Raw genomic sequence first — 72,089 nt, 5'->3', positions numbered from 1 at the left:
ATAAAATCAGAAGTTTCATTACCATTTCCACACCGCTCACCTGCATACCCGTGTACTGTGTGGGTATGCCTTCCTGCCCACACTTTCCCCCTGCGTCCTCCCAGATGGAGAGCTCCTAGAGGGCAGGGTGGAGTCCTTTTATCTATGAAGGTACAAATGCAAAGTGGACACGGGGAGATTTGTGGAACTGGGTTTGGATTTTGCTAAAAAAGATCTGCTCAGACTCAGCTCAGGAGCTGCAGGAGCCTCTATGCAGGGGTTTGTCGCTGGGGATGGTGTGGGCTGGGAAGTTGCTGTGCAGGGTTTGATGCTCAGATTTTATCGGGGGGAGTCTTTCCATTCAAGCTTGGAGGGGCTGCCGCCCTGGAATCTGCAGGCTCAGTTCTTAGGCAGGCTCCACAGACCCACACGAGCTAGCGGGAGGGGGGCGGGCAGCGCTGGGGCTCTTCTCCCAAATGCCGTAGGTCTCCCGGAGAAAAGGGGCGGCATGGGTCCTGCTGCAGCCTCCTTGCCTCTCTTGGGAGGCCAGGAGCAGAACTCGGACCGAGCAAGGGCTTCCTCTCAGGCGGACGGCACGCCCACCCTCCCACCTTTGCAGAGGCCACGGAGCTATGGCCCACCGGCTTCAGGGCTCTCATAACTCTTTCAAGACAATCACTTTATTTATATGAGTTTGTTTTAAAAAAACCCACAGACGATCCACCGTGGGGACCTCTCCTACCGCCTCAGCTCGATTCTCTTGTATTCTCTGAGTCCATAACTCTTAGTCTTTTGATTCTCCCAGTCCACAAACTATAAAAATCTTATTTCTATAAGGTCTTTTATGGTTACCAAGATAGTCAATAGTGTCATTTTCATTCATATCATTCTGCGGGGAAGTTAGAGGAAACGAACCAGACAGAGGAGAGCTATAAATAAGGCTCAGCCACGCAGGCCCCCAGTGGATCCTGCTGCATTCTTTGAAAACGACTCATGCACAGAACGCACACAGAATATACACATATGCACACAAATATGCACGTGTTATGTTCACTCATGCATAGAGACTGATGCACATGACTAACCCACGCACACAGATGCTTGTGTGCAGGGGGCTTGCACACACACACACACACACACATGCACACAAACACGCATGTGCATGCATAGCTTGCACGATTTGGCAGGCTTAGAAAAGAGCCCTCTGTGGAATTTGCCTGGCTTTGAAGGGCCGAGAGCAGGCAGCCGCTCTTGCAGTGGCGAGATGGGGGCACTGCAGCCGGCCGGCCCAGAGAACACATTCCAAAGCCATGAATGCAGGCTTGGGCACCCAGCCACCCGTGAGCTCATGCGAGGGAGCTTCAGAATCCTGGCCAACACAGGAGCCTGTGCTCCGGGGCTAGTGGCAGGGCCAGCCACGAGGCCAGCCACGAAGCCAGCCCTGGGAATGCCCGGGGAGTTCTCAAGGTCCCTCTGACTATCTGTCCATGTCGTCTGAGGGCTCAAACCCTCATTCCTGGAGGACAGGCAGACAGCGTCACGATTCCGCTTTGTGCCGAGCTGCTGCCCAGCTGCACACCTGTCGGCCAGACCCCCTGGGAAAAGCCCAGGGCGTGGCACCGGAGCAGAAAGCAGGAAGTCTCTGGCAGAGGGAGCGTTGGCAAGTGTGTGTCCTGGTTGGAGGGGGGCGGCCTAGACCTGGCCAAGAAAAGATGGAGGGGGCTGGCCCAGGCCCAGGTTCCAGGAGGACTGCCAACCTTCCCCAGGTAAGCAGTCAGGGCTCCGTTCCCACCCCTCCCCAGAGTAGGTAGGGGAAGGGAGGGTGTGTGTGGCTAAGGAAGGAACGGCCACTGGAGTCAGAAGGCCTGGGTTCTAGTGCTAACTCTACACTGTTGTCCTGCGTGATGGTGAGCGAACACCTTCTCATCTCGGGGCCTCTGCACCCCAGTGAATCATAGGAGGGATGAGCTCTTAGGCCCCTCCTAGTTTTGGAGATGCAGGTGGATTAGTGTCTCCTTAGTTTCTCCATCTGCAGAATGGGGACGATGATTTTTGATGTTGGCTACATCCTAGGAATGTTGTGAGTAGGGCTGGGCCAAGGTCCAGAAGTTCAGATGAGCTTATTTGGGGACTGGTGGGTCTGGAACTTTTAAAGGATACAGCCCATCAGGAAGCCTGAGAGGCTGAAAATGTTCTCCTCCTCCCAGCTTTCTCCTCCCTTCTTCATATCCCCTGCCCACCCCCAGCACTCCCCTGAACACTGAAGAACTGAGGATGGGGCACAGGGCTCTGAGCTCAAGGCCTTGGAATTTCTCTATTTCCCCTCCTGCCTTCTTCTAGGGAACTATTAATTGTAATTTAAGCCTCCCATGTTAAAAGCAGCATGCAGATTTAAGAATTCTTTCATCCCAATTACACATCGTTTCTGGCTGCACTTTAGTGCCAGGCTTTTATCTGTTGTTCTGGGGAATCACTTAGCAGCCAGAGCAGCAGGCTCCACACGGAGGATTTCTTCCTGATTATGTTTAATGGCAATGGAGAGTTAACCACCTTCTCTCCCCTGAGCTGTGTCGGCAGTTTTCCCAGCCCCGCCAAAGGCAGCAGGGGAGCAGAAGGGCATGGAATGGGGAAGCTGCAGGGACCTCCATGCCCCGGAATGGTATGTGCAGGGCTTTGAGGAACCTGGGTGGCTCTGGGGGGGGGTAAGGGGGCTTCTACCCCCACTGTCCAGTGACTCACATGCTGTGTTCCAGACACTGACGGAACACAGCTATTTGTTTATTTGACACATTTCACAAGTATAGCGTGGCAGGCCCTGAGATGGTATCATTTCCTCACATTAGTGTACTACCAGCTGCTAGGACCACTGTGACACTCACATGCACACTTGCACACTTCAGAGTGTGCCCAGCCCCTGGACCTGCACTGCCACACCCACATACACTCATAGGAGCATGGGCACGCACACACACAAACGCACACTCACACAAGCATGCGTACGCATACACACACTCCAAGAAGCATTTTTGCATGCACACACACACTCCAAGAAGCATGCACACATACACACATGCGCACATTTACAGAAGCAGGCACGCGCGCGCGTGCACACACACACAAGCACTCATGTATATTCACAATCAACACTTTCACACAGAGGGACAAACTCTGTTTGCATAGACCCCCTGCTCTTACCTCAACTCAGTCCTACACATGTACAGTTGGACTTTTATTCATTGCCACATGGAGCTTTCTCTGTCTATATGTCTGTCTGCCATTCACTGAATTAGGCTACCATAGAAGCTTGGAGTAGATCTGGTAATGTCAGATGACAGGATTATAGAGTCAGATCCCTTTGCCATCGGACTCCCCCCCACTTCCACTGTGCCCTTTAACCCTATCTGTCACACCCAATTGGATTGTACTGTGTCACAGAGCTCAGCTTGCTACTCAGTTCTGGGGTTGTTTTTCTGTAAATCTCAAACTCAACGCATCCAAAATGGAGCTCCTGATCTCCCCGAAAATTTCCCTTATCTGTAGTATTTCTGCTCTTGACAAGCCCTCCCTTGCATTGCTCAGGAAAAACAACAACCACCTCCAGTTCTGATACCAATTCTATACCACCAGCAATTCTCTGATACCAGCTGGATGTCTTACAATTCAACTCAATCCTGACACCACCTGGAGATAGCATCAGACTTACAGGTTAAGGGCTCAAACCCACCAGACTGCCCCCAGTTCAGATGCCACTTGCTACTTCCAGTTGTTACCTGTGTTTCTGACCAATTAGCTATAAATCATAGGTTCCTACAACCCCTTCCTTGGGTTCAATTAATTTGTGAGAGTGGCTCACAGAACTCAGGAAACTAGTTTACTTACTAGATGACCAGTTTATTGTAGAAGAATGTAACTCAGGAACAGCCAGATGGAGCAGACATACAGGGCAAGGTATGGGGAAAGGGCATGAGCTCCCACGGCCTTTTGAGGGGCACACTCCCAGCACCTCCATATGCTCACCAACCCAGAAGCTCTCAGAATTCATCCTTTCTGGGTTTTTATGGAGGCTTCATGATAGGCATCAACTGGTTCAACCATTGGCCATTGGTGATTGAACTCAATCTCTAGCCCCTCTTCCCTCCATGGAGATGGGGGTTGGGCTGAAAGTTCTAACCCTCTAATCATGTGGTTGGTTTCCCTGGCAACCAGCCCCCATCCTTAGGTTACCTAGGGGCTTTCCAAAAGTCATCTCATTGACATAACAAAAGACATCTTTATTGTTCTCATCACTTAGGAGGAAATTCTACAGGTTTCAGGAACTCTGCCAGAAACCCAGAGGAGGCTAGAGAACTAGGGCCTTTATAACCCCTTCTTTACCAGATACTGGTGATGGGGTGCCCTAACGGAGGGGCGTAACCTTGGTGGAACAGGTGTCTTCTCTGAGGGCAGTACTGGAGGAGAGTGACTAAGCTGAATGCCATGGGCCACAGCACTCCCAGTTCAGAACTGGGGAATCTGGGTGCCATACCACAGCATCCTCTACACCTTTTAACATACATACATACATGAATTAATGTAACTGTATTATAGTTATTATGTCTATTTTTCCTGCTAGAAAATGAGCCCCCTGGTGTTTCCTTAGTGCCTAGAACAGTTTTGACTCGTAAATATTTGCTGAGTGAGTAAATGAGTCCGCCCATGATCAATGTCCTGTTTGTCTATGTCATCAGCCTTATTAGAACCAGAATCCCAGTGGGCAAAAGCTCCTTCTTGGCGCTTTGCTTCTTCACCTGTAAAATGGAATAATAGAAGTACCTTCCTCATGGTGTTTGGAGAGGATGAAATGAGTTAATTCTTGTAAAGTCTTAACAGGTGCCTGGAACAAAGCTGGTGTAGGGGAGCAACATTTGCTACCCCAAGATGTGTTTCTTTGGCGTGAGGATTCTTCTTATTATTTTAAAATATATTTTTATTGATTTCAGAGAGGAAGGGAGAGGGAGAGAGAGAAACATCAATGATGGGAGAGAAGGCATGAGGATTATTTTAGGCTGATTATTTTTAAGAAACAAAAGAATCAGGAAGGACTTGACCTTCCCCCTATTTGCCTAACAGACTACAGACAGGGGACCTTCTGCAGGAAGGGAGCTGTCACCATAGATAACTTTCTAGTAATATGTACTAGGTGTGGTAGACAGGGAGGAACCCAGCAGTCTATTTGCTCAAACTCCTCTCCATGTCCCATTGTTTCTGCATGGTCCAGCCAACATTTGTTCACCAAACATTTACTCTTTTCACCTTCCCGTGAATTGCTTTCCTTCCCTTTGACACCCCCTTCTCCTTAGCGCAAAATGACATGCAAGCCTCACTTTGCCCGACTGTTTCTGGATTCTCTCATGATTATGTTCCCCATACATACATACATACTTAAATTTGATTTTCTTCTATAAATCTGTCTCATGTCAATTTAATTCTTAGACCAGCCAGAAGAACTTAGAAGGGTAGAGGCAAAAATATTTTCCTCCCTAACACTGGTAATCAATAAGTGTTATCTGCTGTTAATGATGTTTTTAATGTCTTGGGCCCTCCTTGTTTTGGGTTGCTGCCAGAATTCTGATCAGTCTTAAAGACAAAGCGAGACCAAATTGGGGTAACTACAGGTCTATAGATGGAGGAGGGCTCTGTTCCTACAAGGCTGATTTGCAGGGCTCTGGTTTTGGTTGATGATAGAGATCTGATCACAAGCTATGGAAATCTCAACTAATACCTGAAGGTGTATGTGTGTCTGTGTATGTTTGTATGGAGATTATGCAAACGGTACTCAAAGCTGTACATTCCTAAAGGATAACTTGTTTTTAAGTATTAGGCCCCACATAGGAAGCCAGGGTCAGCATAATAAGCATCCAAACCTGCAGAGAATTTTTTTAAATCCTCACCTGAGGATATATTTTTCATTGATTCTAGAGAGGAAGGAGGGGGAGGAAGAGAGAGAGAAAGAGAGAGAGAGAGAGAGAGAGAGAGAGAGAGAGAGAGAGAGAGAGATTGATTGGTTGGTTCTTGTACCAGCCCCAACTGGGGATTGAACCCACCCCTGGGTATGCACCCTGACCGGGAATTGAACCCAAGATCCTTCACAGCACTGGCTGACGCTCCAACCAACCCAGCCACACCGGCCAGGGTGCTGTAGAGAGTTTTTATAAGAGTTTCTTTGAGCCAAACTGATGACATATGCAAGATCTCAAATGCTCTGCAGAATAACAGTCTTGCAGCTTCTTTTATGCATTTGAAATTAAGGTAGGAAAGTAAGGAAGATTAGATGGAGATGGGAGAAAGCAAGGCAGGGGTTGAAGTACAGGATAGTTAAGATTATTTGCTCTACTGAGGGTGGTTATGGCTTATTTCAAAGGTGTGTTAACCTAGATGAAACAATGGGCAGGGCTTGCTTAAGGCAAAGATAGACCTGGCATGACTACCCACCATGACCTGTCCTGTTAAGAATTTATGATCAGTTCACCCTGTAAGGTTACTTTCCATAAACCCCCTTTTTTCATCCACATCAGCCATTAGTGGGCTCTGGAGGGGTCAAAAGAGTCATCTCTTCTTTATCTTTTGTTTAATTTTTCCTTCGTGCATGGAATTCTCCCTCATTGCTCCCCTGAATGAACTTGCTTTACCATCTCCAGTGAGATCCTTGTGGTCAAATCCAGTGGATGCCTACTTGACCTCAGCAACGACTGATACTGATCACCACTCTCCATCTTGTGTTGGCTAAGATCGTTCTCTGGGTATAGAGGATGCTGTGATATGGGCCCCAGGCACCTCCCTCAGGATTGAGGTACTCATTCTCCCAGCCAATGGGAGCATGGGTAGCCAACAGCATTCAGCTGAGTCTCTCCCCAAGAATTCTCTTGGGCCAAAGGGAAAGGCCTCTCCCAAGGTTATGGCCCTCCCTGGAGGCAGTTCTAATTCAATGACTGACTGATTATTCTAGCCTCATTTAGGGAACACTCTAAAGGGCCATACCTGCTCTAGAGATTGGACCCTCTGAGTCCTCTATTGCACATGCTTCAGAGTTCAATTTCACCCTTTGCCCCGTCCTGTTGCCCCCCATCTTTCACAGGTGGTATTACTGAGATCAATCTCCAATAAGTCCTCTGCATGCAAATCTCCATTTGTAATCTGTTTCTGGGAAACCTGACCAACTACTACAGTTGGTGCTAGGAGCGGTTCCTAGGAAACAGGCTCTCAAATGGGATTTTGGAGTTGCATCACCTACTGGCCAGTTGGTAATAAGACCCCCATTACTGGTGGTGGGTAGAAGTACTAATGGCCCTCGACATGTTCTAGCGGTGAATTAAACTTTTACCAGCGGTCAGCTTGGGATGGGACACTGTTGGAAGGGAACAGACATTGAGAGGCTCAGGGGAAGCAGTAAAGTTGGAAAAAGACAACGAAAGGCTAAGAGGGTGATTAATCACCAACTCAAGGTAAAGTGTGAAAGTCAGAGGACCTCCTTGACATCAGATAAAGAGACTTTCTTCTGAAGCCGGAGGGCAGGAAAAAACTGAAGTTTGGCCCAGAAATTAATTATAAGGGTAGCAGATTTCCAGAGAAAATGGAATTCTCAGCAGAACAAGTTGGGTATGCTCGATCATTCAGGGCCTTGATTGGGAAGGAGTGGAGGCCTAACATTTGGGATAGGGACTTCTGGGTCGATGCACTTGAATGTCTGAAATCCCAGGTCACACTGGGCAGAGTGTCCTTGGCCTTCCTCGTGCTTGAAGACGATGCAGAGGCTTCTAACTTGCAAGGTGCCAGGCATCATGTGATGCCTCCATCCCCTGACTCCAGGATCTACTCCCCCTCCCCTTTTTGCAACTCACCATAACCTGCCTGTTAAGTTGCTTCAGAACTTAGTCAGTGTACACAAGCAGGAGCCAGGAGCTTAACTCTATCTTTCTCCTGCATCACTGATGGTCTCTCTGCTTCTAATCTCTACTCTGCTGCCTCACCTTCCATGTTGCCCCTAAGGGAATCTTTCTGAAATCATCTCCTTACGTCCCTGCCTGCTGAGTTGCTCCTTAGTGCCACGGATAAAGTCCATATTTTTGTGCTTGGCGTGGCTCCATCCCTTACCCCCTTTGCTATGCATTCTTTTTGTATCTGCCATGCATTTCCTCACATCTGAGCTTGCTTTTGCTGTTTCTTTTGCTCAAAAACTCCCTCGCCTTCCTCCCTTTACCAGGCTCTTCCCTGTCCTCATTCAGGCGCCACCAATCACCTTCGGTGGAGGACACTGTGTTCTCCCAGCTGCCTCTTCAGGGCCGGCATCTCTATCCTCAGCTACTGAGAATATTGGCTCCGAGGGCTCACAGCTGCACTCCTCCATGGGGACTATCCTCAGCTGCAGAGAGCCACCTTGCCTAAGGTGATGCCCATTCTGGGGCCAGCCCACCTATGATGCTAGTTGAAGAGGGGAGAAAGGTCCAGATCCCTTGCCTCAGTTTGAGATAACTCTTAATTTCCTTCTCCCTCCAGAGCTGCTTGATGGGCTGAGGCCTCAGTTGCAGCTACATTGCTGGTCCAATCCTAGCCTCCTCACTTCTTCATAGGTATAGCTCTCCACGCACCTCCTCTCAACACTCCCAATAAACCTCATGCAACTGTTTCAAAGTCTGCTTCCAGAGAACCCAACTGAAAACACCTCTTAAAGTGTTCTTAAATCCTCTTTCTCTGGGCTCCCTCAGAACTATGCATATCTACCTGATATTGTGTGTTTTTCACTTACGTTTTGCTGTGTAACAATCCCCCCATCACCGCCCTCAGCTTAGTGGCTTCAGATAATTATGGCGTTTTCTTGCATGATTTTATGGGTTGACTGGCCTCACTCAGTTGGGCAGTTCTGCTCCGTCTGGTGTAGCTTAGCTCACTTGCGTGGCTGCCAGGGCCTCCCTCTGTGTGGCCTCTAATCATTCAATAGTCTAGTTTTGACTTCCTGACAGTATGGTGGCTGGGCTTCAAGGGGAAAGAACTACAAATGGCCATTTCTTTTAAGACTTGGACTTAGAAAGTTTAGACCCTCACTTCTGTTGCATTCTATGGGTCAAAGCAAGTCACAAGGCTTGCCAGATTCAATGGGAGGGCAACTAGACTCCACCTGTTGATGGGAAGAGCATTGTTTGTGTCTAGGGATGAGAGAGAGTGGTTGATGACCATATTTGGAAACTGTCTACTACAGCATATAACAGTCATTATGCCAGGAGTTCATTGAGGATAAGAATTCAGTGGTATATCCATTGCCCCTAACCCAGGTATTTCCAAGAGTTGTCAAAGATTTTTTTGTGAGAGTGGGTTCCAACTCCAATAATCCTCATGCTGTGTTTGGTCCCCCTAGAACCTAGGGATGGGGGTAGAGAGGTAGTAGAGCCAAGCCTCAGGCTGTCAGCTGCCTCTTTAATTTCCAAGATAGCTGATCCAAATACTGTCTGGGAAGCTATTTCTGGGCATAGACTCTGCCCCCTAGGGCATGAGTGGGGCACATTTTATTCAGCCACATGCTTGTATAGGGCCTGGGATCCAAACACGGACTTAATAATTAAAGTTCCTCTCTCCCCTCTCTCGTCATTCTACATTTAGAGCATGTGGAAGTCATTAGTATTGTTTGTCAAATATTTCTGGCTATGCACCTGCTGAACACATGGAAGGATTGTACTTCTTGGCCCTATTGTGGTTGGGTGAAACCTGGTGATTAGTTCTGGCCAATGAGTTGTGAGTGGAAGTGACTTGTGCCATGTCTGGGCATTGAATTGCTGTGTGAAGCCCCCTCTGGAGTTCTCTTTCTCTCTGCCTTGGTCACTGGCAATGTTGGAATTGTGTCTGCTCCATCCATTTAGTGAGAAGACATGGAGCAGAGCCCCAACCAACCTATAATATGCAAGTGGCATATCCGCCCATCACCCAAGTCCTGTTGATTTTATACCCATGGTCTTAAGCCTTCATTTCTCTTGCATGGATTACTGTGAAGGGCTCCTCATTTGTCTTTTTCCTTCTACTCTTGCTGCTTCCAACCCATTGTCTCCATCACAGCCAACCTTTTCCCAACACCCATCTGGTCACGTTATTCCCCTCTTCACTGGCCGCCTATTGGTCTTACCAGGAAGACCAAAATCTTTAATGGTGACTGAAGGCCCACAGGGCCTGGCCCCTGCCTGCCTCCCCAGCCTCATCTCATGGCAGTCTCCCCTTGGCCTCTGTGATCCTCCACGCCTGCCTTTTATTCCACCAACACTTTCACGTCCCTCTCCCCCATCACAGGGCCTTGGCACCTGTTATACCATCTGTTTGGAATGTTCTTCCTCCACCCTCTCTTTTTTTGCCTGGTTAACGCCTACTCATGCTTCAGATGTCAGTGCAAGTGTTATGTCCTTGGAGAATCATTTAAGCCAACTTATTCTTTATTTGTTCTCATAATATGGTTTGCCTCCCTTCAGAATATTTATGTCAGTTTGTAACTATACACTAATTTATTTGATTATCAGATGAAAGTTTGTTTCTTCCAGTAGAATGTAAGTTCTAGAAGAGCGGGGGCCATGATATCCTTGCTGTGCTTGTGTTCCCAGCACATGTAAGATATCTGGGCTACATGAATGACTGAATGGTGCCAATAGTGGCTTAGTGACAATTCTAGTGGCGGCGGCATTGCCATCAGTGATGGTGCATCCATTTCTGTGTCTTTTGGGCTATTATTTGCTCTAGTTCTGACCTCTGGCTTATATGGCCTGGGAAATAGGAATTACATTCAGATGCAAAAACCAAGATACAGAGAGCTGACAAGACTAAGGGCCAGTGAGTGGCTGAGTCAGGCCCAGAATCCATCCTCTAGACTTCAGATATGAAGTTCTTTCTCAGACATGATACTATTTTTTGGCCTTGACTCTGACCAAACAGGAGATGTCTTCTGAAGTCTCCAGTGTGGTAATTTGTTGGATAGAGATGGCACAGTTGCATGCTTTACAAATAGTCCTCTTACCTCTACTCCTTCTTTTTAATATATTTTTATTGATTTCAGAGAGGAAGGGGGAGGGAGAGAGAGATAGAAACATCCATGATAAGAGAAAATCATGTATCGGCTGCCTCCTGCATGCCCCCTACTGGGGATCGAACCCACAACCCGAGCATGTGCCCTGACCAGGACATGTGACCTCCTGTTCATAGGTCATTGCTCAACCTTGGAGGTTAAGTAACTTGCCCAAGGTCACAAAGCCAGGAAATGGTGGAGTGAAAATTTGAACTCAAGTTATTCAACTCAAAAATCTGTACTTATCACCCTACAATCAAAATTACAGTAGGTCCTGATCCAAGAGGAAGTTGCCTTCTTCACCTCATCTCATTCCCCAATCACCACCTCCTTCAGAAAGGCCGAGTCCTAAGGTGTGTGTGGGTCTTCACCTCCCACATCCAGGTCTTCATAACCTTGACTTCAGTGAGTCGAGTGCTTTGTGGACATTTCCCAAAGCCATGTCTCATCAATGAGAAGAAGCTGTTTGTTCTACAAAGGCAGGTGACATGGGAGGCTAAGCCACCTGTGAGTATACTTACAGTTCAGATCTGACTCAAAGGTATCATTTCCACAATACAATGGATTGCTGATATATCTACCTAACCTTATTCATCATTTGGAAAGCTCTATGCAATGGAACTGAATTCAAATGAAAGAGAAAATAATTTTCTCCCTGAGTCTCTGTATCCCACTGTCCAACCTGAGTCAACCAAATCATGCAAGACCTGGGAGAAATCTGAGATCAGAATATCTAGATTTTAGTTTAGATTCTGTGACCCATGATTCTGAATAATTCATTTTCTCTCTCTGGGCCTCACTTTGCCTATCAGCACCAGATGGGGACTAGGGCAGCCTGACACTCCCTAACTCAAAGTTGCACCCACATCTCCTACTTCTGGGAGGAGGAGGGAGGGATTATGGGGTAGTGGCATCAATCTCCTTCCTGGGATGGCTCCTCTGAGCTCTATATTTCTTGCCTATAGTGACCAGGGAATTTTCCCCTATTGATTGCTTTCTGTAATCGAGCTTAACAAATAGAACTTCCCTCAAATGATTCTTCCAACTAAACTGATAGAAAGCTAACCTTGTTATATTTATTGACAGAACATTGAAATAAATATTATAGGTCTAGAGGGAATGTTTCAGCTCATTGATTTTTTTAAGGAAATAATAAATGGAGCCTATTCCCTTTGGCATATTATGCTGGGAATAATCTGAAAAAATGCTTAGCTTGTTCAACACAGAGCTTAGAAACCCTTCTTCCACTCCCTGTGGAGCAGGGCCCCTTTGCATAAATCTGCTCTGGCCCAGACAATCAATTTTCAATTTTAATTATTTTCAAAACTCGTTTATTATTTGCTTGTTCTGTGAGTTGGGAGCTTTACTTTCTTGGTGAGTCTACAGCCAGGAGTGGTCAGACCTCTGGCCTAGGTCTGAATGCATGAAAATTCTTAGTTCTATCCACCATCTCTCTTTCCAGGGTCCCTGGTTTGAGACCAGGGGTCTGAAAATCTTCCCTTTTTTGTAAATAAAGTTTCATTGGAAAACTGTCACACTCATTTGTTTATATGCTATCTGCAGCTATTTTCTACTACAATGACAGAGTTGAGTTGTTGTGACAGAGGCCAGAAAGCCCACAAAGACTAAAATATTTATTATCTATTTCTTTTTTAATTTTTATTTATTTAAAAAATATATTTTATTGATTTTTTACAGAGAGGGAGGGAGAGGGATAGAGAGTTAGAAACATCTATGAGAGAGAAACATCGATCAGCTGCCTCTTGCATACCCCCTACTGGGGATGTGCCCTCAACCAAGGTACATGCCCTTGACTGGAATCGAACCTGGGACCCTTGAGTCCGCAGGCTGACGCTCTATCCACTGAGCCAAACTGGTTAGGGCTATTATCTATTTCTTTTTTAAAAGAAATATATTTTTATTGATTTCAGAGAGAAAGGGAGAGGGAAAGGGAGATAGAAACATCAATGATGAGAGAGAATCATTCATCGGCTACCTCCTGCATGCTCCCTACTGTGGATCAAGCCTGCAACCCGGGGAATGTGCCCTTGACTGGAATCGAACCTGGGACCCTTCAGTCTGCAGGCCAATGCTCTATCCACTGAGCCAAACTGGCTAGGGCTATCTAGTTCTTTACAGAAGTTTTCCCATCCTGTTCTAGAGTCTTCTTTCTCCTACCTTTCTCAATGAGATCAGAATGCTTTATGCACTCACTTAGGGGTCACTCCTGAACTGAGTGGCTACCATAATAATACTAGCTAATGCCTCTATAGTGCCCTTCTAGGTCCCTGACACTATCCTAAGGCTGTGTGAGAGAGAGATATTCATTTCATCCTCACAATGACTTGAGGAAGTAGGATGATTAACCTTGTTTTAAAAATGAGGAAAACAGGACACAGAAAAGTTAAGTGACTCACCTAAGGTCACACAGGTAGAGTACAGTAGAGCTGGGATTTCAATCCAGGTATTTTGGCTCCAGGGATAGTGTTAGAGGTGATGGGTTCTCAGAGAAGCTCTAGGTCAATGTCCCTTAAGTACAGATGGGAAACATGACTGAGGAGGGGTCATGTTGTTGGTGATAAAGCTGGAAGTAGAATCCAGATACATGTTTCAGGGACATGTCTTTTTGTTGTTCTTATTACATTGTTCTGCTTAGCTTCGTCACCTCCCCGCCCCCCCAAGTCTTGGAAGGTTATATTGTCCACTGCATCACTCATTACTTCTTTCCCATAGTCATCTCTTCCTTTTACTCTCCCATGTTGGTGGAAGAACTTGGTACCTGGCTCACGGGCTTCTTTTCTTAGACAATTTCATTATTCTTTCCTGCCACAGCCACTGCTGAGTACCTAGAACACCCTGCAGTCGGTGATTCCCATGGTCATTAGCAGCCCATTGGGAAAGAACTTAAACCACATTACAGACACATATACAATCAAAGGTTTGGGCTGCATATATGCCAGTCTTTTCCAATTAAAAATCATTCTTCGATCCCTTGTTCTCCCTGGCTATTAGCATATCCTTGAGCTGCCATTCAAAGCCGGATTGATTGAAGGAGTTTCTACTCCATCATTGTCTCCATGTACTTCCCACTCATTTACCCTCAACCCATTCTGTCCTGGCGCCCATCCAGAGCCTGTCACTGAAACTGTTCCAAGAAGGCTCCTAAGGATGCCCAAATTGCAAGGACAGTACTTTCCAGCCTGTGTCTTCAGTATCTCTCTTGCCTTTAAAACTGTTGACCACTCCCTTCTCCTTCAAATGTTTCTCCCTAGCAACATTTCCTGGCTCTTCTCTTACCTCTCCAGACGTTCTTTCTCAGGCTTCTATTCTGCCTCTGCTTTGTCTGCCCTGTTAAATTTTAAGTTGCCTGGAGCTGCACCCTTGGTCCTCTTATTGCACTCAGGCTCAGGCCACAGCTCTGACTACCTATCATCTACCTCCCAGGATTCCCCCAAATCTCAACCAGCTGCCTAAATCTCCAAAATATATGCACAACTGGACATCACCCAGATGTCCCGCAGGTGCTTCAAAATCAACTTCCCAATGCTGAGTTCATTGTTGTTCCCTCCAAACCTACTCCTCCCATAAATTACCAATATTGATGAGTTACCTCGCCACCCACCAAGCTGTTAGAGCCTGAGGCTTTTGCTGTCTCATGTCTTATTTAGAACTGGCCCTGTTGATTCTGGTTCTTAAATACCTCACATATATTCTCTCTATTTCACTCTCAGTGCAACACTGGATAATTAATTGGTTAATGAATTCAGCAACTATTTATTGCATATTACTATGTGCTTCTTGGGGAAGCAGTATCACACAAGACAGACACTGGTGCTCTCATGGACTCAGATTCTTAGTAGGGGGAAATCCTCGGTAAACAAGAAAGCACATGCTTAAATAAAATAATTTCAGGTAATGTTAGTCTTATGAAAAAACAAAAACAAAATTGGGTGATGTAAATGAAAGTCACCAGAGGTGAACTCCTTTAGACTGAGGATTAGGAAGGACTCTCTGAGGAGGTGATATTTGAGCGAAGACCTGGATGACAAGAAAGAGCAGCCATACAAAGATGTGTGAGTGTTCCAAGCAGGGGGAGACCCTAGGATGGGAATAAGCTTGGCTGGGTTCAAGGAACCAAAACAAACAAACAAACAAACAAAAACACCCCACAAACAAACAAGCCCATGGCCAGCGGGAGTGTGGTGAGTTTGGGGAAGACCAGTAGGACGTGCATTTCAAGAGGTAGGTGAAGGTCACAGCATACTGGGCCTTATAGGCCATGGTAGAGAATAAATTTTTATTCTAAGAGTGGTGAGAAGCCTTTGGGAGAGTTTTAAGCAAATGAGACCAGATTTACAAGTTAGAAAGCCCACTCTGGTTGCTCTGTTGACAATGGGTCGCATGGGGTCAAGGGTGAAGGCAGGGGCATGGTAAGGAGGCCATTGCAGCCATGTGGCTAGGATGGGAAGAGATGTGGTGGAGTCAAGATTTGTTTTGGAGGAGAGCCATCAGGCTTGCAAATGGATCGGATGTGAGGGGTGAGAGAAAGAGGAAGCAAGGATGTCTCCTTAAGACCTCAGCCCTCCTCCCTCACTGTACCTCATTATGAGAAAATAGAGGCCCTGGACAAGAATTCTAACTCTGTCCCACCCTTATGCTTACTGACAACACTCAGAAAGGGGCTGAGGGTCAAACTCATCTTGCCTGGGGGCAGCCTGGCCTCGAGTTGAGCTGACAGGTGGGTCTTGATCATGAAGTGAGCCATGGGGAGGGGGGTGATCCCAGCCAGGCTTATTCCCATTCTCCCATTCCCACTTGGCTTTGTCCTGAGAGCAGCCAAGCTGAAGAGCTATCAGCCCTCATCCCTGTTACCCTGTCTTAGCCAGGCAAGTGGTGGGAGATGCTTGTCACTCCGCCTTGAAGGCTGATGAGTCCTGTGGTGACCACCGGGCTGTGGTTTACACCGCATGTGGCAGAATGGAAAGGTGTGGTCTCAACTAGCTCCTTTTTGGGCTTTGGAGACTCTGGGTGTCAGAATTCCCCTCTCTGGCCTGTTGGGGAGGATAGATTTGTGCCTCTAGAGCAGCGGTTTTCAACCTGTGGGTCGCGACCCCCTTGGGGGTCGAACGACCCTTTCACAGGGGTCGCCTAAGACCATCGGAAAACACATATATATTTACATATTGTTTTTGTGATTAATCACTATGCTTTAATTATGTTCAATTTGTAACAATGAAATTGGGGGTCACCACAACATGAGGAACTGTATTAAAGGGTCGCGGCATTAGGAAGGTTGAGAACCACTGGTCTAGAGGCTAAAAGAGAAAAGAGGAGCTTGGTTTTAGCATCACAGAAGCAGGCAAGTCCTCCATGGGGGAAGGTGGGAATTAAAAGGAGGAGGATAGTTTTCTAGAATCTTCTAACTATGCATTTCCTGACTATGATAACCTGGAAACTGACTCAACAGAAGGACATTCCCTTCTGTAACTTCCCACCCAGCCATCTTTCTACCTCTAATGACCAACCTTCGTGAACAGGGACCAAGAGTAACAATGTCTTCAGAGACCACAGGTGATAAGTGAGGTGGGCATTGCGGAGAGCTTATGCTCCACATGAATGGTGGGAGCCGGGCACAGAGTGGCCCCTGCTCAGCTCCAGCAGGTTGTTTACAGGCAGGAAGTTAAACCTGCTGTTGTCGGAGCTTCTGAGTTTCCAAGAAAAGTCAGAAATCTGGAGTTTTATGTGAAATATCCTGAATCTGAAATGTTGGCAACTAAATCAATTTAAGAAACATACCGCTGTGGACCAACAAAGCTGCAGGAGGCATTTGGCCTGCGGGTGGCCGCTTAGTGATGCCTGATATAGAATCACAGAGGGACCTGAGGCACAGTTGGGTCTAACAATAGCCAGGTGCACCAACTAATGCTGAATGCAAATCAGAAGCACTAGGAGACATCTACGGTTTAATGTACATGTGTTCCCAACTTAACTTACCAGGTCAACTTCATTGTTCACAGCTGCAGAAGATGGAAATGACTTTTCTCTTTTCTTTTTTTAAAACCCTCACTCAAGCATATTTTTTCCCCGTTGATTTTTAGAGAGAGTGAAAGGGAAGGAGGAGGAGGAGGTGGGGAGGGGGGCGGGGAGAGAAACATTGATGTGAGAGAGACATCGACTGGTTGCCTCTCACATGGGCCCCGACCAGGGCTGGGGGTCAAATCTGCAACTGAGGTACATGCCCTTGACTGGAAATCGAACTTGTAACCCTTCAGTGTGAGGGCCAATGCTGGCTAGGGCTGTAAATGACTTTTCATTTGAACTAAATACTGAACGATATCCAATGTCTCTGTTAACGTTGGTTCATTGGTTGATGGTTGAACACTAAGTATGTTTTCCCTTTCTCATAGATATGCATATTCCTTCCTTCCTTCAGCAAGCTCCTCTGGTTACTGTGGGGGACACAGCCCTGGCTCTGTGTCAGGTTAAAAACGACCCATCATACCAGCCAGGAGAAAATAAGTGCTGCAAGAGTCATGAACAGAGGGCTGTGGCATTGAAGCAGAAAGATAATATTGCCTGCATTTAGAGCACATGGGGAAGGTTTCAGAGAGGTGACATTTGACCTGAGCCTTGAAGGATGGGCGAGCGGAGTGGAGGGGAAGTAGGTTTCAGATAGAATTCTTGTGTGCAAACAACAGAATTAACTCCACGTAACTGATCAACAGGAGGCAGGGAGACCAGGTCTGGGAAAGCAGGAATCAAGGAGGCTGTGGAATCCTGGGCTTCAGGAAGCCGGAAGCTGAGGAGCTGGTTGTCGGTTAGAGCAGGTGGGAGAGGACATGGCTGCTGATGCCAAGGCTGTTTCTGCCACTGTGGAAATTAACCTTCGAATGGTCCCTTGATCCTAATAGCAATTGCTCAAGACTCAGAATTCTGACCAGCCAACTTTAGGTCACATCTCCCCACAGTTCCTCAAAGAGACCAAGGATATGACTTTTTATGTGCATAGTTAGTGATGAGCAGTGGGCAGCGAACACCGGGCATTACTTTCTGCCATGGCTCTGTACGATGATGACTATTGCCAGCCCCTGCTCACTAATGAGGAGAGCACCCTCAAATCTCCAGGCTGAGCAGTTCTGTGATGGGGCAGTGCGGGACCTCGGGAGACACCAGGCTCTGCCAGCGAGGAGATGTGTGGCAGAGACTGAGGTGGGCGGCCACACTGACCTCACTTTCCCCTGGGGCCCATCACTGTGTGCTTCTGCCTCTGCTCCACGCGAAGGCACGGGCTGCCATCAGGAGCACGGTGGCTTCCTGCTTCTACTGGACACGGCGTGCTGTTCCCTAGTCAGCTGGAAAAAATAAAGGCTTATTTCCTAAAGATAAGCACCTTTTAGTTCTACTTATAAAAGGAATGAATAAAACTTAAAGTGATTTAATTAGTATGGAAGCAATCTAAATATATAATAATAAGGGATTGATTAAATACATTTTGGTACATACAATAGAATCAGTCCAGATTGCAAAAACAGTCTAGCTATTCCAAACCTATTAAAATTCTCTGCCTTTCTCTCCCTCTCTCTCTCTCCTCTCTCTCTCTCTCTCTCTCTCTCTCTCTCTCTCTCTCTCTCTCTCTCCTCTCTTCTCTCTCACACAGAGACACACACAGAAAAGTGATTGGAAGGATATATTCCAAAATGTTGAGGACTATCTCTGGGTATTAAGATTCTGGGTGGATTTTATTTTCTTCTTTTTGATTATCTTGTCTTTTCTATAGTTTCTCTAATACAGATGAAATATATTTTAATTAGAAAAAGGTTTTCTTAGGAAAAATAACTTGGTGAGTACAATTGTCATTATTGTGAAAAAGCTACCTTTCTGCTATCAGTCATGAGAATCAGCTGAACATACACCGAGTGCCTTTTCCTTGCCCCTGCCAGGGACAGCCGTCTGCTTGGCAGTCCCTTTTGGGGGGTGAGGAAATGGGGTTAAGTTTCCATCCGTCTAAGGCCCGTGTCTCTGCCTTGCTCGGTGCTTTTGCCCGTGAGATTTAGGACACTTTTACCATAATATTTATTCAGTTTTATGGCTTTAAATATAACACTAACTCCTAATAATCAATATTGATTTAACTATAATATCTTATTTATAGACACAGCCCTCTGGTTTGCATATGGACTCAAACTGTAATGCAACTGAAATGAGCCTCTCACTCCTCTGGGCCCGGGCCAGCCATGGAGGACTGTCCGCCTCTGATGAATGGCTCTGAGGCCAATGCAGAGCTGGGGTTTTTCTGATGCCCACCTCTCCCCACTCCCTCCAAAGTGGTTGCTCCCCACCAGCCAGAGCCACCCTGGGGCCGAGGACGCCTGTTTGTTTCATGCAACATAACTGTCAGTGTTCAGGAGACAAAATTCTAACTGAACTCATCGAAGGGCAGTTACAATCAGTTCTAGGTGGAAATAAAGAGAAACAGTCAGAGTACAAAGGATGAGGGAGGGGCTGGGAAAGAAGGGACTTGCACCCTCCCCCGCAAGTGACCCTGACAGGACTGTGGGTGTCTAGAGAAGGCCCAGAGCTTGAGCAGGGCTCTGCCCACCATTCTCTTCTCATTATGCCTCTCAGCTCTGGCTGAACACCAGAATCACAGGCAGTTTTCTAAAAACACCACCTCCCGAGTCCCACTCATGGAAACACTGCTGATCCAGCAGGTCATGGGGCGAGGCAAGCACAGAATCCCCATATACTGGCCTCAACCCCTCCTTTTCCTTGAGTTATTGGAATAGGTCTTGCTTTCTTAAAACTAAGGACCCACAAATCGGAGGTACCCGACATAGGGGCCCAAGTTCCTAAGGGGTGGCATCATGCCAGCTGAGGGTTGGCACACATAGGCCTTGGCTCTGACTCCAATTTCTTTGTGGTCCTGGACATGTCAACAGGCACAGCTGGTGAAGAACAAGTCCCTTATCATTTCCGTGTGTGGTGTTGCTTGGTGGCTGAGACTCTCAGCACATAGGGGACATTCATGCCCCTCCTCCCCACCCCAGAGGGGGCACCAAGAAGCTCACAGGGTGCCTTGCTGCCTCTGGCCACCCTCTGGACTGGGTGATGGGGGCCAGCTCAGGGAGAGCAAACAACTTTCGAAGATCTAGACCCTCACTTGGCACTTCTGATGCCCAGGAGTTTTCAGGAGGCACTGACAGTTGCTGGTGGGGCTGGGAGGGTGCAGGTAGAGGGAGAGGGAAATACATTTTTAAAGATAACCTGGAGGCAAATATAATATTTATACTTATTTATCCTCAGAGCTCGCTCACAAGGCCCCAGACATGTCTAATGAGCAGGGATTGCAAAATGGCCACGAATCCTACTTGTTTGCCTTTGCACAGTCTCTGAGCAGTCACACAGACCCAGATTTTTCAACTGTGTGACCGCTGCAGGCAAAACGGCTGTGAGGAACACCGGGACGTGCCTGAGCGCCTGACTCCCAGAGGCACTGAGCCACAAAACTGCCGATCCAGGAAAACAAGGCTCTCCCCTCCACCCCCAACTTGGCAGAACTCTGAGCATCCACAAATACACACATGAGCCCCTGTGACACACATATGCACAAGCATGCACACACATACACATACACGCACACAGTGAGGCACACAGGGACCCTCACGTGCCCTCATGGCCTCCCTCACAGGCCTGCAGGCACATCCCTGTCCAAATTCATACATGCTCTCCAAAGCAGGTGTAACATCTGGTACATCTGGACAGAATCTCCCTGACTCGGGTCCTGTTCTATCCTGCTCACTCTGGACACCCATGATCATAAGTAATATCCAAAGGAACTTGCTATGTAGAAAGTCAACAGGATTAATGGAGACCAGCACAGTCTGTTCTGAAATGAAGTGACGGACAGTTTACTCTATGCTTAACTCAAGCACCCATGCATAGTGTATATTTATATGAATGCATATGGGATGCAGGCAAATAGAACAATATATAGGGAAGCCCCTAGTTAATGGGAGTATGTCTGTGCTGGTCTCTGACTCCCCGGGCTGGGTCAGGTCTGTTGTCAGTCACTGGCGTTCCCTTACGAAGTGCGTGACAGTGCGCCTTCTATCTGTGACATGAGCTGTTTCAGTCTGTGTTAGCTCGGCCTGTGGGCCCTGTGAGGAGGGCCCGTCTCTCTGCTCACCATTGTATTCTGAGTGCCTGACACATGGCAGGTGCTCTGTAAATAAATAGACGGCTGAACTTGAACGAAGGCACGGTCCTTGCCTTCTGTTGACTTTCCTCTCTGTGCTGCTTGACAATCAAGTCTCACGCCTTGGCACCAAGGGGGTCACTTCTTTTAGTACTGACGGCAGAGCATTCCCAGGCCTGTTCTGAAAAGCTCACATTTCAGCTACAGCACCGGGGTCAACTGTATTTCTAAGGAGGTGATTTTCCTCCGAGGTGCTGCTGGTAGTTTGTTTACTGGAGAAACACCATCTCTCTGTTTACCTGGGGGTCTAGTCCGTGTACAGATTTCTGTCTGATGGTTGGGTTGTGGTTGGCCTGGCTGGGCTGTGGGGAAGGGGGCATAGTTTTCACAGGACAATGTCATTTCCAGATACAGTATGGCCTGAAAAAGATCCTTGTGGAAGGAAGTCCGTGTTTTTAAGGCCACGGTCTGAAGTCTTCATCGACAGCCATCGCATTGGGTCAAGCCTGACCAGCTTCTGCTACAGCCAGGAGGGGAGGTTGGCAGGACCAGTCTCTTGACTGATCAGGGCTAGAACATCAGTTTCTGAGCCACTCATTATGCTAATTTCTATCCAAATGCTTGCTCTGGCTTCTAGGCTGCTAGGTGGTTGTCCCCTCACCTCCAAAGGAAAAGAAAGAGCAGCAATTTTCTAGATGCTATTGACATGGTTTTATTTTAGCAACTTGGGAGTGTCTGTGATAAACAGCTGGTTTTGCTGGCTAATCACTGTTAAAAAGAAGGTTTTTTTTTTAAAAACACCCCCTTTTTGGGGGGGCAGAATGCTTCCAAACCCCACATCTTTTTGGGGGCAGAATACTTCCAATACAAACTGGCTTATAAACCCACATAGGAGGACACCTCGTTTCTTCATGTAACAAGATGAATTTTTGGATATCACCAGTGTCATTGGGTGAATGAGACATTCCTTGATTCAGACCCTCTTTTCTTTCAATTTATATGAGGTGTATAAAACAACAACCACAACCACAGCAACTGTGACTCCAGTTCTGCTGGGTGGCCCTGGGTGGCCCTGGGTGGTCCAGAGACACAACCTCCTCCTCCGTCTCTCCAGGTGACAGTGGCTTCCTGCTAACTAACCTCTAGTTGCCTCACTGCCGCCTGGCTGGGTTTCTGTAGCCTATGTGACCAATTTCCTGCATTAAATTCCTTCCGTTAGACATTCTGAAGGCAGCTTCTGTTTTCCCGGTTAGATTTTGAGTCACACGATCATTTTTGTTGTTCAAGTTGGGTGGGGTCTGATTTAAAAAGGGGAGGATCTGGCCTGGCTGGCTTGGCTCAGTGGTTGAGCGTTGACCAATGAACAAGGAGGTCACCGTTCGATTCCTGGTTGTGGCACATGCCCAGGTTGCAGGCTCAATCCCAGTGTGTGGCATGCAGGAGGCAGCCGATCAATGATTTTCTCTCATCATTGATGTTTCTATCTCTCTCTCCCTCTCCCTTCCTCTCTGAAATCAATAAAAATATGTATAAAAAAGGGAGGATTTGTTGAGAACAACTGGACTCATGCCTGAAAAATCCCTCTGAACTGCCAAGGAGCCCCCTAGACTACCCCTCCCCATCCCAGCTCAGGGTCCCATCTAGAAGGGCTCTTTTTTCCATGTCTGCCCTTTCCAGGCCTTTGGGGTGACTTCACATCTGCATCTCACTGAATTTTAGTTTGGCCCACATATTGGCGAGAAATTTAAGTGAATGAGGTGCTCCAGAAGCTAGATTTGTTCCACAGGCTAACGTAATGGCTTTATAGCAGACTTTCCTAAGTGTTCCAATATATTATGGCAGGAGCTTTCATCGGGGTTAGGTAGGAAAGGGGGTTTGGAGGGCATCAGTTTTGAGAAGCTTTGGGTTAAATAGGGTTGGGAGGCTTCTTTACTCAAGGACTTTTCAGAGCCTTTGAGCTGCTGAGCCCTCCTGTGACTCTCCAAGAGGGAAATGAAGTCGGTGGAGCTTCCTAAACTCATTTAATCTCAGAATCCCTTTTCATGGACTATCTTATGGGAAACACGTCCAATCAGCTCCATCGTGGGAAACTTTCTCTATGGCCCACACTTGAATTTTTGATGGCCCGTTTGTCTACGTGTTGGGTTGGAGCCAGCACAATCTTCAGAGGAAAATATTGTCCTCTGTGTGGACAGGAGTGGCCATCCATTTGGGTGGAGGTTCTAGTTCACTGTGCTTTCTGAGATAGACACCGTTTCTTATTTCCTCCATGTTTATTTGTCCATCCCTAGCCACAGGAGAAAGATGGTCCACATCCTCTGATTACAATTAAGACGCTTAAGCAGGACTGTTCACGCAGCTGCATGAGGTGACGCCTGGACCACACTGAGCAGAGGTTCTGGCCCTTTGGAAGGGCTCAGCAAATACTGAACTGCATGGGCTCTCAGCTGCATTGGTCCAGCCTCTTTATGTGTCTTCATGCAGGTCGTCAAGGACCCTAGATCAGTGTGTCCCCTAGCTCCTCCCATGGATTCTGAGAGTTGGCTGATGCCTCCGGGACCCAGGCTGCATGGAGTCGCCAGCAGCCTCTTAGACAGATGAAATTCCATGATAACCTCTCCCTTCACAGAGTTTACCCAGGCCCAGCAGCCCTCTCTCATCTTCTTTGTCCCAAGTTCTTAGCTAGGTTCTACCCCTGTGACTCCTAAACATTCCCCCAATTCCCAAAAAGAGCCCCTTGGTCCAGACAGCGGTTCCCCCACCATCCTGCAGAAATAACGAGGTGGGAAGTTGCTGCAGGAGCATTTGGAAATGGGAACGAACAGCATCTCTCACACCAGGGACCAAAAGCTCAGGCGAGCCAAAACAAAAGCATGTTTGTCCCAAGGAGCTGGTGGTCATGGTCACCTCCTGGCCAGGGAGCAGTGAACTTCACAGGATGCTTCTTGCTCCGGCCTCCCCGGGGACAGGGCCCTCCTTGATGCTTGGGGAGCTGATTTTTCCAAGAGGGGGTGGGGTGGGGGAGGAAGGCTGCAGCTGGGCCCCAACCCTTTGCCCTCCTGCCCTCCCCAGCTAAAGCCAGAGCCGGAAGGATTGCTTCCAGCAGTGATGCAGACCTCTGCCTCCCTGCCTGGCTGGCCACATGGGGCCAGGCAGGGTTCTGTAGCTGGCTGAGTTTGCTTCCAAAGCTCTTGATCTACTCTCTGGGTTTTCTCCCCGACCCTACCCCATCCCCTAGCATTTTACTTTGGAAGTTTTCAAACTTATAGACAAGCTGAAAGAATAGTTCAATTATTATCTACAAATCTCGCATCTAGGTCAGCATTTTGCCACATTTGCTCCATCTCTCTCTTTGGGATGGTATTTGAGAATAAGTTGTAGGCGCCATGACACCTCACCCCTCAGTGCTTATTGTGCTTCTACGGAGAAGAAGGGTGTGCTTCTCCATACCCACACTACCGTTATCGCACATGAGAAATTAACAGTAATTCCATGCCATCAGTCAGTTTCCAGTTCATGTTCATGTTTTCCAATTGTCCAATTTTTTTAAAAAAATTTTGAGCTAGAATCCAATCAAAGTATATGTTTTGCATTTGGTCTTTTAGAATCTATGATCATTCTCTTAGCTTTTTTTTTTCTTCTTGTCACGTTAACTTTTGAAGAGCAGAGGCTTGTTTTCTTGTAGAAAATTCTAGATGCCAAATTTATCCGATTGTCTCCTCCTGGTGTCATTTAACTTGTTTCTCCTTCACCCATTTATCCTGTAAACTGGAAGTTAGTTCTAAAAGCTTAATTCAATTCAAATCAAACATTGTTTGCAAGAATATATCCTGGGGCTGTACCTTGACATTGTAACATATCAGAAATGCATCCTAATTTCTTAGAATTTTTCTTGAAGTTCACATTGAAAGAATGAAATAAGGTTTAGTGGTCATGTATTCTCTCTCTTTTAAAAAAAAATATATTTTATTGGTTTCAGAGAGGAAGAGAGAGGGAGAGATAGCGATAGAAACATCAGTGATGAGAATCATTGATCAGCTGCCTCCTGCACATCCCACACTGGTGATCAAGTCCACAATCTGGGCATGTGCCCTGACGGGGAATCGAACCATGACCTCCTGGTTCATAGGTCGACACTCAACCACTGAGCCACACTGGCCAGGCAGTCGAGTATTCTATGTCAAGTAATTGCACAGCTATCTAATCTGGACTCAAAAAACTGGAGGGAGGAGATTAACATCCCTGTATTACAGATGAAGAACTGCGACTTCGGCCTGGGAAGAAATGAATATGTGTAGAGTAACTGGCAGGGGCCAGGCACAGAGCCAGGTATTTGCTATCTGTGCTGTGATTCCCACTTCATGGAGGGCAGTGTGGGGAGGTCAGGGGCTTGCCTGAGGTCACAAAGTCAATTAAATGGCACAGCTATCTTCACACTCAGATCTTCTTGTTCCCAGAAGTTAGATCTTGAATTCTTTCTGCCCAACCATGCTGCCCCTCTCCCTGGATCCTGTCTTCAGGATTCTGCTCATCCAGCGGATGAATTAGTCTGCTGCTCAGATCGGTCGTGCTCTGCAAGCCTGGGAAGCTGATTCTCCTGGGCAGTGAGGCCCTGGGAAAGGACTCTGAGGTGCTGGATGCTGAGTTGGGCCTTTGAGGAAGATGCTTTTGGCCAATGGCTGTCTCTTTCAGTCTCCCGGTGGCCTTGCCAGGGCCAGGGCAGGGGCGGGTGGGTGAGTGGACACATCTTCTGCCTCTCCCTAGAACTCAAGCACAGATCGAACAGGTGTGGTGGTGAGGCCCGAGGAGGCCCTCCTGATCCTGGGACTCCAAAGTACCAGGTCACCAAACTAGAGTCTAAGCAGAGGGCGTTTGGGGGAACCGCAGCTCAAAGCAGGGCAGAGGCTTGCCTCAGGTCACACAGCCAGTCAGAGGTGCATCTGGGAGTAGAGTGCAGGTGAGAGTCTGGACTCCTTGTCCAGTGCTCTTTGCATAGTTTCCATTCAGTTGCCTTCATTATTTATGTAATTCCTTCTCGGAGTGGAGAAGGAGCTGGAGCAGGAGAACTACTAGTAAGTGGAGGGTGAGATGATGGAGGTGGAAGTAGGCAGAGAGAAAACAACACAGGCAGGAGGATATTGACTCTCTGGGTGTGGGGCCTCCAAGGTAACCAAGGGTGTGGGGTATAGGCAGTGTGTTGTGTATCTGTGTGCATGTGTGTCGTAGGAATAGCCTCAAAGGTGTGCTTCCCTCACATCATTGTGTCTTCCTGGGAGACACGGGGACAAATCTCATTCTGCCCATCCCCATGGCCTTGATTAGACCTTCATCTTCTCACCTGGGACTCTGACATCAGCCTCCTCATGCATCCCCAGTTTCACCACTTCTAAACTGTCCTCTACATCATGAGTTACCTCTTTAAAACACACCCTGGCCAGGTCACCCCCGTTTAAACCCTTATGTTAGCTGTTGCTGCCTAACAAAACATAGTGGCTTACAATAACCACAACTGTATTTTTAGCTTATGACTCCATTGGTCAAATGGGTGGCTGTTCTGGTCTGGGCCAGCTTGGCTGACCTGGGCTCCCTCACATGTCTGCTGGCAGGTTGGCTAGTGGCTGCTGGTGGCTGCATGATCCTGGATGGTCATAATTGGGACAGGGCTCAGCTGGGACACCTCATTTTTTCTCCACGTGGCTTCTCAGGCTTGCTTCTTGATGTGTTCCAAGAGCAGTAAGAAGGTAAGCTCCAGTATGTGAGCACTTGACAAACTTCTGCTTGCATCATCTTTGCTAAAGGAAGCACTCGCTCAGCAAGTCATGTGACCATGCCCAGCTGTAATGGTGGAGAAACAGACTCCACCTCATTATGGGAAGGGACAATTTGTCACTATTTTTGCAGCCTACCACAATCTTACATGGTTCCCAGTGTCCTCAGGATAAAATTCTTTGGCTTGTTCTCAGTGCCCTTTGTGACCTGCTCCCAAACTGCCTTCCTGTTGTTGACCCCATACAAGTCTTGTGCTTTCTTCATTCCAGAGTCTCACTATTTTCAAAGCATCTTCCCTCCTCTGCACCTTTGCATGTGCTGGTCCCCCTGTCTGGGATGTCTTCTCCACTCCCACCCCTACCTCATGCCCATTCATTGCTCAAGGTCCAGCTGCAATGCTGCTTTTCCCAGAAGCCTCTCCTGCTTCCTCTGCATCCGAATTCATCCCCACTTCTGGGTCTCAGAGCCTTTCTTGTGCCTCTGTTGCAGCACTTCTTCCCTGTCATCTGGGAGCAGAAGCTTGCTCACGGCTAGCAGGGTGAGGGCTCTGGAGTCAGGCTGCCCAGGTTTGAATCCAGCTCCGTCATTTACTGTGTGACCTTGCGCATGCCACTCCCCCTCTCTACGCTTTGGTTTCCTCATTTGCAAGGAAAGAGGGTTAGCAATGGTCCCGACTTCATAAGGTTGTTCTGCAAATCCCATGATGCTCATGTGAAATGCTGGGCAGGGTGAATGGGAATCCCACAGGCTGTAAGCACTTTGTGAATGGAGACTATGTTGGTTAAATCTCCTCCCTGGACCCAGCACATGGCTTGACACAGAGCAGGTAGGGAAGATTCTGACAACCATGTTTGTGAGTTGACATCTCCCCCAAATAATAATGGGCCCTAAAGAAGCAGTGGACATGGGGCTTGCCTGGGTTTTGGCTTTTCCATGGCACCCCTTAGTGTGGGGCAAGGCTGAGCTGGGCCCACAGCCAGCAATGAAGTAGGTGCTAATAATATCATTATATGCTGAATAATTAACTGTCATTTAAATATTCATATGTTGTTGGGGGCAAGGCCTTTTATCAGCATCTGGGGATGTGTCGGCAGAGGAAGGAGATGGATGTCAGCAACGCTGACTTTGCCTGTGAAGGGCGACCCGGGGTCCAGAGAGAGCTGTTGGAGTGGCCACCAGACAGTCAGCTAATATATAACTGCAATATCCCCCTATGATAAACTGCAATTTCATAAATGCCTGATGCATATGAGCAAGCCCAAAAACAATATTGGAGGCATTAATTTCATTTGACTAATGCTTATCTATATTTTATTCTGTTCCATCTTTAGAGAGGTCCCTCTTTCTTTCCTGCTAAAGGAGGTGGGGCCAGAGACCTGCAGAGAGCCTGGAGCAGAGTGGAGCTGAGGGGGTTGGAGACCGCTTCCCTGTTCTGTGCCCTGAGCTGCAGGCACGGGCTTGGGGCAAGTGTGATGGGCTGTCCTTGAGCCTTGGAGCCCGGCCTTGGGTAGCTCTGTCTCTGGCTCTTTGGAAGAAGAACCCAGGCTCTCTGTTGAGTCAGGGGAGAGGGCTGAGGGTATCTAGGTCCCGGCCAGGTGGGCTGGAGGTGCTATAGACCCGCTACTTGTTTCTGTTAAGGATGAGCCTAGGGAGCGCCCTGCAGGGAGAGGTTTGGGAAGTTAGGGACTGCTACAAAGCAACTACCCCAGAGTGGGGAAGAGGAAGAAAGGGAAGAAGGGGGAGAATGGGAGAAAGGAAGTTGAGGGAGAAGGACAAGAGGTTGAAGGAGGATGAAGAGGAGAAGGAAGAAGAGGAAAGACAAGAAACAGAGGAAAGAACCTGAAGGGGCTGGTGACAGGATAAGCTGGCTACCCTGGAGGCAGCCCGGTGTGGGGATTAACAGCAAGGGTTCTGAAATTAGACAATCCTCAGCTTGAGTTCAGGCTGTGCCTCTAATTAGATGTGTGACCTGGGGAATGATGCTACCTTCTTCAAACCTTAGCTTTCCATTTGTAAAATGGGAACCATAATAGTACTTAACTGATATATTATTAGTTGTCTATTTCTGCATAAATTTTAATAAATTACCACCAACTTCATGGATTTAATACACATTTCTCATCATTTCCATGGGTCAGGAGTTTGGGCACAGCTTAGTTGGGACATCTGAAGGACTCATCGGCTACAATCAAGGTGTCAGCGGGATGTGTTCTCAGCTGGAGGCACGACCAGGGAAGAGTCTGCTTCCAAGCTCACTCAGATTGTTGGCAGACTTTAATTCTTTGCTGCTGTAGGACCAAAGGCTTTGGCTTTTAGTTGGTTGTCTGTTAGCGACGGGCCTTGTCTCCTAGCTGTCACCACAATTGCTGGCCACACATGCTTCTCCAGTATGGCCACCTACTTCATCAAGCCTTCAAGGAAAGCCTCCAACTTCAGTCTGCAAAGATGAACTCTTACGTCATGTGACATAACCATCCATCAACTTTGCCATATTCTATGGGTTAGAAGCAAGTCACTCATGGGAGGGGATTGCTTGAAGGCATGAAGACCAGGAGATGGGGATCATCTGTGAGTCTGTCCACCATTCCTGACAGTGACAGCTTGCATCTACTCAGGGACAAACACTGTTCTAAGTGCTTTCCATGAGCTACCTCTTTTGATCTTCAGAACAACCCCATGATGTGCTGTCACTATCACTACTCTACTGAGGAAGAAATGGCAGCACAAGAGGTTAAGTAACAGCTATATAGTTAGTAGCAGGTAGAGTTTGAATGTGAGCCATGCACTCTGGTTCCAGGCCATAGAACCTTAGCCACTACGAATGCACAGAAGATGCCGAATACAGGTCCTGGTGCACGACCTACTAAACATTACCCCCCAATAACTCACTTGTGGCTCAGCCTTCTTTGGCAGCCTCTGCTTGCACCCTACACCCATGTGCAGGCTAGAACGACAGCGCTTCACATCCCCAGAGTAACTGGACCCCAGCCCCAGAGCACAGGAGGCAAAGTGGGGAGATGGTAAAGTGACATTGTGTGTGTTTCCTTTACCTGAAACACGCCCAGCCCAAAGCTAGTAATCTTTCAGGCCTCAGCTTAAAAGTCACTGTTTCCTATAGCTGCTGTAACAACTGAAATAAAAACAACACACACTTATTATCTTACAGTCGGAAGTCTGAGCTGGGTCTCACTGTGCCGTAATCAAAGTGCTAAGTTTTCTTCTAGATGATCTAGGGCCTATTTTCTGTTTGTTTGTTTTTTTCCCCCCAAGTTTCTAGAGCCACCTGCATTTCTTGGCTTGTGGTGCCTTCCTCCATCTTCAAAGTCAGCAAAGGCCAATTCAGCCTTTCTTATACCGCCTCACTCTGATCCCAGCTTTTTCTGTCTCCTGATTCCACTTTTAAGGACCCTTGTGATTATACTGGGCCCACATGGATAATCCAGAATAACCTCTCTACTTTACAGTCCGCTGATTAGCACACTTAATTCCATCTGCGACCATAGTTCCCCATTTGTCACATAGCATACTCAAAGTTTGGGGGATTAGGTCATTGTTGTGGACTGAATGTTTGTGTCCCCCTTCCCCAAATTCGTACGTTGAAATTCCAGTGCGATGATATTAGGAGTTTTTGGAACGTAATTAGGATTGCATGAGGTCATGAGGGTTGAGTCCTCATAAATGGGATTAGTGCCCTTATAAAGGAGACCTCAGAGAGCTCCCTCATCCCTTCTACCAGGTGAGGACACCGTGAGAAGACCGTTCTACAAACCAGGAAGTGGACCGTCACCAGGCACTGAACCTGCCAGCACCATGACCTTGGTCTTCCAGCCTCCAGAACTGAGAAATACGTTTCTGTTGTTTAAACCACACGGTCTATGTTATTTTGTTAGAGTAGCCCAAATAGACTAAGACAGACATGGCTATCTTGGGGAGATGAGTCGATCTGCCCATCACACTTCCTTAGGGGGGTCCAAGTTGGGTGCTGTACCCAGTTCCCACCTGGCATCCTTCACTTCTCCATTGCCACCTTTATTTAGCCTTTTTCTCAAACTCACAGGCCCTCAGGGGCCAGGAGTTAATACTAATGAATTCTCTGAGTGTACGGTAATGAGTGGTAGCACTGTGGCATAAGAAACCCTGCTTCAAATGCAAACATTTTAAAACATTGTTCTGGTTAAATAAAACCTTCTGTGGCCATATTCAGCCTGCAGGCTGCCAGTAAGCTCCTGGGGGTCCCGTTAGATTATAAGTCCCTGGGATCTGAGCTGGGCTGCAGGGCCCGCACCTCAGTGAGAGGCAGGGGCACGCACTGGACAGCCCGGTCAGGGAAAGGTCTCCTTCTCTGGGCCAGTGCAGCCTGTGCAGGCAGATGTCAGCCCCACTCTAGCCAGGTGCTCGTGCCGGGCATAGCCTGCACACTGTCCATGGTCCTGTCCTCAGCACCTCATACATATGCATGACCCATACATGTGCATGCACCTCATGCATGTGCATGACTCACAACACACATGTGGATTAGATATCAGTTGCGCGTGTGATTGAATAAAATCCAGCGCCTTCTCGCTCACTCTCTCCCTGTTCAGGGATCTGTGGCCTCCTTCCGAAGAGCTCAGCTTCTCTTGACAAGCGCCAGCCACCGACACAGGCACGGAGCGCGAGTGCACGTGTGTGCGCGTGCGCACTGGCCCCAATCACGGGCTTCAGTGACTCGGAACCCAAGGTCTTTGCACCTTTGCAGGAAATGACCATGACCTGTGACCAAAAGGCTGGGGCAGAGGCTGGCAGCCGAGGGGGTTCCCGCCTGTCCTTGCTGCTGTCCCAGCTGCTTCCTTCCCACTCTCTTCCCCCACCCCCTACATTCGCGATTCCCTGGAGGTCGGGCCTGGTGTAATTACAGGGTATCTGCTGCCTCCCTATAAATCTAATAGACTTTTTGGCCTTGTCAGATTAAAACTTACCTATCAACCCGCCGCAGTCCTCTAGATCTCCCTAAATCTGTACTTGGGAGAGAATTTATGGTCAGGAATTGCATTTTGCAAAATGATTAAAGTTGCCAAACAGCCATAAAAAGTTGCAGGAGGAGATATGGTTTTTTTGAAAGTCTGCTTAATTTATAAGGGGTGGAAGGTTTATTGTCATTTAGAGTCCACGGCGAGGCAGCGATGGAGCGCTCGGCGGCAGCTGTGCACAGCTGCTCTCGCTTTATGCCTTTTACATGTTTTTAAATTGCCCTGTTAGAATCTGGCCTTCCGCAGCAGCTGAACCGCCACAGCGGCCGGGTGTGCAGGCGAGTGGCTGCCCCCCTGCCCTCTCATGCTTCGCCCCACTCATCCCCGCTGCCCCCCACCTCCTCCAGGCTCACCTTCCCCAAAGCGTTTCTATCTGATCTTGCCCCACGCTGACTGCTTCATCACATTTCCACAGTCCTAGGCTGGCTCCCCAAAACATGAACAAAACACGTACGAGGGCTTTTAAGTTCATAGGCGATTTCACAGGTAGCGTCTTAGTACTTATCACCCCAGATTAAATGAGATAAAACATGTAAATCTCTAAACACAAGGCTGCTACCTAGTGAGCTAATCAGTGGACTTAGGGACCCCATTTGCTGACCACGTATGAGGTGCCAAGACCTCTGCTCTGAGCGTCACGTGCACTAGTACCTATAATCTTTGCTGCCACCCTATGAGGTAGCCATTAGTTGTGCCTGTGCGTTAGGAAGCTGAATGAACTTTAGCTCAAGGTCATGCAATAAATGCTCAGTGAATATTAGCTATTCTTTTTAATCCTATTAGGGCAGGAGCCTTATCTCTTTTACTCCCAGCTTGGCAGATAGTAGGCGGTCAATACATACTTCTGAATGCAAGCATGCATGAACCATACTGCTGCCATGACTAGTCTAATGCTGTCCCTACCTGCTCCCCCTCACCCCCAGTGAGTACAAGGATCAGACTGCGTTTGCCTTCTCCCCAGCCCTAGTAGGGGCACCAATAGCTGCTATTTACAAAGTTGGAAAATGATTGAGTCAATTTAATCCTCACAACAGCCCCACGAGGAAGGTAACAGGCATTTCATCTTGCAGAGGAGGAATTGGAAGCTAAGAGGGAATTTGACACCTACTCAAATCACACTCACAGTGGCAGAGCCAGGATTTTCAATTCCAAGTTCTTACGTTGTGTGTGTGTGTTTTTAACCACAGCCCAGCTGCCCACCTGTTAGGCTTTTGGGGTGGATTCAGAAATTTTTCTTTTTCATCATGATCGTATCTAATATTTATGAAATACCCATTACTCACCAGCTACCAAATACCGTGCCAAACAATCCTCCCAACATACTTGCAAGATCGGTGTTATTTGCCTCATTTTATAGACATGGAAACTGAGGCTCCAAGAGGTTGAGCAGCCATTGACTGAACTGAAACTCAAGTGGGGGGTGTGTGAGTCCAGAGGTGGGCAATTATCATACAGGATGATTGCTCTAATGGGGAAAGATCTCCAAGTCCAGCCTGGCGGGGCGGGGGCGGGGGGCGAGGGGCAAAGGGTGTCGGGAAGGCTTCCTAGAGGAGGTGATTTGTAAACTGACATTCGGAGGATGAGCAGGGCTTTGCCAGATAAACAAAGGGAAATCATCTTCCAGGCGGGGGGAACGGTATGGAGGCAAGAAAGGGCAAGGCCGGTTGAAGAATGTGAACGGTGAGTCTGGCCAGAGGCAGTCCTGAGTTCTCTGGCCTCAGACGTCCCAATCTGCCCCCCTGAGTTGCAGAGATGTTCGAGGTAAGAGAGGAACAGGTAGGCTGTGGGCCATCTGCTCCCCAAGGTCCCCATCAGCTCTACCCACACTCCTTCTTCTCTCTTCGGGATCAGGCCTGCTCACCTCCTTTTAGCACCAGAAGTGGAGAGCTGCTTGCTGCTGCCTGTGATGGATAAATCGGTTCCACTTGGATTCGACCCAGTGTCTCAAACTTGCCTCTGCCCTCCATCCATGTATTAGGGATTTCTCCCTTCCTCCCTACAGCCAGGGCATGGCGGGTGAAGGAGCCTCCTTTTCTGCTTTCCTTGCCTCTCAGATGTTCTAAGAGCTGAAGAACAAAGACTTCCCCAGGCTTTTTACTGATGCTTTCATTCATCCAACATTTTTTTTTTTTGAGTACCTAGTATGTTCTGGGTACTGTTCTAGGGGCTGAACACAACACACGACAGACAGGCCATTGTCCTCATGGAGGTCACCATGAACATGTGGATAAACAAGATGATTTTAGAGTGACATGTGCCTTGATGTCAGGAAAGCAAGTTGGTGTGATAGGAAGTGACTGCGGGCGTGTGTGGGTGCTGCTTACATGAGCATGTAGGGAAATCTGCTCCAAAGAGGGGACATCTGAACCCATATTTTAATGAGAAGAAGCCAACCGGAGGAAGATCATCCCACACCAAGGGAGCAAGAAGTGCAGTGGCCTCGAGGGAAGAAGCAGCTGAACCAGCTCAAGGAATGAGGCTGGAGCTTGCAGAGCGAGGGGCAGAGTGGCAGGCGGCCTGGGGGAGAGAGGTGGGCAGGAGTCAGACTGTGCAGAGGCCCGTAGGCCATGGTCAGACTTTAGATTTAACCCCCAAATGCAGCGAGAAGTTCTTGGTGGATTGGCTCAGGGAAGACGCAGGATCCAATTAACATTTGTAGAGGACCACTCTGCCTTTCGTGTTGGGAACAGAAAGTAGGTTATCTCGACAGCCACGACTCCTAACCCACACCACACTCTTCTCCAGTTAAACTGTATTCGGTTGAATCTTCAAGTCTTTGCATCTGCAAATCCTTCTGGCAAGAATGGCTTTCCCTTTGCTTCTTAGAGCGGTCATTTCACTCTTAGGATTCAGCTCTCAGACACCCTTCCTGTGACTCCTTTCCCTCCGCAGCAGGCAGGGTAAATCCACGTCCTCATAGACATTACCTTGTTCCAGACACCGTGCTGTCTGTTCCCGCGTCCCTCTCCCCACTGGACAAGGAGCTCCTCAGGCACCAGGACTGTGGCTGTCTTAGCTCTGAGAGCCAGGGTCCCCGCACAGTCGGCCCAGGGCGGGTGCCTGACAAATGCTTTCGGGTCGACAAGAACTCTCTGAGCACAAAGTCCTCGACAAAGCGCTAGGTGAGCAAGCATCCTTTGTTTAAATGGACAATAAGCTTAGAAGTATACCAGCATGCTATTTACCATAATATTTACATTAAATCTATACTTCCTAGGAATTTTGACATCTGGAGGTTAAGTTCCTAAGTATTTACTAAAAGCAGCAGTAGTCTGTGATAGGTAAACCTTGAATAGCTGTCTCTCAAGGTTTGTTCCCTTATTACCTTGAGACGCTGAATGCTTGTTCAAGGAGAACACATTTGTTCAAATGCTTCTTGTAAATACTGGTGCTTGAAAGAATACCTTTGTGAGGGCACATCTGTAAGTACTCAGTCAGCTTACAGTTGTGACCCTGGGGGTGTCACTGGACGCTGCAATGCTGCCTGCTTTGGTTCTGATTAACCTACCGGTATGGAGGAACAATGCATTTTCTTATTAAGCGAGGCATAGATTTAAAAGCTGTCTTCCTCATGTGAGATTTATGCAAATGAAGACTACAGACTTTTGAAACAGGGCAGCGTCTCACTCTCCACCAACCGTACGCCGGATGAGGGCAAGGGCACTGCAGCCTCGTTTGCTGACCCATCTCCAACCTGACTCCCACCTGCCACAGAGCAGGCATCTGATGCTTGTTGATAGAGGAACAGGTGAGCCTTTGACATTCTCAGGACAGAACTGCCTCTACAACTCAACAGGCCCTGCCTCCGCCATATGCAGTGTGGCCTTGACTGAGGGCTATGCATTTCAGTGCAGGGGGCCACCTAGCTCACCCTCAGTCCAACCTGGGCACTGAACCATAGTCTCCAAGAATTGCCTGCAGAGGGCAGCCCTGTGGGCATGGCACAGATTGGGCTACGTGTGCAAGGCCTGGACCCTCTGGGTAAATGCTAAATCCGTGTCCCAAGATCTGCATACCTGGTCACTGCAAAGCCCAGCTTTGAGATATGGGGTAACAATTGGATAATTGAAATGTGCAATTATCTTTAGACCATTGGGTGAAGATGCTACGGACAAGTTCTTATAGCTTCACTTTTCTCATCTGTGGAATGGGGATCATAATGCTTGTCAGGCGACTCTCCAAAGCCCAGTGGCCCCGTTTGACTGCTGGCTGCCTCCATCCTTCCTTGGCCTTTGACATCTGAGTAGAGAAACAAGAAAAGGGACCGGTCTCAATTCTGGTTGCTTCACTCAGGCATCTCAGAGCCCATCATGATGGGAGGTTTCATGGCCAGACCAGATTCTGTAGTTCTAACTCCAGTGCCAACAGCCTAAGGGTCCGCCTGGCTTGAGCGCAGCTGCTACCTGACCTATTCCTTGCTTCCCCGATCCAGGTGGAAGGCAGCCTGACAGGTGGCTCTGTGGGACTGGGTTCCAAACGGTCACCCATCCCTCTCAAACGATGATGTTAAATTTTACCTCCCACGGACTCTCTTGTAATATTCATTCATTCCACACTCACTCACACCTGCCATGTGCAAGTACCGGGCCAGGCACTGGGGACCCATCAGAAAAAGACAGACGAGTCTCTGCCTTCATGGAACCTGAATTCTAGTGGGAGAAGGGTGGACCTTTCGGTCGAGACCCACAGGCAGCTGGGGATGGTGAGGTGAGGGAGTCTCATTCTAAGGCCCACAGGCTTTAGACACCCCCTGAAGTCAGTGTCCATCTTTAAGTCTGACCCTGACACACCCATCTTTCGAGTCTCTGAGAGAATCAACGAGGACTATGTCTGCATAGTGTCCGGTACAGCGCCGGGCACGTCCCGGGGCTTCATAAGCTGGAGGTTCCTTTCTTTTTCCAGACACAGACCCTCCTGTGTCCGCCTTCCTGTCTCCTCCACCCTGCCCTGATTTTCAGGCAGAGCGGGAGGTGAGAGATGCTTTTTGGGCTCGGGGCTGAAGGTGAGCCACTTTTATTTTTAAAGACTTGATGATATTTAGAATAGTTTTAGGTTCACAGCAACATTAAGAGGAAGGTACAGAGATTTCCCAGACAACCCTGCCCCCACGCTGCATAACATTCCCCATTATCAACATGCCCCCTGTACAACAGCATGTTCATCATTACAGTACCAGACAGAGCATTTCACTGTCCTACACATCTTCTGGGGGTGAGCTACATCGTTGGGTCCTGGGCAGCCGGCTGGGGAGGCAGAGGAGGAGGATGGGACACGTGAGCTCTCTGGTGAAAGGAGCCTGGCGCCCCTGGTCTGGATGCGGACCCTGAAGCAGAGGGAGGCAGGGCCCAGCCTGGGCTCTCCTTTGGAACAAGCCAACGGAGACATGGGTAGACCCGAATGAAAGACACAAGCCAGACAGAGCAAGCACCAGTGAGAACATTTACACCCGCTTCGCCAAGTCCCACCAAAGAGCGATGGCCTCCCTCAGTGCAGTCCGGCCAAGTGGCTGTTCTGCAGGCGACACGACCCCAGCTCGAAACCCCCCAACCAGGCAAGCGGAGGATGGCATTGTTGTCCATCATAAAAATCAATGGTTCTTTTGCTAAGTGGTCAATATTTATTTGGCTTTAGGATTGTTTAATTCAATGCATCAATTAAAGATAGTGTAATGTCTGCTCCGGTCTGCAGCCCCGGCTTCTGTGTGTCGTTACCTCATCTGTTTGAGATCACTCACGTCCTTACGTCTCTGCTCCTTTGTCCCCTTGCATAACTCAAGGACGGGAGTAATTGACGTGAAACTTTAAAAAATTAATTTCGCTGCATATGCCACCGAGGGGGAGTGCAAGCCCTCCCAGCCATTTATAACGTCACGGTGATTGGTCCTGACAAAACAATACCTTAAAAACTCACCAAAGTAAATTATGGCCCGAGCAAATGGCTGCTCCGCGGCGGGGCCGGAGGCTTGGAGGGGAGCCAGGCAAAAACAAAGTAATGTGCTTTTGATATTAATAACAGAGATGATATTGATCTGCAAGCTAGTGTCACTTCTCCACTCTGGCGAGGAGATTGCTCCCGGCATTTAGTCCACTGAAAGGCACTTTCCATGCAGGCCATTTAATTTTGTGAGTCTTTAATTATGTGAAATGGAGTCTAGTTAAAGGGCCAGGTCCCAGTGTTGCCGGGCGGAGACGTGGGCTGTGATTCAGGAAGCTGTCAGAAATGAATATAACTCAATTCTTAGATCTGCAAATGCAGTTGTCTTTCTAAATGTTTATTTCATCTCTGCACTTCTCTGGCCCGGTGCCACCGTGCATCAGGACAGACACAGCCTCTGATTACAGGACCACATTTTTCAAAGGACCTGAAGTTAATGTGCCTGTTTTCTGCATAATAAAAGTCATAACTCACGGGGGCCGCCAACGCCTCTCTGGTGTAAAGGGGGCCTGGGCAGACGGCAGCAGGTCTGTGCAGCCACCCGGCTGTCCTGCGCCCGGCCCGATCTGGACGTGCCGTCTCGCGTGGAGCTGTGACAGACCACATTGGCAGACCACAAGTCAGACCACAGGCCAGGCCGTGGGTCAGAGTATGCATCAGGTCGTGCACGGAGAGAAACCCACATGTCAGACCGCAGAGCAGCCTGCAACTCCTGCTGAAGGAATCAGGAAATATTGACGCTACAACGCATGCCCTGTGTTTATCTGAGTACCTTCTTCTGGTCAGACTGGGTCGATTCTCTTTCTGCTTTTTTCTTACACACATATGTGGGCCTCCCTGTATGTGTTCATATGTGTTCCTCCAAAGGCACCCTTTCTTATGTGCATATGCTTGCGTGCATCCTTACACACACACACACACACACACACACACACACACACACACACTCACACACGCGCGCGCGCGCCTACAGAATCTCTCTTGGACTCTGCTCTACAGCCATCCCTCCTGTTGGCTGCTCTGTCCCCTTTCCAGATGAATCCCTCCGCAGCTGCAGCCTGGCTGAGGGCTGTCTTGTTGACATGCACCTTCAGCATTCAGAGCTGAGCCTGTCTGGGTGTCCCCGGGCTGTTCTGGCTGCTGCCTCGGTGTTACATGACAGGAACTACCTGGAGGTATTCAGGCCAGCCCTGCTGCCTCCTTGCCCTACAACATTTCCCTGTCTCCTGGCCAGAGGACTGCATTACCGAGAGGGATCGGTGCAAAGGAGCAGGCTCACATTTAGAACGCGCTCTCAGACAGGCCCACTTTTCCCGAACGCAGCCGAGGGCCCTGAGCTAAGACAGTCAGAACCACAGAGACAGAACCAACACACAGGGGGTGCACGGACGCCGGCCAGAGCTCCTTTCTCCTTATGTTGGACAATCTCTAGGATTGTTTGTCCAGCCTACAGAGGACTGCGAAGGAGAAAGAAGAGGTGGGGAGTGGCTTCGAGAAGCAAAACCACACAGAGCCGCAGAAAACCACAGCTAAGAGTGAGGGAAGAGAGAAAAACCCTAAAAGCAGACGAAAGAACTCAATGGAGTGAGGTTTTTCAGAGTGAATTTCATAGCACCATGTGGGGGAAAAAGGTGTACACTCAAATGTACTTAGGAAACGCTGGGTGAAAGGAAGCCAGACAGATTTCTTGGCTGCAGGAGATTTTAGTGCCCTTAATATGCTAATATGCACTATGCATCTCGAAGGGCTGCGGGGCTAGAATTCAATTTTTCCCCAAACTTATTTACCCATGAATATCTTTTTCTCACCCAGCCCTTATCCCAGAGGACTTTGAGAGGTTAGCATTCCACTGCACACACTCTAGGAAATACCGATATACCACGTGGACACCATCTCTTTCTTGGTGTACGGCAGCCTTGGGTTCTCCTTGAAGAACCAGGTATCTGGGACCCAGCACTCCCCAGTGTTTTAGTTCACGTGGTTTAATTGGGGGTCGATTCCTCCATTCCAGGAGTGGCACATCACCCACGGGAAGCCACTCACCACATTGAATCCCTCTGACCATAGCAATGGTTTCAGGATAGGTCAGTTTAGAGCTATTGAGAGGCTCTGGGACTTCACAGGGAACTCTGAATAAGAGACAATTGGACTGCCCTAACCGGTTTGGCTCAATGGATAGAGCGTCGGCCTGCAGATTTAGTGGTCCAAGGTTTGATTCCGGTCAAGGGCATGTACCTTGGTTGCAGGCACATACCCAGTGGGGAGTGTGCAGGAGGCAGCTGATCGATGTTTCTCTCTCACTGATGTTTCTAACTCTCTATCCCTCTGCCTTCCTCTCTGTAAAGAATCAAAAAAAAAAAAAAAAAGAGAGAGAGAGAGAGACAATTGGACTAAAAGGCAGAGGATATGAGGGTTGGAGCTATGGCAGCCATTTTACCACCACCTGGAGCTCAGGAGCAAGGCCAAGAGGCAGAGAGAAAGGTTTGTGTTTTGAGAAGATCACTCTGGGTACTGTAAGGTCATTGGAATTGGAGGAGGAGCCCAGCATGGACACCAGTGGGTAAGCAGGTATTAGAGAGTGATGAGAGTTGCCTGGATTATAGAGAAGCGAGGGCTATTTAGGAGGTACTAATCACTCGGAAAGTGATTGATGAGGATGAAGGAGAGAGAAGGAAAAAGGATGGCTCCCAGGCTGCAGAAGAGAGGAGCTGGGTAGGGAAGCAGGGAATTAAATAATAATATACTAGCAAATACTCACACAGCGAATGCCAGGACTTCTTCCCAGTGTTTTATATTAATTCATTAATTGGATGCTCACCACAACCCTGGAAGGCAGGTACCAGTATCACCCCCATTTTACAGATAAGGAAACTGACAGGTGAGGCTGGGTAACTTACCTGAGATGACAGCGCTAATGAGTGGCAGAGCTGGGATATGAACTCCTACAGTTTGGCTTCAGGCCATGGCTCTTGACCATGACATGCATTTACTCTTTGTTTCTGAACTTTGTTGCCAGAAACAGAAGCCTGAATCCTACAGCTTCAGCTAAAAGGAGTTTATTGGCTCAGTGACTGGGCAGTTCAGTGTGGGGTCTGGCCGCAGGAATTCTGGGAGCTCTCAACAATGTCGATAGGCTCGCCATTCGTTTATTTACTTGCGCTCTGCTCTCTCTGTTCTGCTTCCATCTGCGAGGCAGCTTGTGCCCACTCTGGGCCACGGGGCCAGGTCCTGGGACTCAGTGCCCCGCCAGAGCCATGTGTGGTGGAGACGGGCCAGGTCTGCGTAGGAACGGGGTGCCGTGGCTAGAAGAACGAGGGCCAGGGTGCTGAGCAGACAAATGTGACAGATGTCACCACAAGCTCCTTTCCTATGCCTGGGGCTTTACACCTTCTAGTCTATTAAACCCTCACCACAACCTAGGAAGTATTGTGCCCATTTATCAGTGAGGACACTGAGGCACAGACTGATTGATCTAAGTTCATACAACCTGCAGTGTCACTGCTGAGATTGACAGTCAGGGCTGCCTAACTCTGAAGCTCTAAGCTTCCTGGAGCTTCTCGGACAGATGCCCTGGAGGAACATGCTGACCAAGGCTCACCTTGCGTCCCCCGAGTCCTCTGGCACTTCTGTGGTCAGGGGACGGAGGCTACTAGGAAGCTGGTGGGAGAAAGGCCAGGTCTCACCAGGATCGCGGTCAGGGCTGGAGGGAATCACTGGCTAGAAGATGCTGAGGGCCTGCCCTTCTCCTGCCCTGCGGGGCCCAGGGCTGTGAGCCTGGGGAGTGGGCACCTCCCCTGGGCCCCTGGCAGGGAATGAGCAGTGCCGGAGGCAGGCAGGCAGGCACGGCGGTCCCTGCCCATCTGGGGAGTGCGTGGTGGCTGGCTGGAACTGAGCAGTGGACGGCGTTTGGACTCGGCAGTGCGAGCCCAGCTCGGAGGCTGCGAGGCAGAGCCGTGAACGCCAACAGTCTGGAGGCAGGCTCCGGAGGGAGACAGGCTTGGGCCCATTTGCCGAGCTTGGTTCCCACGACAGCTCAGCAAACAGATGGACCTGGGGATCCTTGCAGCCTGGCCAGGAGGGTGTACACATCAATGGGAATGTAGGCGCCCCCGTGGTGAGGGACGGGCTGGAGGCTCCCAGAGGCAACCAGGATGCTGAGCCAGGGGCAGGTGCGTGGCCTGGGCTGGGTGGTCAGGTCAACCAGGTGGGTGTGCGGGGCTCCATGGTTGCACTGACCCCTGGACCCTGGCCCTGCATGGTCCTAATCCTGATCCCAGGCTTTTCCTTGACTCCAGCCTTAGACTGAATCCTGAACCTGAACCTGAACCCAGACTGAGTTCTGACTGGCCCCACCTACATGAGCCTTGAACCTGGTCTTAGATAGAGCAGACTGAGCCCTGATCCCAGCCCCCCACTGAACCCTGATCATTTCAACTGCTCTCTAACCAAACTCCGAGCTGACTGCCCAGAATACGTACTTCCTGGGAAGGATGGGGTATGGCGGGAGCGGACAGCCCCTGGAGGGCCCAGGAGAACCAGAGCAGCGAGGATCAGGAGCACCCGCCCTCTGGGGTGCAGAACTAACCAGGGAGAGGGGAGTTGCTGTGATGGAGACCAGAGGGCAGTCCCCCAGGGCAGGTCCAAAAGTCAGGCCTGAGGCTAGAGCCCCAGTGCCTGACTCACAGGGTGTGAGGAGGCAGGAGGCACGGGGCCTCGGAAGAAGTAGGAAAGGCAGGGATTCAGAGTCAGGGCTGGGCAGGACCAATGCTTGCAGGCGGCCCTGGGCCTCCCTGTCTGTTCTTCCGGACAGGCCGAACTGGGCCTGGGCAGGAATGCTCCCCCGGGACCCGCGGAACGCGGGCTCAGAAAGGAGTGGAGCTGAGGAGGCAGAAGCAGCTCCCTTTGGAATGGGCCAGGGGGCTGAAAGTGATGGTCAAAGTTCCTAACCTGGGGCACTCCCTGTTCTTGGTACCCCATGTGTTATCTCATCTAGTCCTCATCCCCGCTCGGTGAGGTACCGGGCAGATGTCCTGGGCTCAGCCTCTCCTCAGCCCAGCTCTTCCCGAGGGGTCCTCTGTCCGCGGGAGTGTGTCGCCCCGCACCTGGGGGTGTGTGTTATGGGAGGAGTTCTAGGGCCTCTGGGAGCAGCCAACAGACTGGCATTTGTGGGTAAATAGCCCAGCTGCCTCTCCTACAAGGAGACAGTTTTAAGGTAAGTTCTGCACTCTCTCCTGGACCAGGGGACACACACTTTCCTGCAGAAGCAAGGCAGCCAGGGAGGGACTAGTTTAGGCTTTGAGAGCCACCTGGTCTCTGTGGAAACTACTCAATTTTGTTGTGTCAAAGAAAGGGGCCACAGACAGCACCCAGACGAAAGGGCTTGAGTGCGGACTCTGTGGGAGCCCTCTTCACAGAAACAGGAGGCAGGCTGGACTGGGCCCACGGACTGCAGCCTGCAGCCCCCCCGCGAGGTCCCCAGCAGGATGGAGCCCCAGTGGCCCACGGGGTCACCTCCTCCTTGACCCATCCATGGTTGGCCTCCTCCCCTTTCCTGTCTCACCTCTTGACTCCCTCCTGGGGCTTCTGGAAATCTTCCCAAATCCATGACTTGCTCTGGAGTTCTCGTCTCAGGATGTGCGTCTGGGGCCCCAACCTCAGGCACGTATCCCATTGACGGATGAGGAGACTGAAGCCCTGGAGGCCAAGCAGCTTGTGCACAGCCCACCTGAAGAGGCGGCGCTGCCTTCTTGACCTGCTGTGGTCTTTCTCGGAGCCACGGACACTGCTGGGGGAGGAGGTGTCTGTGTGCACGGGTCCAACAACCTGTAGGCAGGTTCCTGGAATTGGCAGAACACTTAGCTTATTCATTCACCACCAGCGGAATGAGGCGTCCCTGTGCTGTTCCCAGGCCGGCAGTCTGACAGGGCATGCACTTCAGGTCAGGACAGATGGGGTCCATGTTTCCCAAGGGCCTGTCCCCCCTCGGTTGGATCTCCTGTGGGAGATTTTGGGGTGTGAATTACCACTCCCACTTTTCAGGCAGGTAAACTCGAGAGGGGAGGGGCTAACTCCAGGCCACACAGCTTATGCCTGCTGTCCCCCGCACTGTCTTGTTCCCAGGGCTCAGTGAGCTGCTGGGGGATACAGAGAAAGGAGAGAGCACACGTGCCTGGGGGACCATAACGGCTTCCTGGCTCTCTAGGCTCTCCAGCTCATTCTCTTAATTGCTTCTCCATTTGCTGCCTCTTTGGATTATGGCATCTTGAGCAAAAAGGCCCTTGGGGATCATCTAACCTAACTCCCATTTTACAGATGGGAAAATTAAGGTCCAGAGAAGAGAAGGAACTTCCCAGAGGGTTAGCCAGTGAGTCAGGTCAGACAGGAGCAGGAACCTCAATTCCTAGGAAAGCCTCATGGGTCCTCGAGGTCCTCTTAGAGCCAGGCGGCGCCTCTGACACCCTGACCTCCAGCGCCCTGGAGCCCTCAGCGCTGGAGTGGACAACGGGCCCTGAGCCAGCACCCCCCTCTCTCCGCTGCCAAAGCTCGGCTCTCTGGGCTCTGGCACCGTCTGAAAACTCCTCCGCCAGTCTGCTCTCGGCAGAGTACAGATTATCACTCTTGTGCTAATTATTTTTATGATTAAAAGATGATAAATTATTAAACAAAGTCTGAAAAATGTGCCAAGATCTGCTCTGAGGCTGGGCCTGAGAAGATGCCCCCTTGGCATCCATGTTAATTAATAAATGAGGCTCTCTGCAGAGAGGAGCCACAGCTGGCACATCTGGCAGCCAGGCAGGGGCTGGCGGAGGGCAGATGCTGGGCAGGCGGGAAGAAGGGGACTCCCTGGGAGCGCCCAGCCTGGGCTTTGGTAACGGAGACCCCTCCCTCTCTGCTTCCAGCCTAGGACTCAGCAGAGGCTCTGGTGGCACCAGCCTGGCATCTGGCCCCTGAAGGAGGCCTAGGACTTCAAGCTGAGCAGCTATGGTTAACCCCTCACCCCGTTCCCTCCCCGAAATGCAGGTGTGGGAGAATCCCCAGTGCCTAAAGGAAGACAGGAGGTCAGGACTCAAATCCCTGCCCGCATTTCTAACCCGGGTAACGTTGGATAGGCCTCAGTCTCCACATTTGTAAAGTGGGTGGGAATGACATCTACTTTGCAACACGAAGGTGTTGAGAGTGTTAAATAAAATAATGTTTATTAAAAACACACCCAGTTCTTGCCCTGGCCGGGTGGTTCAGTTAACTGGAGTGTTGTTCTGTATACAAAAAGGTTGTGGGTTTGATTCCCGGTCAGGCTACATACCTAGGTTGCAGGTTTGATACCTGGTTGGAGCATGCATGGGAGGTGACTGATCAATGTTTCTCTCTCTCTCTCTCTCTCTCTCTCTCTCTCTCTCTCTCTCAAACGATGTACATATCCTCAGGTGAGGATTTAAAAAGAACAATAACAAAAAACCCCAAAACAACCCACCCAGTTCTTAGTAGATGGTCAATAAACATTAGTTGAGCTGAGCCAAGCTTGGGTTTATTGCTGCTTTACAATTTACTCTCTGTAACATTTTGGTCAGCTTAACCTTTCTGAGCCTCAGCTTTCTTATCTGTAAAATGGGAATGAGAATTCCTAAATCTCAGGATCATGGGAGAAACTTCATGTGAAGTGTCTAGCACAGAGTAAGTGCTCAGTTAATGGTAGCTATTTCATTACAATTGTTTATAACAAAGTTGTTTATTACAACTGAAGTTTCAACAAACAAATGTAGCTCCTCCCTCACAGGCACCTCTTCACTGCCCCGATTGCTGGTTCTCCTTTCTTCCAACCCCTACTCCCTGCAGGGCCCTGGTGTCTCTTTGTTTCTTCACACTCTCACCCTTGTGTTCTCACCTGTCTGTATGCTGATGACTCCTGCACTTATAACTCTAGCCTAGATCTCTCGCTTAAATTCCAAATTCCTTATCCAGTTGCCCATTCAAACTCTCCCCTCAGATGTCTAATAGACATGTCAAATCTAAAATATCTAAAAACACATCCCCCAACGAATTCTTGACCTTCCTCCCACAAACCTGCCCCCTCACAGTCATCTCTGTTCATGGCCATTCCGTCCTCCAGTCAGTGATGGCAACTTGGAGTCATCCTCGATTCTGCTTTCTTTCACATCAAATGCCTAAACCATCAGGAGGTCTGGTCAGCCCCACCCCCCATTTCTGGTAGAACCTGACCACCTGGCCATATCGCCTCCCTTCCCCTGCTCCTGCCCTAGGACAAGGCACCCTGTCTTGCCCGGATTCTTGCCTCCTAATTAGTGTCCTTGCTCCAGGACTTGACCCCTGGGCTCTAGGCCCCACATAGCAGCCAGAACCATCCTTTTAAAACAAAGTCAGACTCCATCACTCCTCTGTTCCTAATCCTCCAGCAGCCTCAGGCCTTCCTGTAGCCAGAGGCAGAGTCTTCATCATGACCAGCAGGCCCTGTCCAGCCCTGCCTCCTTCCCCTGTGCCAGCCACACCCACCGCATCGCTTCCGTGGACACTCCAGGCTCCCTCCCACCCCAGGGTCCTGGCACAGGCTGTTCACCCTGCTTCTCAGCTCAGATGCCACCTTCTCAATGAGGCTCACCTTGACCATCTGCTGAAAACACACTCCCTTAACCCTCACGCACTGCTGGTGGGAATGCAGGTTGGTGCAGCCTCTGTGGAAAACAGGATGGAGTTACCTCAAAAACTAAAAATGGAACTGCCTTATGACCCAGCAATTTCACTTCCGGAAATTGATCCAGAGAAACCGGAATCACTAATTTGAAAGAATATAGGCACCCCTATGTTCAGTGCAGCGTTATGTACAATAGCCAAGATTTGGAAGAAGCGCAAGTGCCCCTCAGTAGACGAGTGGATGAAGCAGCCGTGGTGCATTTGCACAATGGAATTCCACTCAGCCGGGCAGGGGAGGAAAGCTTGCCTTCTGCAGCGACGCGGATGGACCTGCAGAGGATTGCTCTGGGTGGGGGGGTGGGGGGGGCCGTCAGAGGGCGACAGGCGCCATGGGATTTCACTTACACGTGGAGTCTGATGAATAGAATAAACAAACAAAATAGAAGCAGACTCACAGCTGTCAGAGAGAAGGGGTTAAGGGAGCTAGGTGAGAAAGGTGAAAGGATAAAGCAAACAAACAAAAACAAACAAACAAAAAAACCCAAAATAAAAAACAAAATATCCTCATTGACAGAACACTATGGTTATTACCAGAGGGAAATGCAAGTGTGGGGAGGCAAGAGAGAATAAAGGGGGGATACATGGTGATGGAAAGAGACATGATTTGGGGAGGTGAACACATAATACAATGTACAGATAGTGTATTATAGAACTGTTCACCTTAAACCTATATAATTTTATTAACCAATGGAACCCCAATAAATTCAATTAAAAAACATATATTTCCTTAGAATCCCTTAAATCTCGTGACATACAGCTTTGGGGATAGACAATAACATGACAGGCAACTACTGGGCCGGACAATATTGGGACAGGCAGCTACCTGGCTGGGTTCTATTGCAATAGGCAGCCAGTATCACGAGAGGCAGCTGCCCAGCCAGGTACCATCTCGAGAGGCAGATACTACCTCGAGAGGCAGCCAGTATTGCGAGAGGCGACTACCTGGCCAGGCACTTTCGAGAGAAGCAGCTACCCTGCTGGGAACTATGGCAAGTGGCAGCGACCACAGCGAGAGGTAAGTACCATCGTGCCATAGCAGCTGGACTATGTTGGGACAGGCATCTACACAGCCATTTCCGTGATGGGTAATAATAGGAGGGGGGGGGGGGATAAAATATGGTCTCAAATGGGACAAAAAAAAGTACTCTTCCTCTGGTATTCGTCATTGCTCCTTCCCTCCCCTATTGCGTTTACCATCTTCTTACATACTCCAGTTTCTTATTTCTTGTGCCTTTGTCGGCCCCTCCCCTCCAGCCTGCAGTCTGTTATCCAGGCTGCATTCCCACACCACCCAGCACAGGGCCCTGCTGGAGGAGGTGCCCACTGCATGAGTGCCAGGGCCTGGGCACACAGAGACGAATCAGCCAGTCACAGCCCCTGCCTCTGCGACCTTAGACTGGAAGTCGGGGTGGGGGAGGGGTGGGGAGGAAGGGGGGCAGGCAGAAGAACAAACGGGCCATCTCAATTTTAAGATGAGCTCAGGCAGGGAAGGCTTTAGGGAGGAGGTGAGACTGAGCCATGCCCCGAGGTGGTCGGGGTTCCAGGAAGAAAGGGCACTCAGGTAGAGGAGCAGGTGCGCCCAAAGGCTGGGCAGCTCGAGGAAGTATGGGGGGGGGGGCGGGGAGAAGGCTGTCAGCGTGGGGGAGATGAGTCCGAGAGGAGGCAGGGTGCTGGTGGTGGGTGTGGACCAGGCCTGCCTAGGTCTCCATTCTGCCTGGGCCTCCACATTCCCACCGCCGTGACTTCCCAGAGGGGCAGGGGAGGTCTAAGTGCCTGAAACAACAAGATAAGCAAAATAACAGCCATATTTCAATGCATCTGAGATACACACTATTTAGCGGTAGCCGGTTTGGCTCAGTGGATAGAGCATTGGCCTGCGGATCGAAGGTAGCCGGGTTCGATTCCGGTCAAGGGCATGTACCTCAGTTGTAAGCTCCTCCCTGGCCCAAGCCCTGGTTGGGTCTCATGCAGGAGGCAACCAATCGATGTGCTTCTCTCAAATTGATATTTCTCTCTGTCTTCCCCTCTCTCTAAAAATCAATGGAAAAATATCCTTGGATAGAATTTAAAAAAAAAAGATACATATTATTTTCTACACTACTAAGAAACACTGCCAGTTAACATATACCCTGGCATTTATTTTGAGACTCATGTGAAAACCTGTGCATTTTAAAAATTGCTGCTATGTGATCCCAGGGCGGTAGGGAATCCTTACCGTGTGCTGGGCCCTATGCAGTCCCCTTCAGATATATTATCTCATTGAATTCTTGCACCAGCTGACGAACTCAGAGACTGAGTAACTCTCCATCCAACTCCTGGTGGGGGGCCCAGGTTGAACCCCAGGCAGTCTCTTCAGCATTGTCTTCCGACAGGAAATGAAGTGTGAAACGCGGGAGCCTGTGCCAGCACAGGAAATCGGCCATGCGACGAGGAAGCAATGGTCTGTTCGTCCAGTGGGGAGACCCACACTGCAGTATTTCTGTAACCTGACCCCCCAGCACCCTCAGCAGGCTCCGTCTGTGCTGGCCACTCGTCTTCTGGACCCAGGTGGCTGTCCATGGGGAGGCAGACCTACCTTCTCTCTTGGTTCTTGGGAAGCCCTGAGCCTTTGAGGCCACACACTTCTCGTGACCCAACGAGCATCATGGGAACTTTCCGACGTTGCCAAAGGGATCTGACTGGCCACCTCCTCCTGTTGGGGGTCCCCTCGTCGCCCCTCACAGCCTTTATGGCCGGTGCTCTGGAAATGGCTGAAACCAACGGGTTAACTTGCTTTCCCTATTAAATATTTACATAAACACGCTCGGGAAGGTGTGTGTAAGTTATCAATAATGCAGGGCCAGCCTAGGCTCGGTGAGAGCTAAGAGACCCAAATTGTATCATCATAATCCATTATTCACATATAATGCGTCTATTCTCCATTAGCGCAGGCAGGAAATGCCCCTGAGTGCCGGGCAGGGCTTTGGCAAGCGCAATAAATGGCGGGTAGACACATGGCGGGAGGGCGGCAGCTGTAGTTAAACAAGTGTAAATTAGCGCCCAGCCTCGCTCCCTGCCTGCGCCCAGAGCAGCAGCCTGGGCCTGACAGGGAGGGGGTTACAGGCTGTGGGGAACACAGCCTCGCTCCCAAATGGCCTGGCCTGCCATGGTCTCCCCTGCCACGGCCTCTGGGCGCTCACAGGACTGGGCTGGACTCTCGGCTATGCCACTCCTTGGTGACCTTGGGCTAGAGGGCAGAGGGCGGCTGCTGTGTACACGGTCCCACATTGAGCCTTGGGGCCCATCTGTAAAATGGGAACAAGAGTTACCAACTCACAGGGTTGTGCTGGGAAGGAAATTAAATAAGAAAGGAGAAGTGCCCTTCGAGAGTGAAAGGTCCCCCCTAACCCCCCTCAGAGCTGGGGATGAAATGCAGGCAGCTTGGGCCCCAAATGTACGTGGTGCAAAGGCCAAGCAGGTGAAGAGAGAGTGGCCTCCCGCTGCTCCCTTTTCAGCTTCGCCGCTGTCACTGCAGGAGGCTCTGCCCCTCTGTCCCCACCCTACTGCCCTGTGCTGGGATCAGTCTCCTGGGCTCCATGGGCACACCTGGCCGTCTCGCCCCCTCTCTCCAGAGCAGCCGTGGGCAAACTACGGCCTGCGGACCGGATCCGGCCCGTTTGAAATGAATAAAACTAAAAAAAAAAAAAAAAAAAGACCATACCCTTTTATGTAATGATGTTTACTTTGAATTTATATTAGCTCACACAAACACTCCGTCCATGCTTTTGTTGCGGCCCTCCGGTCCAGTCTAAGAACCCATTGTGGCCCTGAGTCAAAAAGTTTGCCCACCCCTGGGACAGAGTGTCCTCAGCCTGCAGGTGGCCCTCGTCTTCTCCATCAACATCATATTCCCCTGGGAGCCGGGTCCCCAGAGTCCCGTGTTCTTCTGTGTGGACGGCCCCAGACAGAGCACGCTCATGCCTTGGGTTACCCATGAGCAGCAACGTTTACTAGGCGTGAAGAGCACCGAGATCTGAGTTCTGACCTTCACCCTGACCCTCTGTGGTGGGGGGGAGTCCTGAGACCTCTGGACCTGTTTCCCTCCCAGTAGAAGAAGGGAAGTAATCAAGTGAGAAGATGAACACCAATCGCTTAGAGCAGTGGTTCTCAACCTTCCTAATGCCCCGACCCTTTAATACAGTTCCTCCTGTTGTGGTGACCCCCAATTTCATTGTTACAATTGAACATAATTAAAGCATAGTGATTAATCACAAAAACAATCTGTAATTATATATGTGTTTTCCGATGGTCTTAGGCGACCCCTGTGAAAGGGTTGTTCGACCCCCAAAGGGGTCGTGACCCACAGGTTGAGAACCGCTGTGTTAGAGAGTGTAGAGCGCCGGGCGTGCCTGAGGACCCTTCCTGCCTCTAGGTCCCTGGGGAACAGAAGCATCATGGGATTCTAGAATCAACTCTTCCGAGTCATGTCTCTTCTAGCATGGGAGCTGTGTTGTCGCACACAGATCCTGGGCCCTGGAGTCGGCAGGACAGGGTTTGAGCCCATTCACCTGTACGGAGGAGTCACATTCGGCCTCTCTGCACCTGTCCCCTGCATGGTGAGGGGGCATGAGCCCAATGCCTGGGGCCCGGGACTGATGGTCAGTGGAGGCCACAAAATACATGCTGATCTGGAAAGGTAGGGAACAGGTGACCACATGTACTTGACCAAGAAAGGCATGGGTGCATGGGCCAGTGTGCCCAGGCCAGACCAGTTCTTTGCTCAGGTGTCCCCTCCTCAGGGAGGCCTTCCCTGCCTAAAAGTCACCCCCTCTGCTCTCTAGCCCCCCATCCGCTTTGATTTATCTTCCCATCACTGAGCACTACTTGACATCTTGTCGTATAGCTATTGGTGTACTTGCTTATTATGTGTCTCCCCGCCAGAATGTCTGCTCTGTAAGGCCAGGGATCTGGTCTGTCTGCTTTGGGGCTGTTCCCCTGATGCCTAGCACAGGGCCCGACACCCAGCAGCAATGCAGTTCATGTTTATTGAATGAATGAATGATTTTAAAAGGCTCAAGTCTAGCACACATCTGTTGAGCACCTACTCCACGCCAGTCGCTGTGCAAGTGCTTTTATAGATGCTTCCCATTTAATCAGCTCAGCGATGAAGTCTGTGCACATATATAAAGAGCGAAGGCCACCAACATTAAATCACAATTAAGTGAGCCTGGCAGGAACACCCAGAATCCTCCTTCCGCCCAATTCTCTAACCTGCTCTATGGTTTAATAATTGGATGTCCTGACATCTTCACACTTTCCTTCTGGTCCTCCCCTCAGTTCAGATCATCCATTCTCGAACTTGAATGTGTTTGGGTAAAAATGACTGTGCTGGCCGATAGAAAAAGAAACCTTGGCAGACGATGTAAGGAATTTCAAGGGCGATTTGAACTTGTGCAACTTTCGCCTATCCACCAATTTTAGAACCTAATGCCCATATAAGTTCACTGTACTAGCTGTGTGGCTTCGGGCAAGTTACTAGTCCTGTCCGAGCCTCAGTTTCCTTATATGAACATGAAGGTATTAATAGCTACCGTACAGAGCACCTGAGAGCTGTGTACGATCTGCACATAAGAGGCAGTAAGTGCTACTTTCAGCACTTACCAGCCATGAGACCCTGGGCAAGTTATTTCTGGGCCTCAGTTTCCTCATCTGTTCAATGGAGGCCAGTAACAGGGCTGTCCCTTTTAAGTAGATAAAAGCCTGTCTGTGTTCTGTTGTGAGGGAGAGCTGTGCTCTGGGTCAGAGGTCCCTAATTGTGGGCGCAGCAGCTGGAGGTGTATTGAAGTTCCTCCACTGCCACTTACTAGCTGTGTGACCTTAGGAAAGTCACATAACCTCTCTGAGCTCATATCCATAAAATAGGTTTACTTGGGTCTGCTCCCTGGCAGGCGAGGAAGCTCTGACCCCATGGGGGATTCCAGTGCCATCTCAGCATGGGGGTCAGCAGTAGGCAAGTGGTCAGAGAAAAACGTTAAAGAGGACACAGATGGTTAGACTTGACAAGAGAGGCTCGAACAGAACCTTCCTACTGAAGTCTCTCAATGTTCTTTAGTCCTAGGTACTTTATCCATGACATACACTGGGCCTAGCCAATAAGCATTCAGTCATTCATTGGTTCAGTCATTCGGCAAATAGGTATCGAGTGCTAGCGTATGCACTGCACTTCTAGGCAGTGGAGAGGACAAGTCTGACCCAATCCTTAAGGAGGATGCAGTTTAGTGGCTGTAATGATAAAACAATAGCAATAATAATAATGATGATAGCTTCCATTTACAAAGTGCATTACTTTGTGCCAGAGTCTGGGCCCAGTGCTTTACATATAGTACCTTTTTCAATCCTCACAACATTCCTATGAGGTGAATATCCTATTTTATGGATAAGGTGCTTAAGGCTCAGAGAGGTTATGTGACTTTTCTAAGGTCACGCCCCTGGTAAGCGGCAGTGGCAGTGGAGAAACTTCAATACAGATCCATCTAGTTCTGCAGCTTCGCTGTCACTTTCCCCTCAGAGGCAGCTTCTGAAAAAGGAGAGTCTTCTGGGCCACCTAGGACCCTTCAGAGGTGAGGGAAGGAGAGGACAGCTGGTCCTGAATGCCTCCCTCGGTGCCGCAGTGTGGAGGAATTCTGTCCCGACACAGCTGGCCGGGCCCCGGGTGTGGTGAGCAGAAATAAGTCCCAGCTCAGCATGTGGAGGCAGTGACTGCAAGGACGGGCCAGCCCAGGGCTTGCGTGGGCAATGGCCCAAGCTGGTAGTGTGACATCTTTACTGTCTGATTAATAGGGCCCTGGGGACAGCAGGCATCCGAGGCAGCTCTGCGGTTATGGGCCTGGGGACCAGGAGTAAGAAATAGCCTTCAAAGGCCCCAGCCTGGTCGGGGGAGGATGCGGAGTCCAGGTAAGGAGTCTGTCCTCCAGGGCTGTGTGAGGCAAGTGGGCGGGCCTGGGCGTCCCTGGAGCCTGGCAGGGATGCTGTGATGGTCTGGGCATGGGCCGGACCTAAGTCTCTGCCTCGGCCCTGGCCTGGGGAAACAGCTCTGAGAGACTCAGTCCTGTGGGTGGAGGCAGTGGCCTCCCTGGGGCGGGGCTGGGGCCTGGGGCTCGGGCTGCCTCTCTCTGGTTCCCGAGAATGCAAGGAACCAGGAGCAGGGCCAGAGCCTGGCACTCAGCTCACTGAATCAGTTAGGGTTCCTCCGGAGAGACACCCACTGGGGGTGATCTGAGGGCTTCCTGCGGGGAATGTGGCTTTCATGGGAGCTGGTGGGCAGGGATGTCTGTCTGGACCCACGTGTCCACTCCAGCCTGGGGTCAGTAGGACCTCTTGGGAGGGGAGGGTGGACATAAAAAGTTGGTGAACAAGGACAGAGTAGAACCCAAAAGGATGCCTTTGGACCCACAAGGACACACTGGGACTCATCTGCCTCTCACTGAGACCTAGTTGGTGTCCCACCACCTCCAGCCCTCCCAATGACCATGTGAGTGATCTGCTGATGCGGTCATTTGGTGATGGCGTGGGTGACCTGCGGGGCTAGTCGCTGCCCCATGACGCTGCTCACAAATCTGGCCCAGAGTTCGGAGAAGCTGAAGAAGGAAATCCAGTGGGATCTGGAGTTGCCGCAAGTCCGGCTGCTGGCCCAAGCCAACAGGTCAGCCAGCAAGGAGGCAACAGGTGCGTGAGCTACGCCGCTGCCTGACCCCACGCAGACCTGAGTGCAATGTGGCTGCTGCTCCCCTCCCACCTTCCAGAGCCCATGCAGATTTCTCTTGTGGCCACCCCTAACCCAGACCCGTGTGGGAGGGAATTCTGGGAAGGAGTGTTCCAGCTTTGCTGGGCTGACGCAGCACAAAGGCCCTGCACTCACGGCATGATTTTGGCCACGACCTTGTTCCTCTCTGAGTCTCAGTTTCTTCATCTGTAAAATGAAAGGATGGACTCCTCAGAGCTTCCTATTTTCACACACACACACACACACACACACACACACACACCCAGAAACCAACAACGAAAAGGCAAACAAAGAAAGAGGGAAAGAGGCAGAGAGGCATGGGTTTCCTCCTCTCCCCTTTGCTTGCCCATGGACGTGAGGTCTTGAAATTAATCTGCAGGTCCTTCCAACTCCGAGGCCCCAGCACCTGAGCAGATCGTCTTGCAGACCCCACCTCCCTCGGGGAGACCGAGCAAGGTGCCAAGTCTCTCTGAGCCCGGTTTCTTCCCCCTTTTCACCTGCGAGGTGGCCAGTACAGAGGCCGTTGGAGGCTGCAGAGTGAAGGGCAGGTTTCTTAGAGGCGACTCAGAGCTGGCTCTGCGGGAGCTAACGTGCAGCGCTGCGGACAGGGCGAGGGGAAGTGCAGGAATCCTCTTCCAGGAGCTCTCTAGCTGGTGAGGAGACGGTCCAGGGTCCACGCTATGGGAGCTGTTTACACAGACGTGGTGGGGCTCTGGGGGAGGAGGAGGTGAGACAAGGGCTTGCCCAGGAGGGAGCCTGTGAATCTGGCCTGAGGAAGGGGTGTTGCTGTGATTAGCCCAGATGGAGGGGAAGAGCCCCCCAGAGAGGGGAAGAGGATGGGCAGGGCAAGGCCTGCTGCTGGGAGGGTGCAGTGTGTGGGGGGCAGGGAAGGAGTGTGGTGTGGTGGTAGGAGAGGAAGGGGTGAGGTAGAAAAGGAGTGAGGACTAGCTTGCAGAGCCCTGAATGGACGCTAAAGATGTCCACCCAGCATGAGCTGAAAAAAGCAGTGTGGGAAGTAACCCGAAGTGAGGCCCAGGGATCCCCACCTCCGCCAGCCTTCTGGGGTCACTTTCACATCTGAAAAAACAACTCCAAACTTTCCCCCACAGTGCAATCCCCATAGCATCCTCATGGGTTCCCAAGGCGGCGAGGGTGGGGTGGGGCATATTATCCTTGTATTCAGCACTGTAGCTGGCCTCCAAACCCACTCCTGGACCCAGCAGCCCCATCCTCACTTGTCGATTGACTCACCCAAGATGGACCCTGCTCCCGGACACTTACACCGGCCGAGGCTGTGGGTGGAGCAGGCTTTTGTCAGTGGTTTCCAGGGCTTTCTGGGGGCATTTATTTTTACCACATCGAGGTAGAAATATTTACACCTGGGGAGTCAGCAAACCAATCAGTTGGTCCTTAAACCTGTGTCAGCACGCACTGATTACAGCACAGTACAAACCACACTCTAAGTGAGAGGACCCCAAGTCCTCTGTCCTATAGTTGGCATTGCTCTCTTCACAAACTCCCCAATACATCCCGCCTCTCCCAGGGCCTTTGGGAAACCCCAAATTCCAGGCATAATTCAACTCTCTCGGATTTCACCGAGTCTTTGCCTTTCTCTCCATGAAGGCACCTACAGATAGCCTGGCTTTAGAGAGAGTCTGCTTTCTGCTGTGCGAGTTGGCTAAGCTGGGTTCAAAAGGTGGTGGTGCAGCTATTAAAAGTGATAACTGGGTTGCCTGAGACAACATGGAAAATGCTTGCAGGCCCCATGCTAAGATCCTGTCCTCTGGATTCAGGAACCAAGTCTGGCACAGATGTACGAACACGCATGTACGGTGGCACTGAGCACTGCTTGGGACGAACATTGGCAATACCCTGGTTGCCTGGCAGTGGAGGGATGAGTAGAATAAGCAAGGAGATTACATAGCTGATACAAAGGCCGAAGGGCGTCTATACACTGACATGGAGATGTGTTCACAACACCGTGAAATGGAAAAGTTGCAAGACAGGATCTCTCTTTATTTTTCGTAAAGAAGTTTGAAAGTGTGTATGTCTATGTGTATGTGTGTGTTTAGAGACAGAAAAATACCAGGAAGGACAAACCCTAGATTGTAAATAGTGTCAATCTTAGAGGATGGGGTCTATGCTTGGGGGTCATGCTCCTTTTTAATGTCATGTGTGTCTGTATTGTTTGAATGTCTTACTGTGTGTATTGCTTATATAATTTTTTTAAAAAACCAATACTTTTTAGAAAGAGAAAATGCTTACAACACAATGCCAAAGCCAAAGGGTAGGAGGTAAAATCGTTTACACACAGTGGTTATAACCTGCCTCTGAGTGGATGGGGGGGTGGAAAAAGGAGGTGTGACCGGTGGCTAGGGTGGGGATCGGGGAGGGGAGGGGCAGGCCCGAGATCAGGCATCTCAAATCTCAAATTCCTCCAGCACCTCCCTTCGTTACCCCCCAGCCCATGTTCTCATCACGTGCAAGTGGCAGTGGGTATCAACTATTCAATTATTTTCAAATAGTTGAGTTCAGGTCTGGATTGAATAAATCACATTGATGCCAATTTCCAGGGAAGCCCTTTCATATTTTATGATTCGCCCCCCACCTTTCCCCCCTTCCTTCCCTGTGTTCCTGTTAATGAACCTGGAGACGGTGAAGACGGCTCGGACGTCCCCACCGCTAAGCCCCAAGTGGAAATGCTACTGCTGAAAGCATCGCGGCTCTGGGTTTTTTTTCCTTTCCCTGCTCGCAGTCCTGGGGAAATTGATATGCAGGCAGGATTACGCTTTGTTTAAAGCTCAGCCCTGGCTTCTGAAGGAATACATTACCCAAATCGGTGCATGTGGTTGAAATTCTGCAGAACTCACTTGTGTCACACGTGGCTTGTCAATGAGGTGTCCAGCCAGGCCTCATGCAGCACCAATGCCCAGGATCAGAGAGGAGAACCACGGAGAACCATCCGCCAGGGAATATCTCTGGAGTCAATAATTTATCCTGCTGGTGGTGCAGGGCAGGGCAACCGCGTACCTCGGCCGCCATCACGGCCGCCCCAAATGCCACCCAGCTCCCAGACTGGGGACAGGCACTGCCTCCTCCCTCTTTCCAGCTCCTTTAGAATTAAGATTTGTTCTAAGAACGGGTCGAATGTGAATATGGAGACCAGAGGGTTTTTCTGTGTGTTTTTTCCCCCCTCCTTTTTCTTTTTGTAAATAGGTTTTAAAGGAACAAGTCTGATTTGAAATGTGAAAACTTGCCATTCTGGCCCTGAGAAAGAACCAGACTTAGCCGTGCGTGTTTCAGGGTCTCTGTAGGTCTTGAATCTTTTCAGGGACTGGGCACAGAGGGAACAACTGGTTGGAGATAATTTGGGAGCCGCTGCGGTCCCATTTGCTCTTTAAATGCGAGAGTTTTAATGATTTAGGAACCAAAAAAATAACGAAGGAGCCCAGCAGTCATTATCTCAAATAATGAGACTTTTTAATGCAAAATCAATGTTTGTTATAATGAAAATAGATTCCTCAGCTCCTGCAGGGCCAAATGTACAAATCTTTTCTGCTGTTAAATAAAATGTGACGGCTCATTTTCAGGGGGACGGTGAGCATTTTTATTCCAGAGTAAAAATAAAATGTCAGAACTTATTTACTTTTATTAAGTGCTCATTCTCAATCAGATACTCTAATCAATAGCTAATTGGAGACGAGGAAACGGAAATAATTTTTATGCCAAGTTGGGGAAGGGAAGGAAAGTAGGAGGAAAGAAGGCCAGAGAGAGCCACACAACACATTTTCAGTTATCCTCGTGGCGCATTTTATTGAGCAGATGCATAGCGCTAGGACTGACTAAGTGCTTTGCCTGCGGTGCATCGTCGCATCTTCATGACAACCCTACGATGCGGTGCGCACTCTTGCCCCTGCTCACAGAGGCCAAACTGAGGCTCAGAGAAGAGAATTACCCAGAGTCTTGTGTGGATTGTGTGGTGGCCCCAGGACTGAAAGCCAGGTCTGTCTGACCCCTACGTCCTGGCTCTTAAATACCCTCTTTTCCTGTCCTATCTACCCTTTCAGAAAACGTCTCTTATCTCGTATGTTTAAAAGGAGTCATTCTTGCGAGGTTAGCTTTACCAATAGCAGACGTTTTACTCCTATGCGCACCGAACCTGTGAACTTAAAATCGTTTTGGAAGGTAAAAGTTTGCCTCAAATATAATCACGTATTTCTCTGTCTTGGGAAGCAGAGCACATGGGACATAACTTTTTGTTAGTGACTCAGAACTGGTTTCCAGACCCCAGTCTGCGGTAAGGCCTCTAGCCGAGCAGGGAAGGCGCCAGGAGAAGTGAGCTGCATCCCGCGCTGCTGCCTGGCTCTGTGTCCTCTGGGCAGCCTCCTGCCTCCCTGCGACAGGAAGGACCTTGTCATGCTTTATGATTTCAAGTCACAGGGAGATGGATTACCTCAATTTAGGGAAGAACCTTCTAAGCATTCAAGTTATCTGAAAAATGTCTGAGCTGCCTCAGGAGGGAAAGAATGGCCCATTCCTGAAGGTGTTCAATCAAGACCAATTGGGGAGGTGATTTAGATGATAAGGAATTAGACTAGCTGTCTTCTAGGTGGGTCAGCAAACTTTCTTGGTAAAGGACCAGGAAGTCCAATTTTTAGACTTTGCACGCTGTACACTCTCTGTCCCAACTAGTCAGTTCTATTCTTGTAGAGCAAAAGCAGCCAAAGGAAGGATATAAAGTAATGGGTGTGGCTGTGTTCCAATAAAACTTTATTTATAGACACAGATGGGGAGCCAGGGCAGGTCATAATTTGCCAACCCTTGTCCTAGGCTCTTCTCATTAGAAACGTTATGATTCTTTTCTTGTCCCTTTAGTGACCATGCTGGGCTGGCCACTGGCACCAGGACCTGCTGTAATCAATAATAATGAGTTAAATCTTACATAACTCTTGCTATGTGCCGGGCACCTTTCCAAGCTCTTTATTAATAGTAATTCCTTTAATGCTCACAATAATCTTATAAAGTGGGTACCGATATTATTATTATTATAAGGCCACTGAGGCACAGGCAGGTTAAGTACCTCACACAGGTTCATTCAGCCTGTAAGAGGTGGAGCTGGCTGCAAACACGGGCAGTGTGCTCCAGCGTCCACTGCCCACCACTGTATGACCAGCCATGTACTACATCACCTTTATGGTCCTCATAACATGGCACATGCTACCCTCTGCAGCCTCTCAGCTGTGCGATCTCAGGCAAGTCACCTAGCCTCTCTGAACTCTGGCTTCCTTAGCAGGCAATGGGAATGGTGACCGTTACCACGCAGGGCTTTCGTGAGGCTGCACGGGATTGTGAAAGCTCTTTATTTAGGGCCTGGAACATCACAGGTGCTCAGAGGATGCTAACTGCAGCCTCTCCCTGAGCCGCTTTTGGAGAACCTTGACCTCGAAATCAAAGTGACAAGTCCCCACTGTCTCCTAAAGGGTGTTTTATTTTAAGCTCTAAGAGTATGTTGTAAAATTGTGTGTTTTCTACCAAGGAGTGCTCTGGTCCTCATGGCTGGGTGGCTGGTCTGAATTCTGCCCTTGACAGGGGGTCTGGATCTCTCTGGAGGTGCTGTCTACGACCTTCATGGGGTCTGAGCTGGGAACTCTGACCCCTGGTTTTGGCCGGTGAAGTCACCAGCTCTGGTCACTTTAGCCTGGGGCCAAAAAAAGCATGGGGACTGGCCCTTGGGCCATCACACCAAGAGATAAGGAGTGGAAAGCATTTCTGTACAGTACCTGGCTTGGTATGCACGCAGTCCAGGGTGCTTTCTGTCGCTATGGAAATGTATCAAGGGCTCACGTTGTGCCAGGCTCTGTGCTCAAGATTTTCCACACATTATCTCATTTCAACCTTCCAAAGAATCTATAAAGCCGTTTCTATTATTCTCATTTTGTAGAGGAGGAACCTAAGGCTCAGCGATATTGAGATACTTGCCCATGATCACCATTAAGTGGTGGAGTCGCCCCTTTGTTATAGCTGTTATGTCAGCAAATCCTGTTTGTTTCTACCTGAAACCCACTCCCTCAACCCAACTTCTTACCACGGCTACACTTGCCAGCTAGTGTCCCTGCTTTTATTCCTGCGCCTCCCCACCATATTTTAGTCTCAAAAAATCAGCTGTATAGGGGTATAATGATCACAAATAAAATTCACTAATTTTAAGCATACGATTCAATGAGTTTTGACACATGTAAACAGTCAAGTTCACCACCACCAGCACAATCAAGATATGGAACATTTCCATGTGTGTGTTTTTAATAACAATTTTAAGCTGAATCATGTCATTCTTCTGCTTGACATGTTCTAAGGGTTCCCATCTCCCTTAAGTAAAAGTCGAATTTCACACAATGTCCTACAGTAAGTGCTGGGCCAGGGAAAGGCTGCATGTTTACCCAACTGTTCATTTTCCTCCTGGGCACAAAGGAAGGCTGTGTTTCTTATTGTCCCTGCATCTAGGTGGGGCCATGTGACTGGCTCTGGCCACTGGAGAGTGGACAGAAGTGATGTCCACCTCTTCTGGGTCTGGGGCCCAAAATTTCTAGAGGGTTCCCACTGTTTCTCTCCTCCTGTTGCCAGATGGATGTGGGGGACCCCAAATAGCACTCTGAGATCTGGGGGATCCAGGAGACACTGGGAAGATGAGCTGGGCCCACATCAGGCTGGATGTGAGTGAAACATACCTTCCCTCTTTATGCCTCTGAGACTTTGGAGGAGTTAGTAACACAACAGTGAGTGTTGACTCTGACCCATGCAGAGGTTCTGATTCTACCACACCTCCTGTCTCATCTCCCAATGTCCTCTCTTGAGTTGTCTTCACTAGTCGCACTTGTCCCCTGACAAGCTCCTGCCTCAGGCCCTTTGCACTTGCTATATGTGGTCGTTTGAATAACGGCCCTTCAGAATATATCCCTGTCCTAATTCTTGGAATCTGTGAATGTCTCCTTATGTAGCAGGAGGGACTTTGCAGATGTGATTCAGTTAAGGATGTTGAAATGGACATTATCCTGGATTAGCTGGGTGAGCCCAATGTAATCACAAGTGTTCCTCATATGAGAGGAGGCGAAGGGAGATTTGACTACAAAGGAGAAGGCAACGTGGTGACGGAAGCAGACATTGCAGCGATGTGGCAACGAACCAAGGAACGCCAGGGAATGCTGGCAGCTACCAGCAGCGAGAAGAGGACAGGACTGGGTTCTCCCCTGGAGCTGCCGGGAGCAGCCAGCCTGCTGACACCTTTGCCCCAGAAGACTCGTTTCAGACTTCTGCTCTCCAGAGCTGTAAAGGAACACATTTCTGTTGTTTCGAGCCACTAAGTTTGTGGCAGCAGGAAAGTAATTCACCGTTCTTTCTGTCTAAAATGCTCCTACTTAGAGAACTGAGCGGCGGCCTCCCCTTATCTCCTTTATGACTTTGCTAAAATATTAGGCACCTCCTCAGTCTCTTTCCTCTTACCTGGCTCTGTCTTCATTACTGTCATTAATGACATTATATGTTCTAAATGTATTTTATTTACCATCTGTCTTCTCCACTAGAATAGAAGCTCCAAGAAGGCAGGCACTCTGCTTCCCACAGTACCCACAGCACTGGGAATAGAGCTATCCACGCTCTTGTATCACAAGGGCTAGAAGCTTGGGAGTTGCATTGTCCCGGAACCTCTGCTAATGGGATTCCAAATGTGATTCTGCCAATGGCACACCTACAAGATTTGGAAGGTGGAAGAAAAGCTGAATTTATACTATCCCTCCGGCAGCAATGGGCTGATGCATGGGCTTTTATACATGTGAGCTATTTGCTGTGGCCTCTGGGTGTTTTCTTGCAAAGCATACGCCTTAGTCCTGGAGGTAGCTACAAGCATCTTGTGAATTTTCTTGTTTCATGCAGCTTCTTAAGAAATAATTCCTTTCATCATGAATGTGTGCCCTCCCAGCCCTTCCAAAGGTTTATGAGTACCTTCCTTCTTGGAATTCCTACAATGGTTTCTGTTTTCCTAACTCAACTATTCGATGCAACTCCTGGCACACAGTAGGCACTCAATAAGCATCTATTAAATGAATGAACACACCTTAATGTAAATAAATAGTTGGTCTAGAACAGGGGTGGGCAACCCCCGGCACGCGTGCCAAACACGGCACACCAGTAACTTTTGCTGGCACGTGAAACCCTCTCTCATAATCTTCCATTTACAATTTTTTTCTTAATATCGAATTTTTTATTTTTCAGATAAATTCAGTGTAGGTGCATCTTAGATAAATAAATAATTTTACATAATAAGTTATCTTAAAGACCATAGACATGGATTGATGAGAGAGGGGAAAAGCAATTTCAATAGTGTCGAAAACGAACTATTGAGGACTTGGAATGCCATTCCAGAAAATTTTTCTGTTTAAAAAACTTTGCAACAGCGTTACTCTCCATGTTTTCATCCACCTACACTTGTGAATCTTTGTTCTCAGTGATGAGTTTTGTTAAGTCTCGGCATAGGAGTAGCCTGACAGATGAAAGTAGTAGCTCGTGCATATCTCTGAAGGTCACGAAATATAAACCTGATGTAAAATCTCTGTCATCAGTGATGCAGCAGCAAAAGTCCCACTGATAATATCAAACAGAGTCATAAAGTTTTCTGTCGGACTATCAGTGTACATGTATACATTAAAAAATAAATGTATTTTTCATCATCATATACTGTGTTTTTGTCGCTTGAATGAATTTTATTATTTCTTCAAGGTTCTTCACATACGTACACCTTAAGAGATATCAAGTAGGCATAACATGTTCTCAAAAAATTAGGGTTGGCATGCAGAAGAATTTTGAGTCAGAGATTTTGCTGGTTTTGGCACGCACTCACAAAAAGGTTGCCCATCCTGATCTAGAATGAATCCTATTGGATACCAGGGAGCTTCCTCAGATACCAGTGACCTCAGTCATGTCTATCTTGGGCGTCACTAAGGCCTCGGTGAGCGAGGTGTAGACTTCAGACCTATTCTATAGAGCATCCCGAGTGTGCCATGTGTGTATTTACGTGGAAATGAATATTTTAGAAAATGGTATGGAGTTTATTCCATGATGTGGGTTTCATCTCCTCGCAACTTACCCATTTTGAAAAATAAATGTGTGCGGTCCAAAGAACTGTACCAGACACGGCAGGGGAAAAAGGGGTTGAAAGTGGGGAGACCTTCTGAGATTTGCAGTCAAGGTTCTGGACTAGTCTGGCTGCTTCATGTGTGCAGATTCTTTAAATAAACAGCTACTTCTTCCTCAGGGCTTGACATGAGCTAGGCTCTGCACAGTGCTCAGTGCTCCTCACTCTCCATCGCATAGAATCCTCACAATGATCCCATGAGGTAGGTATTACCTCCCCATTGTATAGAATAGGAAACAGGCTCAGAGGAGCCCAAGGTCACCAGCGAAGGCAGAATGAAGATTTGAACCTAGGTCCCCCCAGGTCCTGACTACTGGCTCTTTCTCTAGGATCTCCCCCCTCTTCCCTCATCTCCAGGCTTGGGCCCCAGCAGCCAGGTCTGTGTGTGTTTGACAAGAGTAAAGAAAGAACCTTAGAGCCCCATGTTCTTGAAAGGAAGGCCCCTTCCCTTCCTCTCCCAGTACTCACAGCCTCACCACATCATCTGCCTTGGACCCTATCAGACTAATCTCATTATGCCCTTTAGCCTTTTTGATGTCCCCAAACTCCCAGTTTACCCCTCACCCCTGCTCTTCATTTGGCTGTGTGCCCACCAATATGGCTCCGCCCTCTCCTTCCCTACTCGTGAGCACTGTCCACTGTGCGTTCGGTGGTTAGTCATCAGCAACACATCCTTCTCCTCGTCTCTCAACGATCCCCCCACCTTCCTGCACTCAGGGAAACCGGGTTCCCCTCTGAGGACACTGCCTCCTGCCACCCCGCCTAGTGCTGGCTTCTTGTCCCCGCAGCCCTTGAACCGCTAGGCCTGGTAGGTCATTGCCACCTGTCATTTTTCCTTCTTGTGTGTCCCCCCCCAACTGCTGCGTTGAAGTCGTGCTCTCAGATTATGCCCCTTGGGTACTCCTCCTTGTTGTGGTCATCTCTGGACCCCTAGTCACCCCCAACTCCCATCTGCGCAGATTTGAAAGCCCTGGCCTGTCGTTCTCCAGCCCTGCCCCGTCTCGGACCTCGGTGATTGCCATACACAGAGATGACCCTTCGTAGCCTCCCTTCTCGTGCCCTGCCCTTCCTCCATCTCATTGCGGCCGTCCCGTGCCATGGCCAGGCATCAGTGCTTTCCTTTACCAAGTGCCGTGTCCCCGCCAAGAGCTCAAGCATCTGCTTTCCAAGCACTGTCTTTTCTTTGCAGCTCCCTCTGTTTCTGCGTGGTGTTGGGTGGCCTCCAGGCGAGAGGAGGCAGAGGGCGGGGGGCCTGCTTCTCCCACAGGAGGCTCAGGAGGAACTCCAGGTGGAAGATTTTCAACCTGTGTCCACAGATGTCCTCATCCCAGGTGTCAGGGTCCCATTCTACCTGTCACAGACTTTAAGGACACCCGTGAGGCTATGCATTCGTCAACTTTGCAGCTCTCCCTCTTAATAATCAAACCGTGAAGTCAAGTCTTGGGCCCAGCCTTTAGCCCAGTGGCAGTAGGAGATGAGTCTCCTTTAAAGATGTCATGCGACCCGCTGGCTTTCAAAGCACACCGTAAGCTGTCAGTTAGCTTCCCTGGACCCGCCGTTTTATTTTTGCAAGGTTTGCGAGGCTATCAGAAGCAGCCAGCCCTCTCTCTGTAACTTCCTATGACAGATCAAGCCCTGAAGCCACTGGACATTCCCAATGCCTCGCCTTCCTCCTGTCCCTCTCTCATTAACCATGGGACAAAGTTTAGTATTTGTGGAGCCCCGCATACCAGAGGGTGTCCCGCCTCTGCCGTCCACAGGCAGTGGGCCCCACCCCCTCACCTCTCCCCTAGGCTTATTTGCTCTCTGCCTTTCCTCAAACCCACCATGCCCCCCCTCCTCCTTGGTACCTGTTTTTCATCACCTGCAGAACATCCCTCACAAACCTGTCTGCCTGTCTCCTTAATTCCCTCCCATCCCTTGTCAGATGTCTCTTTAGCCATGTCTCTAGCCGCCTTACATAAAAGAGTACTTTATTCAGTCCCACCCCAGCGCTCTTCCCCTCCCCCCTCCCCCCCCCCCGCCAGTTGTCTTGATATCGTCTACATTTAGCTGTTTCTTGTATCTCTTCCCTGAACTAAACTGCAAGCCCTAGGAGGGCAGGGCTTTCCCTGTTACGCCTGGCACCTGCAACAGAGCTTGGCGCATAGTAGTTGCTCCACAAATCTTTTGTTGAATGAATGAATGATGAAATGGGTGACTGCTACATGATCTTTTTTCCCCAGCCACGACTGCTAGACCAGAAAGAACTGGCATTTTTCTCTTCGGATAATTTGGAATTGGGCTTGAGAGCTGGTGCGGTTCTGCTAGGGGCAGAGATTCAGACCCGCGAACCCAGGGGCTGTGGGGTAAGAAGCTGGAGGAGCTGGTCTGCAGGGAGGAGAGGCAAGAGCCTGCAGAGAATGGAGAGAGGCTGCTGTTGGCTCTGTTTCCCCCGTGGGGTCCAGCAGATACCCCAGGGCCTTACAATACATTTCTTTTTTCTGCTTAAGTTAACCGGAGTGCTTTGTTTCTATTTGCAATTAAAGTCTAAATATCAGCACGGCCATTTATTGATCATTGCTGTATGTATTGGGAGCTGTGCTGAGCCTCATCGTGCTTCGTGGGACCCGAGCAGGCCACTTCCTGCAGGCGCGGCCATGCAGAGCCACTGGTCACAGAGTGCTGTGCGGAGCACACAGACTCCCTGCCAATTTCCAAGGCAGCTGCTCTGAGGCTGCCCTGAGGTGTTCCCTGTCACCCAGGGGGTGCCCCAGCTGCCCCAGAGCCCCAGGCCTCTCCTTCTCACCCTGGCACATGGCACTCCCCCCACCCCAGCTGTCATGACAGGCTCCCTGCTCCTGTCACCTCTGTGCCTGAGGCTCCAGGCCTCAGCAAGGCTCTGGGTTGGGCCTCATCACTCCTCCCAACCCTGCTCAGGCCCACCCAGCATCTGGCTCCTTCTCTCCCTGCCTCCTGGGCCCCACAGTCCCCTCCCCCAGGCCCTCCCCCAGAGCATGGAATCTATTGTCCTTCCCCATCCCAGCTAAACCCCAGCCCGACCTGACAGCTCCCATTATGGATGCACATTTACAAACAGCTCATTTACATAGAACACAAGGGAATAGCTTGCCTTCAGAAAAAAGGAGACCCCGGTCACCTAGATAGGGTGGATCCTGAGATTAGGGAGCCTCCTGCCCTTCCTCCCTCTCGCGGGCAGCTCTGATAGGCCAGCAGGCCAAGTGTGGGGGTGGGGAGGGGAAACCAGGCTGAGCTAAAAAGGAATGCGGTGTTGGGCAGGCCGGTGCTTCTTACTTGTCTGTATTTATTTATCTGATTGCTAGAGCAATTTTATTTCTTATCCACTTCTGCCCTTGTGGGGCCTGTGTTTGCATTCTGCCCAGCCCCCAACCCTCACTGCTACCATCTCACCCCTCCCCCGCACAACACCCACTCACACTCCCAACACCTTCTAGTGTTTCTTTCAAAGTCTAGCCCCCGTGGTGCCGGAAGGCAGGGTGTGCCCTGGGGAAGAGGAGGAACTGGGCGCCAAGAAGCCCCCTCATTGAATCCTATCACCATGTTTGACAAAGGACTCCTTCGGGGCCTCAGTTTCCCTGCTGGTAAATGGGGATAATAATTTCAACTCCATTGTGTGGGTTAGGATGGAAAGACAGAGTAGGTGCACGCAAAGCACTTCGTGCCTTGCTGGGTAGAAGATAAGGATCTGCATGTGGTAGTTACATCCTTAAGGTTTAGGGAACAGAAAAACCCAACACCACATGCCCCACCCTGGCCTCCTCCCTGTCCTTCCAGGAGACCCCACCTCTCGTCCTGATCCAGGCACAGGTAGGTGCCCACCTTCCCCAGCTTCGGGCGGAGGATGCCGCCATTCCTTCCCTTGCCTTTTAGTTCACATTCTTCTCTGGAAATGGCCCCTCTCTTTTGTCCTCTCATCTGTTAGGTCCTCCCCTTCTCCCCTTGCCCCTATCCGAGGAAGGTGACAGACGGACCATGGTGGGGTGAGGGGCAGGCAGGGTTTGGACATGATAAATGCAACCTCACAGGGTGGGTGCTCCCATGAGCCGGGGATTAAGCTAAGCTGCACATCCGTATGGGACCCGATCGCCCACCCTGTGCGCTCCGGGCAGGCATGGCCCACCGAGCCCTGACAGTTCCCAGAGAGCGTCTCCATCCTTTAGTGATGCCAGCTCTGGGGAGGCCAAGGCTCCATTTGTCTTCCCGGCCGCGTGCAGTGCAGTTGGGAACATGTAGGAGGGACTCTGGGCTCAGATGGGCCTCGGGGGAGCCTCCTGGGGAGGTGACCTGAGCTGCATCTGTGGAGTGAGTAGGAGGGTGCTCGGCTGGAGAAGGCTGGGCAGGCATTCAGGGCCGGGAAGCAGATGTGAGATGTGAAACAACGTGGGAGGCAGGTTGGTGTGGCTGGAGCTTACAGAGGAGGCAGGGAGAGATGAGGGATGGAGCAGGCAAGAAAGGCAGTGAATTAGAACATGGGAAGCATGTGGGAAACAAAGCAAGTGCTCAATAAATAGTAGCTGCCATTATTATTATTATTATATTATTATTATTATTATTATTATTATTATTATAACTGGAGAATTTCAATAAATGTTCCGCGGCTGACTGGCAGAGGGCAAGGCCCATTAAGCACCTGGTGGATACTGCTCAGTAAATCCCTAGATGACTTATTGGCAGTTTGATCAATAATCAATCGACTCTGGGAGAGTCCAGCCATGGCAGGTGACAATGTGTCAGGATAAAGACATAAGTGGCAGTACAATCACCCAACCCCAATTTCAAGTTCAAGTAAACTTCTCTTTTTACTTAGCCCGTCCCCTGAGAAAGTCCTCCTGGCTTCTTCAGGCCCAGAGGCAGCCTCCTTGGCAGCCTCCGATGCCGATGCCGGTGGCCTCTCTTTGTGGCACAGCTGCCTATGCCCCGGAGGGGGCTGCCCCCCAGGGGAAGAGAGAAGGAGAGAGAAAACTGTGTGCATCCCTGCCCGTGGAAGCCCTGGTGACCGCTGCAGCTCTGGGCAGAGGCTAAAGGAGTCCGGTCCCCGCTCCCACTCTATGGGGTGAGGGAAGGGCCCTACATTTGGGTGGGGTGGTTGGGTGATTGGGACTGACTTCCTGCTGCCTAGACAGGCTGCTACAAACGGTGAGGGCGGGGGCTTCTGCAGGTCTGAGGGCTGGGGACGAGTGGCAGCAGGGTAAAGGGATGCTTAGAAAGTGTTTAAGTCCTGGAGTCTTTTAAAAAAATTTAATACGTTTTTATTGATTTCAGAGAGGAAGGGTGAGGGAGCGAGAGACAGAAACATCAATGATGAGAGAGCGTTATCAATTAGCTGCCTTCTGCACACCCCCTACTGGGGATTGAACTCGCAACCCGGGCATATGCCCTGACTGGGAATCAAACCGGCGACCTCCTGGTTCATAGGTCAATGCTCAACCACTGAGCCACACTGGCCAGGCAAGCCCTGTAGTCATTATTCCTCACCTCCTCCCCATCCCCACCCCAGTGGCTTGGAGTGTCCTCTAGGCAGCGGTCAGGGGGCACCTCCTGCAGCAGAGAGACTCTGAGCTGAGTCGGCTCCCAGCCCTGCCCCTGGGCTAGCTGGGACCCTTCCCTGGATTAGGGACATCGCTGTGGGGGCCAGGGCTGGGGCCAGTGGTTTTCTTTTTTAAAATTTTATTTTATTTTTTTATTGGGCAGGGTGGGGGGGGGGGAGAGAAAGAGAGAGAGAGAGAGAGAGATCGAGAGATCATTTTGTTGCAATTTGTTATTCTACTTATTCATGCATCCATGGTTGCTTCTTGCACGTGCTCTGACAGAGGATCGAACCCACAACCTCGGCTTATTGGGACGATACTAACCAACTGAGCTACCCAGCCAGGGTACCAGTGGTTTGCTTAAGGCAGAGCCCCCTCCTGTCCCATCAGTTTCCTGTGGGGAAGGGACCCCAATGAACTCTGGGTGCTGTGAAGACAGACACTTTCCCCCCTCTGTTACCACTTCCTGCCTCCTGCTCACTCTCCCAGGGGCTGCTCTGAAACTCAGGCCTCTGCCTCTCTGACTAGAGCTGGCACCAGGTGTATCCACTCCCCATTTTCCATTTGCTGCTTCCTTATTTTACTGGACAGAGGGGCCCCCACTCCTAATACCCAGGCTCTGCTGCACAGGAGGAATTTCCATCTCCTGCTCTCCTTTCCCTCCACCCTCAGGGCGCCTTCCCTGCTTCCCCCCTTACCACCCCCAGCCTAATTGAAGAGGCTCCGCCTGGCAGAGAAGATGAAAGCTTTATCTTCCCAGTCCATCCCGAAGCGTGTTAAGATGATGGATGAGTTTCCAGACCTGCATGCTCCTCCCAGTAGCATTAACAAAATTGCCTTTCAGGATCCCAACTCCCATGTCAAGACGGGCTGCGGTGGAGACGGGCCCCGAGCTTTGGCACTCCTCGGTGAGCATTAAAATCATCTTAATGCTGCATTTAGGCTTTGCGTTCCCTGTGCGCGAGGCAGGCCCATCACTGGCATCAGAATAAGATGAATGATGTTTGTTAAAAAGCTCTTTGGTGTGGCCTGATTGACCATTAGGAACACTCAGCTGGGAGCTGGGATGCGTGGGCCCAGCTTCTGGGTCTGAATGGGACCCATCAGAGATGTTGTCACTGTCAGCTCTATTGGGCCATGGCCAAGTCTTCTCCTTGAGGCTCTCAAACCTCCCCTGCGCTTCTGCTGTCAAGAAGTCAGAGACAGAACTAGGGTATGAGAGTCTGGAGTTGGAATCTCACCCCTGTAACCGGGTTGCTGATTGCATTTGGCAAACCCTTACCCTTTAGCCATTGACATCATCATCTACGAAATAAGGGGGCGGGGTAGCTAGCTGTGATGGGTTGGATTGTGTTACCCCTAAACTCACATGTTGAAGTCTTATACCCAACAGTATCTCAGAATGGGACCTGCTTTGGAAATAGGAGCTTTACAGAGGTAATCCAGTTAAAATGGGGTCATCTGAGTGGGCCCTCATGCAGTGTGACTGGTGTCCTTATAAAATGGGGAGGTTTCGACACAGATACCCACAGGGAGAAGCCATGTGGAGATGAAGGCACAGGTAAGGTGATGCTTCTACAAGCCGAGGACCACCAAAGATTGCCAGGACACCACCTGAAGTGAGGAGAGAGGCACGGAGTCCTCACAGGCCTCAGAAGGAACGAACCCCACAGACACCTTGATCTCAGACTTCCAGCCTCCAGTCTATGACAGTACATTTCTGTTGTTGAAGCCATGCAATCTGTGAAACTTGGTTACAGCCCATTTAGGAAACCAGTACACTAACCAGAATGCCTCACGTTCTAGGATTCTTGGTACCTGCCAGGCAGGGGCAGCTGCAGCGGGCAGAGCTCGGTGCTGAGTTTAGGGCTGTCCATGGCTCAGGATGGGGAGCCTGGAATTCCTACCTGGAAACTGGGAGCAGGGATGTCTGCTTCTGGACAGATGAAACACAGTGGATATGTTGGACCACCCTCCCTGACACCTCCTAGGTCAAGTTGTTTTACCGCCAAATGAAAGTTTAAAAAATGACATAGGACCTTATCCACTGGAAATAGACATCAGTGTGCATTATCCTATATAATAAAGAGCTAACATGCAAATGGTTGTCATGCCATACGGCTCAGACTCTCAACACTGGGGAGAGAGAAATGGGGACCAGCCAGGCACAAATGAGCTTGTGAGAGAAGAATGGGGACCAGCCATGCTGCGGCCCAGGAGAGGGACAAGCCGCCCGCCCTGCAGTCCCGGGCACCAGTGGCTGGGGCTGTGGCCCAGGTAAAGCTGCCCGCCCATGGTCCCCTGTGGCTGCAGCTGGCCTGGGCGAAGCTGGCCCAGGTCCTGGGTGCCTGCGGCTGGCCAGAGGGAGGGAAGCCTGGGTCCTGGGTGTGGGGTGAGGCAGAGGTGGTTAGGGGCGATCAGGCCAGCAGGGGAGCAGTTAGGGGTGATCAGGCCAGTAGGGGAGCAGTTAGGGGTGATCAGGTAGGCAGGCAGAGGTGGTTAGGGGCGATCAGGCAGGCAGGCAGAGGGGTTAGGGGCAATCAGGCAGGCAGGCGGGCGGTTAGGAGCCAGCAGTCCCGGATTGCGAGAGGCAGTCAGACATCCCTGAGAGGTCCCGGATTGCAGAGGGTGTAGGCCTGGCTGAGGGACTCCTTCCCCCCGCCCCCCTGCGCGAATTTTGTGCACTGGGCCTCTAGTAGAAATAAAATTTGTATGCACCTGAATTTGGCCTGAAACACAGACCCATGAATATTTGCTGGCCACCCAGCACAGCCACTTTGTTAACTGTTCTACTAACCCTACCGACAGTTCTGTCACTGTGTGACATTACCATCTGCATTCACAGGTGAGGGAAACTGAGACACAGAGAAGCGAAGTGACTTGCCCACAGTCCCACAGACAGTAAGTGGTATTGCTTAGATTTGAACTTGG

This window comes from Myotis nattereri (assembly GCF_964212035.1).
Source record: "Myotis nattereri genome assembly, chromosome: 3".
NCBI classification, from domain to species: Eukaryota; Metazoa; Chordata; class Mammalia; order Chiroptera; family Vespertilionidae; genus Myotis; species Myotis nattereri.
Note: the sequence above shows the minus strand (reverse complement) of the source record.